This window comes from Aricia agestis, chromosome Z (assembly GCF_905147365.1).
Source record: "Aricia agestis chromosome Z, ilAriAges1.1, whole genome shotgun sequence".
NCBI lineage: Eukaryota > Metazoa > Arthropoda > Insecta > Lepidoptera > Lycaenidae > Aricia > Aricia agestis.
This window is the reverse complement of record NC_056428.1, coordinates 4,663,093-4,735,181: the sequence shown is the minus strand read 5'-3', so window position 1 is coordinate 4,735,181 and position 72,089 is coordinate 4,663,093. Positions and strand designations below refer to the sequence as shown.

At 36.9% G+C, this 72,089-nt stretch overlaps 1 protein-coding gene and 2 non-coding genes across 3 annotated transcripts; 2 read left to right on the top strand and 1 right to left on the bottom strand.

The window, feature by feature from the left end:
* Positions 1 to 44,996: 44,996 nt before the first annotated feature.
* Positions 44,997 to 45,078, top strand: Trnal-aag. Its single transcript has one exon. It is a non-coding gene; the product is annotated as a tRNA-Leu (tRNA).
* Positions 45,079 to 50,537: 5,459 nt separating this feature from the next.
* LOC121738965 (protein extra-macrochaetae) lies at positions 50,538 to 54,790 on the top strand. Its single transcript, XM_042131257.1, has 2 exons — positions 50,538 to 51,008; positions 53,680 to 54,790. Exons 1-2 carry the CDS (start codon positions 50,631 to 50,633, stop codon positions 53,716 to 53,718), a joined length of 417 nt encoding a protein of 138 aa, XP_041987191.1. The 5' UTR covers positions 50,538 to 50,630; the 3' UTR covers positions 53,719 to 54,790.
* A 937-nt stretch (positions 54,791 to 55,727) lies between these two features.
* On the bottom strand, positions 55,728 to 55,800 carry Trnar-acg. The gene has a single exon. It is a non-coding gene; the product is annotated as a tRNA-Arg (tRNA).
* Positions 55,801 to 72,089: the final 16,289 nt, after the last annotated feature.

Below are 72,089 nucleotides of genomic sequence, written 5' to 3'. Positions count from 1 at the left end.
TTAGGTCATAATATAAGAAGTACGCAGTTGCATGTTATTTTCCTCTAGTTATCAATGGAATGTCATAGTGATGTGCCATATATTACATCGATGTTTTTGTGCTTACATAAACCTGAAGCTGGGTAAATAACCGGGCATTTTTGACGTTTCCCCAACTATCTAGAATCTAGATGGAAGATGCCTGGACATTTATGGGCATTTTGCTCATCTTAACAGTTGCACAGTTGTACTAAATTTTTTTTTCACTTTTGTAAGGGGAAACTCGTGACGCTCGGGCCCTTGCCCAAGTGAAAAAAAAGTGAAAAAAAAATTTGGTCTTTCAGCGCTGCTACTTTCACAGTGAACTCTATACAAGGAACAAGTACACACCCTAAAGTATTATAACTCATTTTTGTTACACACTGTATAAAATAACTGCCTTTTAGCAAAATTGCATAAAGTACATAAAATGTGCAATCCGTTAAATATATTCAATGATCGTATCACGTATGTCGTAAAATTGCACTTTTATATATTTCGAAAGTGGGCCAAAGACTTGCTGATGTTGAACGATTGGCAATTTATTGCAGACGGATAATATTTAACTGAATCTTTTACTACATAACATAAACTATAGTTTATGTACACTAATTTAACCTAATTTGGTATTGACAGTTTTATTTTTAACGCTTACAATAAGAAGATCCATACTTATAATATAATAAAATATGTGATATTGTTTCAGTCTTTCTATCTTTCAATCTATTTAATACTAGCTGTTGCCCGCGACTTCGTCCGCGTGGACTTCAGTTTATAGCGCGCGATGTCAACAAAATTGGTGTCAAAAGCTTTTATAAAAAAACCCTGGTACCCCTTAAATCAATACAGCTGTGCAGTGTGCACACAATAAGTATTTCATTTTTTTATATTAAACTTTATACTTTATGCCAAATTTTAAAGCTTATTTAGCCCTCCAATTACACAACTTTACCCATAAACTATTTATCATTGATAGATTTAAGGTTACGTCACTGCAGATAAAGTACTGAGTTATTTAATACCGTAGAATAGATATAACAATCGAAAAAAATCGAAACTTAAAAAGATGATACCACGTCTTATAGAAAGACTTTTGAGCAAACGTCAGCGCGATGTAGAAGACGCACGGCGCCATCTATTATGAATTGTTGGAACTAACTTAATTTGAACAAATTTACGCATTTTCACCCCCTTACAACCCTTTTTCCAGTAAAAAAGTAGCCTATGTCCTTTCTCAGGCTTTAGACTATCTGTATACAAAATTTCATTACAATCGGTTCGGAAGTTTTGGCGTTTGGCGTGAAAGCGAGACTGACAGACAGACAGACAGACAGAGATACTTTTGGCGTTTGGCGTGAAAGCGAGACTGACAGACAGACAGACAGACAGAGATACTTTCGCATTTATAATATTAGTATAGATTATGTGCACACTGCATAGCTGTTTTTGGGTATTTTGATTAATTAAGGGCCGCGCTACACCGGAAGCACTTACCAGGGTATTAAAAAGTTTTTAAATTTGACACAAATTTTGTTGACACCGCGCGCTATAAACTAAAGTCCACGCGGACGAAGTCGCGGGCAACAGCTAGTATTATACATAAAATATGTTTAAGATTTTTGAAATTTTATTTTAATACACATCCAAGACCCAGGAACATTGAAAACTTTTTGTTCCGCCTGCGGGACTCGAACCCAGGACCCCCGGGATGAGCGCTGGCCACGCGCAATGCGAATTCATTTTCATCGATATTTTCATGGAAATAAGATATTTTCCCACATCAAAATGTAGCCTATGTCCTTTCTCAGACTCTAGAATAACTGTATACAAAATTTCATTGCAATCGGTTCAGTAGTTTTGGCGTGAAAGCAAGACAGACAGACAGACAGACAGACAGACAGACAGAGATACTTTCGCATTTATAATATTAGTATGGATAGTATGGATTAGAAATGCAGTAGGAGTTCTACATAAGATAAGATAGATTGATTATTATTATACCAAGTGATAATATTATTAAACACTAGCTGTTGCCCGCGACTTCGTCCGCGTGGACTTCAGTTTATAGCGCGCGATGTCAACAAAATTGGTGTCAAAAGCTTTTATAAAAAAACCCTGGTACCCCTTAAATCAATACAGCTGTGCAGTGTGCACACAATAAGTATTTCATTTTTTTATATTAAACTTTATACTTTATGCCAAATTTTAAAGCTTATTTAGCCCTCCAATTACACAACTTTACCCATAAACTATTTATCATTGATAGATTTAAGGTTACGTCACTGCAGATAAAGTACTGAGTTATTTAATACCGTAGAATAGATATAACAATCGAAAAAAATCGAAACTTAAAAAGATGATACCACGTCTTATAGAAAGACTTTTGAGCAAACGTCAGCGCGATGTAGAAGACGCACGGCGCCATCTATTATGAATTGTTGGAACTAACTTAATTTGAACAAATTTACGCATTTTCACCCCCTTACAACCCTTTTTTCAGTAAAAAAGTAGCCTATGTCCTTTCTCAGGCTTTAGACTATCTGTATACAAAATTTCATTACAATCGGTTCGGAAGTTTTGGCGTTTGGCGTGAAAGCGAGACTGACAGACAGACAGACAGACAGAGATACTTTTGGCGTTTGGCGTGAAAGCGAGACTGACAGACAGACAGACAGACAGAGATACTTTCGCATTTATAATATTAGTATAGATTATGTGCACACTGCATAGCTGTTTTTGGGTATTTTGATTAATTAAGGGCCGCGCTACACCGGAAGCACTTACCAGGGTATTAAAAAGTTTTTAAATTTGACACAAATTTTGTTGACACCGCGCGCTATAAACTAAAGTCCACGCGGACGAAGTCGCGGGCAACAGCTAGTATTATACATAAAATATGTTTAAGATTTTTGAAATTTTATTTTAATACACATCCAAGACCCAGGAACATTGAAAACTTTTTGTTCCGCCTGCGGGACTCGAACCCAGGACCCCCGGGATGAGCGCTGGCCACGCGCAATGCGAATTCATTTTCATCGATATTTTCATGGAAATAAGATATTTTCCCACATCAAAATGTAGCCTATGTCCTTTCTCAGACTCTAGAATAACTGTATACAAAATTTCATTGCAATCGGTTCAGTAGTTTTGGCGTGAAAGCAAGACAGACAGACAGACAGACAGACAGACAGACAGAGATACTTTCGCATTTATAATATTAGTATGGATAGTATGGATTAGAAATGCAGTAGGAGTTCTACATAAGATAAGATAGATTGATTATTATTATACCAAGTGATAATATTATTAAACATAATATTCTAACGTATTAAAAACTATAAACAAAAACATACTAACTAATAAGTATGATTAGTTCTATGTTACAATAAAGTAAAAAATAAAACGCCATCTGTTGAATCGTATTAGAACTAAAATGTTCATTCCATCGATATATTTCTGGATTTTTTATAATATTATACATAAAATATGTTTAAGATTTTTGAAATTTTATTTTAATACACATTCAAGACCCAGGAACATTGAAAACTTTTTGTTTCGCCTGCGGGACTCGAACCCAGGACCCCCGGGATGAGCGCTGGCCACGCGCAATGCGAATTCATTTTCATCGAAATTTTCATGGAAATAAGATATTTTCCCACATCAAAATGTAGCCTATGTCCTTTCTCAGACTCTAGAATAACTGTATACAAAATTTCATTGCAATCGGTTCAGTAGTTTTGGCGTGAAAGCAAGACAGACAGACAGACAGACAGACAGAGATACTTTCGCATTTATAATATTAGTATGGATAAGCAAGAAGGAATATTTTGGTAGATTTTTCACACAATTATTAACACTTAATACGGTTCCCTTTTTTCTCCCATTAAATATAGCCTATATTCAGCAGAAATAGTGTGGATTAAAAAATATGCATTAATACTTCCATCGTGCATCGGCATCGTGGGTATCGCAGACACAATAGATCTTCAATTGTTAAGCTGGCAGCCGGCTGCCGCTATTGGAGATTTATAGTTAAAGAAATTAATTAATTATAATAGCAATCAAAAATAATAGTCATTCAAAACTTATTTTAAAAAGTTCTAAAAATATTACTTTCGTAGTCATAACTTTTAAAGCTTTTTTGAAATTAGGATTATAATAATGAAGCACGATAGTCTATATCAAATCAATAAAGCAGCACCCGGCTGTCGCATAACTATTGAAAATCTATTGTGTCTGCGATTCCCACGATCGAGGTAATATTTACGTGGACTCTCCGGGCGAGTCTGTGGCACTGATAATTAAATCTCTCCCCTACCGCACGCACACCCGCGCATCGCGCCTTGACGCCCAATTCGCAACGTGCAGCAGAAATCGTAATATTTTAATTTCGCCATAACATTAAAACCAAACGTCCAATTTTAATCATTCAAAGACAGAATATTATCTACATTAACTGTACTTAGTGATGAAATAATTTATTTTGATAAGGGTCAATAGCATGATTTAAATAAACGCATTTAAATATAGTCCAAAAAAAATTCTAGATTTTTTAATAAAAAAATGGTTATTGTGCCTCACTCAACATAGATAGGTATAGTGTGTCGCGGACTTTTTTGTAGATATTTAAAAGATCTATAATTACTTAGAACATTTTATGCCTCTATCTTTTATAGTTTAGGCAGCGTACGCAAAATAAGTAACTTTTCTGGTTGATTTTTTAAACCTTGCGTCCGAAAATCCCAAATATCTTACGGAACCTTATATTTTTCCAAAATAAAAATTAGCCTATGTTCAGCAGAAATAATGCAGGATTCCAATGGTAAAAGAATTTTTCAAATCGGTCCAGTAGTTTCGGAGCCTATTCGACTCAAACAAACAAACAAACAAAAAATCAAATCTTTCCTCTTTATAATAGTAGTGTAGATTTGTCTGTGTACCTTTTTAAATTTGAATAATTTTGGTGAGGATGGTGATACTTTGTATAGTATATTATAAACAAACTTCATGCATAACCAATTTCAGGACTTTAGAATATTAAAGCTACATAATATGTAATAAACACATAATTTACATTTCAAAAGCCTTAACAATACCCTAACAAACAAGATGTATTGCCACCATGATATCTTAATGTCGATATCGATAATATCAGTATCTATCGATATCGATGGAATCTCAATGCCCAAACTATCAAGACGTATCCATAATTTCAAAATATCAATAATATCTGTACCTAGTACCTACCGATATCGATAGAATCTCAATACCCAAACTAACAAGACGAACGGTATCCATAATCTCAAAATACCGATATCGATAATATCAGTACCTATCGATATCGATAGAATCTCAATGTCCAAACTAACAGGACGTATCCATAATTTCAAAATATCGATAACATTATCGATATCGATACGTCCCTAGTGCCAGCTGTGCTCCCGCGACCCGCGATAACCAGGCGCCGGCTAAACATTCATTCATTAACTGTATGCTTACTGTATATGTTACGAAACGATTAGCTTTAATTGACTATGAACATACAAACATATAGGTTATCGTATTTACAATATAATCTTGCGATGAAGAGGATAGTTGATATTATACTCGTAAACGCTTGGATTGAAAATTTGCAAGACTTCCATTGCTAAAGCAAAATTGAAGAAAGACCGCAGGATTAGCAACATCTGTTCGGTCTGATGATCGCCAAAAATCTCACAAGTATTCATCAATTGCGTTGATGGTTTAAAGCAGTTCAAAAGTGGTAACATTAGAGAACGATTGGTAGAGATGACGATCACGATAATAATGATGATATAGTGTCTGAAAACTAGATATAATAGACAATAGTAATGATGTAGGTAAGGGTTAACGAAAACAATTTAAAACAGCCCAAATCGAAAACAGTAAATATTAAACGATTGTAGTGATTGACACCCGGTGAACTTTGTATCCTTTGATTATATAATACAGTATAAGTGTGGTATATAATCAAAGTTTGTATCACTTCAGCAAATAAAAATGTCGTTTTTAGTACCTATTAAACTTGTAATTTTTCATAATTTATTACCATACAAACCTTCCCTAGACTTAAACGAATATTTCAAGACTAAAATTTGCCAAATCGGTTCAATCACTTCAACCGTTTTCAAACCGTTTAGACAAACTAAAAAAATTGAAAGTTCATTTTTATTTATATAGATAGATGATGATGAATTAAATGATTATGCTTAATGATGATGATGGTGACGATGATGATGATGATGCTAGTGTCAGCTGCGGTGGCGGTGTCTTGTGGCGGGAGCGGTGACTGTCGTGTCGCCGGCGCCGGCGCATCGGGTGACGTGTACGTGGAAACGCAAACGATACCTTCACTTAGCTCATAGCTGGCACTCGGGTTTCCATTTGTCACTGAGTGCCTATCCTTATCGCACGTACGGGAATGGCTGAGACGGAAAATGTTGGGATTTTTCTGCCGTAAGCAAACGTTAACGGCAGGAAAATCCAAATTCAGAATTGGGAAATCAATCCCAAATTACCACTCGTTACAAACTCATTGCACGAAATGATACCAGCGACTTACGTAACGTATGTTGTACAGTAGTTCCTTCGTTGTGCAAAATTTTGCCGCAATAAAAACTATCCCTTTTCAGGACTCAAACATACCAAAGATACTTGGAAAAAGCGGATATGAGTGTTCTCTCGCTGAAAAATATTTTAACTAAGTAGGTAAGTAAATTATTTTCACTGAATAAATCTTACAATATCTAACAAGTACTGACAATACAAATATTAAAAGGAACACCAATCTACTATCAGAATAAAGCTATTAATTCTCTACTCCAATTACATCTTAGATAGCTTTCTATTAAGGCATTTATTCAGAGGCCTTCAATAGTGATCTACACTAACAAGGCATTTTCTAGTAACAATGGTTAAGATATTCATAGTTTAGTCATAAATATTAATTTATGAGGTCGAGAGAAACTAATATTGTTGTGTAGTTAAGCTTCGCCTCTAACAATAGTTACCGAAATCTATGGCACTATCTATATGCTGCTGTAGGCGGCCGATGAAAAAGGTAACTAGAGAGTAGAGGACATATCTGATTTTAAGTAGAAGACATTTTTTAATTCTCTAATCTTTGTAAATTTTTCACCAAAGACCGTAGTCACCGTATCAGTTCGTAGTATCTGCAAGCGCTAATCACTCTTTTAGGCTATATAGGTGGACAAAGAAAAAGAAAAGGATATTTGGAAAGATTATGCTTGCAGTCCATTAATGATCGAGATCTGAGAGAAAATCTAATCTCCTTTTACAAACAACGGTACTCTATTTTGCTCATTCTTAACCAAAGTCATATAATATGTATACTTATACCTATGTTTCACTTTGCTGTTATCTTAGCTATTCTCACTGAGGTAATAAGTACCTGTAGTACTTATAATACTTATAATATGTCAGTTTTTATGTATCTAAATGTAAATTTTAAACCCAGTATAACTATTAATACTATCAATTAAGAACAAAGTAAGGCGTTTCCTGGCTCCTACTCACCTACAACTATGGAAGGTTGTGGTAGAGGTATCTACCACTGCGCTCTACTTAGCAACCGCTACTGAGTACTGCATACCGCTATGGCCTATTTGCCTCATTTTTTACCTTTGTCGCTACCCTCGTACACGAATAAGTGGCACTCGCATTTTCTTAGCTGCGACTGGTAATTTTTCTCAACTCTAAGACTGGGTTGCACCAGAGGCGGGGGTAAAGTTAAAGTTAAATTTATGGTTAAGGTAAATTTAACTTTAACTTGCCCGGAGAAATTGACAGATGACAGCTGATCCAACAAGGTTATAAATGCGTGTGGGCGGGAGCGCTGCTGGTAAAGGAGAACTGTCAAAAATGGCGGTTTTTGTATGATGACAGCGTTAGTTCCTTTTTTTGCCACATGCATTTAAAACCTTGTCGAGCTCTATGGTTATAGTTAAATAATATGGCGTCTTGATGGCGTCCATTTTTAATTTTACCCAAAGATTTGACATTTTGCACTGTATTCAAAGTTAAAGTTAGTTGGTGTAATCCAGTCTTATTCTCTCTCTCAGGCACAGCTCGTGCGTAGAGCGAGGTAATGGATATATAGAGCATTTTCCATACAAATTAATCTAAAAATGAACGGTTTAATGCTCTAAGCGAATTTTGTTTTACGTGTTGCTGGGCGTTACAGGCTACATAATAATATTATGTCTTCATAGAAGCCATCTTAAACTTAATAATAACTTCTTAGTATTTAAATTCTTACTTATTATTGCTCTTACAACTACACTCAGAGAGATTAATTTCTTTTCGTGTTTTGAAATAGGTTCAAAACATTTTCCGTCAAAATCTTCACTAAGCGCCACAGGGCCGTTAGTTTCGCCGTAATTATTCCAATTATAGGTATATTACTCAACATGGCCACCATAGTTGGGTAAAGCAATAAACATCAGCCAGGTCAGAGTATAATATCCATCATAGTAACAAATTAAATGCACAAGTGGATAAAGTGGGTAAGTATTTTCATATTCATATTCTCCCTTATAATTTGAACAAACCTTGTAACTTACTTACTTCCTCGTCCAGCTAATATATCTAGCTATACAAAGAATCCACATTTTTTTAGCCTCAAGACCGGCTATAGCTAGACTTCTGAAATTTTCACACAATGTGTACATATTCTGTTGCCACTATAACAACAAATACTAAAAACAAAATAAAATTAATATTTAAGGGGGGCTCCCATACAACAAACGCGATTTTTTTTTTGATATTTTTTGCTGGATATCAATAATGGCTTTAGCTAGGCACTTGAATTTTTTACAAAATCGTTAATTATATTTGTACTTTAATAATTGATACTAAAATTAAAATAAAATAAATATTTAAGGGGGCTCTCATACAAAAATCACATTTTTGGTCTAATTTTACTCTATAACGATACGGAACACTTCGTGCGCGAGTCCGACTCGCACTCCTAAAGCCTCCGTTTATGGAAAAAAGACACTTTTCAAAGTGTTAGTTACCCACTTGACCCACTCGTGTCCTCAATTGTGGGCGCACGTGTTCACGCCAACTGTGTTAGTGTGTCGTTGTCAATACACAACAATGTCACCGCCATATTGTTTTGATGATTTATACTAGCCCGAGAATGATAAAACATGCCCAATAAACATTTACTACGACAAGATACAAGATGGTAACTAGGAGGTAACTTATGCTGGAAATACCGAAATAGGCATGATGACTATTTTTTTTTTCTTATCGGTAATTGAAAGACACTTAAAAATAGAAACATCGTTGAAAGAATGACTCTGATAGCTTAAAAATTCACCAAGATATGACAATTCAAATATCTCATAAAAAAGACCTGTCCGATACGCTCCATACAAAGAGCTACGAAAGTATGACGTCAGTCTTTCGTAGTTTCTACGCATCGGGAGACAACTTTGTTCGACAGGTATATTAAATATTGCGTTTATGAAAGTGGTTTCATAACAAAAGTTGTTTTTAATTGCATAAGTTATCGAATTGTATACAAATATTAAGAAATTTAATTGAAAAAAAATTCGACTTGAATATCCAACTTTGAAGGCGCATAACAAAAAAAATACAAATGCTATCAAGCTGAAATTTTGGGAACACTTATTTTTACGGTGATTTCTTTATTTTATTAACAAAATTCGCTAATCTTTGACCTTGTCATCATCCCTATTATATTTCCGTTTATGATTCAAGAGTAATCAAGAGAGAACCGATGGACGGAAAATTCTAACCTCGGGTTCTTTGAAGTGCCTGCAAAACTATAAATTCACACTCCATTGTATAGCAAAACCACGTGAATCTTGATTATCCATATTTTATATTAAATCGCTCTTCATTTATCACGCGCACAAACTCGATGGTTTCAATATTTTCATACCTTCAAATAATTTGTGGATAAAAGGGTGTTGTAAGTTGTTAGACACTTCTAATGCAAAACTTCTTTAAGGTGACGCCAGATAATTTGGCTGCAGCGATATCGATTTTTCTCAACAATGAATAAAGCTAAGAAATTAAAGTTCATTGTCAGTATTTATCATGTTTTTATCTTTAAATTACCCATATACATAACACGATTTTTATAACACAGAATAATTATTCAAAAATACCTCTATAAAAACAGGGATTCTAATTTTGCCAACAGAAGAGAGTGATTTACGGCTGTTCCCAATATTTGATCTATCTCTGGTTTTGCCCTACTAGAGATAGGAAAAGCTCATAATTGACATAAAATATATGTCTCTAATGTCTAATGTGAGTTATTCCTATGGTTATTCCTATCTCTAGTAGGGCAAAACCAGAGATAGATCAAATATTGGGAAAGGCCTTTAAGCTTCCAAAATTTGTATATAGACTAGTTCAAGCATAAACTATAATTTGCCCATAGCTTATATGAAATATTATGAAATATATTTATGGTTTTTAAATTACATTAGAAAGGGCCATTTTGTCGCTTACGCCCTTTCCATTTGTTGCTGATCCATTTCTGGTTTTCTACGAGAGGCCCGGCCTCTCATAGAATACAAGCGATCTTTACGTGGGAGAGCCATGCTTCGGCACGAATGGGCCGGCTCGACCGGAGAAATACCACGTTCTCACAGAAAACCGGCGTGAAACAGCGCTTGCGCTGTATTTCGCCGAGTGAGTGAGTTTACCGGAGGCCCAATCCCCTACACAATTTCTTTCCCTACCCTCCCCTATTCCCTTCCCTTCCCATCCCTACTCTCCCCTATTACCCTATTCCCTCTTGAAAGGCCGGCAATGCACCTGCAGCTCTTCTGATGCTGCGAGTGTCCATGGGCGACGGAAGTTGCTTTCCATCAGGTGACCCGTTTGCTTGTTTGCCCCCTTATTTCATAAAAAAAAGCAATCTAAAACAGTCATTCTAAACGTGTAGCCTGTGGACTAATTTTTCCCAGCGGGCGTACAACGACCTGCGCGTTCAGTACAACAATACTCTTAGGATGCTGTTGGGGTTGCCGTGGAGATGCAGCGCGTCAGGCATGTTCGCCGAGGCGCGCGTGGACGGGTTCGCGGCCATAATGCGCAAACGCTGTGCCTCAATGCTGGCGCGCTTGCGATCCTCCTCCAACGGCATCCTCAGAGTTTTCACCGACAGATGGGACTCTCGTCTTCTACATAGGTGGATTACGATTCACTGTTGTTAATATGTAGTTAAAGATATGTAATTTTACTAACAATAGGTTAAGAATAAATTGTTACTAACACCTATGGATGAATAATCTGAAATAAATTATTATTATTATTATTAAAACATATTCAGAACGATTCTTTACTTTAACGCGGCTTCACCTTAATTTTGGCATTTTAAATAACATCTAAAGCACCAAAAAGGTATCTAAACATGTACGGTACCTACTTATATTGCCTTAATATATTTTGCACATCATATTATTATCATTACTTAATTGTATCCAATTTTATATAGAATCGCTTTTATGATCTAAATGCTTTTCTTTTATTATTTTTAAATTCGTACGCAATTTAAAACAATTTATTATTACCGCACACTCTTCAGAGAAGGACGATCCTGCTCCAAGGTGAGCCGGTAGAACTGATGATCTGAGGCACGAATGTGAGGAATTCACGATTCCGGATAACAACAGGCAAATGTCAGACAAAAAGCGGTTGGTGTGTTTATTTTGTAGGTTTATTTTCAGCTAGTTTCGAAGAATATACCTTTTGTAAGATGGTTTTTGTTAGGTTAGGATCTTATCTCATCTTATATTATGTACTTATATAAAATTCTCGTATCACAATCATGTTAGTTACCGTACTCCTCCGAAACGGCTTTACTGATTTTCACACATTTTTTTGATGACAGTAGGTCTGAGAATCGGCTGTAATAAAAATATTATGATTTTTTATGATATGTATTTAATTTAAGAATAAAATATAATATACTCTGTGTGTTGTTTACTTTCAACGTTTACTTTCAATGTAAGGGCTGATTTACCAGATAGATTTTACCTGAGTAATAAATAAGTAACTTTATAATGTGTTATGTGTATATTATTTACCCCTATAAGAACCTCATGTCATAACATCTCCGACGATTGAAAAATCATTCCAAAAGAAAATGTGTATCTACTTTTCAATCGTCACCAAAATTTATGATACCTAATTTGAAATACAAATCTGTCAAAGTTGCATATTATTTATTTCTTATAGAAACAGGTAAAATAACTCGAACGGACTATACTATCGATAGCAAAATACTATACTATCCATAGTAAAATATACATCACTAGCACACGCACACATTGACAGATCGAAAATGGTCACGCATTTTCGGGTTGTCAGGTGGTCTATACGACAGTATATATTAAGTCTATGGTTATTCCTATCTCTAGTAGGGCAAAGCCAGAGATAGATCAAATATTGGGAAAGGCCGTTAAGCTTCCAAAATTTGTACATAGACTAGTTTAAGCATAAACTATAATTTGCCCATAGCTTATATGAAATATTATGAAATATATTTATGGTTTTTAAATTACATTAGAAAGGGCGTAAGCGACAAAAACCATTTTGTCTCTTACGCCCTTTCCATTTCTTGCTGATCCATTTCTGGTTTTCTATGAGAGGCCCGGCCTCTCATAGAATACAAGCGATCTTTACGTGGGAGAACCATACTTCGGCACGAATGGGCCGGCTCGACCGGAGGAATACCACGTTCTCACAGAAAACCGGCGTGAAACAGCGCTTGCGCTGTATTTCGCCGAGTGAGTGAGTTTACCGGAGGCCCAATCCCCTACACAATTTCCTTCCCTACTCTCCCCTATTCCCTTCCCTTCCCATCCCTACCCTCCCCTATTACCTTATTCCCTCTTGAAAGGCCGGCAACGCACCTGCAGCTCTTCTGATGCTGCGAGTGTCCATGGGCGACGGAAGTTGCTTTCCATCAGGTGACCCGTTTGCTCGTTTGCCCCCCTTATTTCATAAAGAAAAAGCGATCTAAAACATATTCAAAACGATTTTTTACTTTAACGCGGCTTCACCTTAATTTTGGCATTTTAAATAACATCTAAAGCACCAAAAAGGTATCAAAACATGTACGGTACCTACTTATATTGCCTTAATATATTTTGCACGTCATATTATTATCATTACTTAGGCCCGATTCGACCAAACTTGAAGTTACACGAGTATAACTATCATGAGAATAATTTTACTCCTTTAATTTACTCTAGGATATTATCGTTTGCATTTTACCAAGTTACTCAAAGAGTATGAAATAAAATGTCAATTATAGTTCACAATGACACCGACCGTGACAGTTGAACCCTGTTGTGCAACTATTCTCAGTTTAATATTTACTCCACCAAAATAGCCCGTGTCCAGCTTACTCTTAGATTAGGAGACAGTTATACTTGAGTAAAATTTTACTCCAGTTTGGTCGAATCCAATTTTAATTTTAATCGTATCCAATTTTATATAGAGTCGCTTTTATGATCTAAATGCTTTTCTTTTATTATTTTTAAATTCGTACGCAATTTAAAACAATTTATTATTACCGCACACTCTTCAGAGAAGGACGATCCTGCTCCAAGGTGAGCCGGTAGAACTGATGATCTGAGGCACGAATGTGAGGAATTCACGATTCCGGATAACAACAGGCAAATGTCAGACAAAAAGCGGTTCTTGTGTTTGTTTTGTAGGTTTATTTTCAGCTAGTTTCGAAGAATATACCTTTTGTAAGATGGATTTTGTTAGGTTAGGATCTTATCTCATCTTATATTATGTATATAAAATTCTCGTGTCACAATGTTAGTTACCGTACTCCTCCGAAATGGCTTTACTGATTTTTACCTATATGCATATTCAGTAGGTCTGAGAATCGGCTACTGGCTACTTTTTATATTAATAAGTGCGTTTGTTGAATAAATAATAGTAAATTATTATAACTCGAGACTGACTGCGACCATTCTTTATGCAACGGGATGGCGATGGACACAGGCGCGGTCACAGCCTGAAATTTTAGAGCGGGTCACTCTCTATATAAAAATTTATTGGCAAAAATTTCCTTTTATTATTTGGCAAGATTTTGAGATTTTTCAATTTGACCTGAGATTTTGGGGGGGGGGGGGGTCATGTCCCCTGTGACCCCCACCCTTCGGACCGCGCCTGGATGGACGTTGACATGGTGACATACTTATTTAGTCACTTCAATAAAATAATATTGACGAAATACTTTATATTATGGCAAAACAACATTTGCCGGAACAGCTCGTATTTTTATGTGTTTAATATTCTATTTCATTATTATATGTTTGTATAAGCCATGGTATACTAAAATAAGAACAAATTCGTTTGTCATCTGTATGCCAGCAGTACTTACCTTAGTTTTGAAATAAACAGTAAAACTCTAGATTCTAGATTAACGCGGCCTCTTCATGTTGAATCAATGAATCATATTAACAGACGGCTGATGGTCCAATACAAGGGTTTTTAAATCTTTGATTGTTATTAATTTGATTGTTATTCAGATTCACAATCTCGCTTATCCTATATCCTATATCATGGTTTACCTACCAAAGAGGCTTTTAATAGTAGAGGCTTTTAAATAAGTATTTGATCAAAGCGTCAATGTAATGTGAGATCAACCAATGCCGAATTAATATTTTTTATGAGAGTAGGCCATTTTATTTCCGCCGCCCCATGTATGGCCTCTATGGACTCTGTCGCCCCCCTAGGAAACTGCCGCCCATAGGCCGTGGCCTATTATGGCCTATTTAAAAATCTAGGGCTAGATAGACGTTAGAACAAAATAAAACAAAATGTATAAGAGCCATAACATTCAATTATTCAAGGATAATGGCAACTATTAACGAGGAAAAATAAAATGTAAATCAAAGTAAACAAATCACAGCTGGCGCCGTCAAGGTGACCAGCTCCTTAACGTCTAGTTCCGACAAAAAACCGTTACCTGCCGTACCTGCCGACTGCCAAGGTCGTTGTGTGACCAAATTATTTGCTCATTTTGAGCATCAATTAGCTGTATTATTGTGTTAAATCGATGATGATGATGATTATGAGGATAAATATGATTTTACTGGTACTACTAAATATTGATTCGGAGGTCGGTCTCTAAATGAGATGGTAAAGTTAAGTGAGATTGGTTCCTGAATTCTTGGTCTTTATAATTATTAGAATCTTATAACCCAACCATCTAATAATTAGATGGTGGTGGATAAAAGTACAAGTAAATAAAAATAATAATTAAACTTGAACGCAATGTGGTTTCTAGAAATTATTCGAATAAAATTGATTTGGTCACGCTATTGACAAATATTGAAAGCTTTCTGTAAGTTTTTATAATAATTATAGTAATGGATATTTCTGACTTTTTAATGGATGCTTGTGATTTTCCAGAGTTTTCCGTATGCAATGTCGTGTTGAGATTTTATTAGTATGTAATTAGTTAGTGTAATGAACTGATGAGTGACCGTAGGATAAACTTGTCTATGGCTTTGATACAAACACGTTGATTCAGTATAATATTATGTAGTATACTATACACAGAAATGTAGCATGACTGGAGGTTTAGAATAGATAAGGTTAATGTTTCAAAATTAAAAAATCAAAATCAAATATATTTATTTCCAAATAGGTTAACAAAGTTAACTCTTTTAGAACGTCGTGTCTACATGAGGCCTACCACCGGTTCGGGAACTACCCCGCCGAGAAGAACCGGCATAAGAAACTCGCATGGGGCCACCTTTTATCAAAAAGGTGGAAAATAACAAAGACAGTTTAAACTTTAAACTAATTTACGTTAAGTATGTAAGTACTTATAGTAAGTAAAAATATGGTACATTTATATAGAAGCGACCTATGGTCAGTCAGCTTATTCTTCCCAAGGTGTACTATCATTGAGAAAATCAGTTATCTTATATTAAGCCTTAGCACACAAAGGATCTTTAACAACTTTTTAAAATTTATTAATTGAAAGATTTTGGACGTCGTCTGGGATTTTATTGTATAGGCGTATACATTGATCTTTCAAAGATTTGCTTACTTTGTTGCTTATTGTATTTGATTGATTGTATTTGTTGCCTAAAACTTCATATTCACTGAAGTTCTTTTGGCGCACGGATTCCAATTTTTTACGAGATGCTAAATATCAATTTAGCATCTCGTAAAAAATTGGAATCCGTGTTTTTTTTTTTTTTCAGTTTAGACTTCAGTGTGTCTAATACTTATTATAGTTTATAATAAGTATTAGACACACTGAAGTCTAAACTGAAAAAAATAATTAATTGATATTTAGCATGAAAAGGAATAGATAAACATAAAGAACACATTATCGCATTTATCAAATTAGTTTGACTTTACTACGATAATGAGTTACAAACTTCCCAAAGCTTTCTTTTTGCACTTACAAATGGAAAACTTGTTTCTTAAAATTATTAAAATAACTAATTTTTCAAATAAAGTCAAAGGTCTCTTGTCCCATCGCATCTCTTAAGAATCCATTAAAAAAAGTAAAAAATGAACAGTTTTTAAACGCAAGAGCTGATGAATCGACAAATTTACACTTGACACGTTTCGAGTCGGAGATTAGTTTGACATATGCCAAAATTTACACCTCGTAAACAAAAATGTTTATGAGTTTGAGTATTGTTTTGAGTGGTCCCAATTATCATGAATTTTGTTAGCAATAACCAGTAAGATTATAAATATACTAGTTTTTAAAACCAAAGCGTTATGTCAGTAACAGGTAGAATTTTTTCGTATAAAAAGTAGCTTGTGTTAAACTAGAGCCTAATTTAGAAACATGCAAAACTTGATTAAAATTTGTTCAGTATATTTTATCAATTGGAGAATTACATACACACTTTTTGCTTTTATAATGTAAGTCTGATTTTGTTCAATAAGAAGATATTTTGTATTTTTTTATAATTAAAAACGGCAAAGCAACATTTCTTCCGTTAACCAACTGCCAGTCTCTTAACTGGGTGACTGATTAAAAACATGTTACATGACAGATGAGTGATTGGTGCAGGTAGTTGGAAATCGTAACACGACTTCTTACAACATTAAGGACACGTTTTTCAACTGCAGTTTAATATCATTGAAAGTATAATACATATAATATGAGTAACAGTAGTATTTTTTGTAATTTAGCACCTTAATTTAGTTCGTAAGCAGATGGCGTATCTTATAGCTACATTATTTGGTCGGGCAGCGGGCTATGTCAAATCAATGTCGCCGATGCCGGGATCAGTCGGTTGGACTTGACAATATAAATTAAGCGCTTATTCCACTTATCCTAGCTAGGAAGTCCTAGCTAGGATCCTAAAAAATTTTGTCAAGTGGAATAACATTTAGAAAGCTAGGATCCTAGCTAGGTTAGGTTAGGATCCTAGCCTGAATTTTTAGGATCCTAGCTAGAACTTCCTAGCTAGGATAAGTGGAATAAGCGCTTTATTATAAACTGAACAAGTTACGTCGATCCTTCAATCGGCCTATGCATCAATTTCTCTAATAGTACATACACTCATACAATGTTTAGTCCTTGTTCAAAACGTTAGAAAAGGGGCTTGAGTTTTGACAGAAGAAACATGCAACATTACAACCTTATCATATATTCTGTACATAGTGTGGTTCTTTTGATTTGCAATGAAGATATACCCATTTGGAAAACGTAAACCACGGAAACAAAAATAAACTACCCAGGAAATCACAGTGGGTTATAAAAGTAATGTAAAGCACTAAAACAAATGTTTTATGTGTAACCAATCACACAAAGGGTTGCTCTCTCGTAAAGTTTTTACACTACTTGTCCTAGTATTCGAGAGCCTTATAATTAGGACGGGGTTGTAAAATAGCCATCAAACCAGCTTATGACGAGTGAGGCGTATTAAAACTACCACAAACATACGAATACACATCCAACTGCATAATAAACCTTAGTTCAACGCAATAGGAGTTATATTTATGGGATACGGCGGCAAAATAAGTTGGTTTCCTGGTGGTTAAAGCGTAAAATCCTCTCGGTCCATAAATAACGATTTGTATGACATAGTGCGTTGTTGCAAGAGTTTTTACGACTCAAAACATCGAGTTTTATACGAGAGGTCGTCAGGTGCTTCGTACTCGCTGTAAAAACTCAAACGTATATCATAAACAAATCAAAATATTTAATGAGTCGTAAATTAATATAACACCGTAGTCTGTATACTTATCTTATATCTTTAAACGAACAATTCTTGTATATATATATATATATATATATATATATATATATATATATATATATATATATATATATATATATATATATATATATATCCCGAATCTTGGAATCGGCTCCAACGATTTTCACGAAATTTAGTATATAGGGGGTTTCGGGGGCGATAAATCGATCTACCTAGGAATCATTTTTAGAAAATGTCATTTTATTCGTGTTCTATCGAATACCGAGCGAAGCTCGGTCAAATAGCTAGTTGGTTATTAAATGAACGAGTTCTGTATACATAGCTACTGCATTCCTGTCTTATATCAGACCGAAAGCTTATCTAATATAGATGCGAATTGCAATTTGCAATATAAAGCACGAATTTCAATTTCTTACTGTAGCAACTGTAATATTAGAAATAGTAATATCTTATTTCTTAATTAGAAATGGATTCTATTTTTTTATATAAAAGCTACTATAAAAGCCTTGGCTAAAATAATCACAAGATGTGTCAATGTAGATTGTAGAGCTGTAACTCTTATTAAGTTCAGTCTCAAAAAATGATAAATTCGTAAATGCCCATACAATTTCCAATTTGCATAAATTGTCTGATATTCCATTGCGTCATCTCTTTGGCTCCGGAATGGCACGGATAAGGGTAAATCCGTACTTTTGGTACCATGCCGTGCGTTGCGACTTGCGTCGTTGGCATAATGCCTGCCAAAATTACGTTGTGGCGACGCATCAACACAATAAAATACAGGCAGCGCAACGCGTCAATGATTCTCCCACTGCGTCTCCTGAGTCCTGTAGGCCTACTACGAAAACGTTTTGAGACTTAAACAATCGGATATGTATGCCGCGTCCTCTTCTAACAACGTAATTTCTCGTTTGTTAGAGCAGGACGCTGCATTCTCGTACGATTGTTTGAGTCTCAAAACGGTTTCGTGGTACGGCCACTGACTCCTGTCTGTCACTCCATCAGAATACCAATGACAACGAAACGCATCAATGTAGCATATTATGGCATATTAATATAAAAATACGAATGTTATATTGCGTCCTCCACGTTGACCTTTGAATGACCAACCCATGTCGATAGACCATCTCAATAAGGTGGCAATCATATTCACTCATCATGGTCCTACGTAGAGACGTCGTTGCGACAAAGCAACGGAGCGATGTGACTTCACCCCAATGTGACTGACAATATGGCGGTGACCACGTGCGATGGTCACGACGGTCACTCACGACTCACGACACGACCCAGGTGTGACTCTGTACCCAGGTATTTGAAAGTCAGGGACTTAAGCTCTGCTGTGGCCGCTGGGCGATGTATGATGACGATACAATTGAGTAAAAGCTTAAGTTTACAGAATATCGTAACTGTAAACTTAAGCTTTTACTCAATTTTAGCCTAAAAGAACCAACCAATTTTAGGAATAATTCAGATTGATCGAACAAAATAATTAATTAATCACAATATGTAAGTATTACTAAAAACTCAGAATATTACTAAAAAAGTTGTAATGACAAAAAGTCCATCATACTGTATTTTCTGTCACACTCTTCATTAAATTACAACTTAGTTAGATATACTTACATTAAATATCTCTGAAACATACGTAAGAGATTCATAAATGGGGTCCTATTGAATTGAAGATGTTATCATGCGCCGTAGACCGTAACACGGTGTCTTCGTGCTTAGCTTTCCCTCGGTCAAGCTTCTTGAACCAACTTTTCGAGTGTTGGACTCTTATCAAAGTAACATCAAATGAAATCAGAGCAGCCATAGAGCAGATCCAACAAACGTCAGAACTCAGAATTCCCATGACTCCGGAGTTGACAGAGGTCGCACAGGGCCGGAAACATTGTTATGTGCATTTTAACTTGTGCATTATAGCTAGCTGTTGCCACTTGCCCGCGACTCCGTCCGCGTGGACTTCAGATTACAGCGCGCGGTGTTTAGCCCGTTTCCGTAGCCTACTGCATTACTTTAAAGTTTTCTCAAAATCCATATTATTATAATAAACGAAATTAGTGTCAAATTTCAAAGCTTCGTAAAACCTTTGAAAATGAGTCTTGTCTCTATTATTGGGATTATTGTCACAGAGGCTAGGACAAAAATCCAAATAATAGAGACAAGTATTGATTGTTTGTCGTTGGAACGCGACATTTAAATGCGCGGGCGCAGGTCGGAGGTTGGGGCCATGAGCTTTATCAAATTGCAAATTGCCAGCTGGGTAACGTTGTCATAACAACGCTATCGACGGATTGTGCTCACACGGAAACGAGAGGCAGTCCATACTAATATTATAATATTATGTCTGTCTGATATCTCATCAGTCGTCACGCCCAAACCGCTGAGCCGATTTTGCTGAAATTTGTTATAGAGATACTTTGAGTCCCGGAAAAGGACATAGGATATTTTTTACCCCTAAAAAATGTACGGTTCCCGCACGAAAAACGAATTTTGGCGCAAAGGAGTTGCGGACATCATCTAGTGTTTAATAATTCCGTCTTTTTCCTACATCCTGTGTTGAAAAAGGTTTAATTGTTAAGTTTCGAACACTGGCTGTTACGACTTTAACCTGCCCTTATATAAATATGGCTTTCTTTATCATCATTTCCTATCCTACATCCTGTTTTTAATAAAGAAGTACAATGGGTTTTTTTTAATTAATATAATATTATATCCAACACACTTTTAAAAATAAAAAAATGAAATTTTTTAAATTTCGAACATTGGCATTTGGCACAGATTCACATAAACAGCTACCACGTGGACATTGACCCTTTCGCTTACTTTCGGTTTTGCCCAGCCAAACTTTGTAACTAAGCTTTCTTTATTAACTTTGAAGGGGTAGGTACCATTATATTTAACGTTTAATTAAACTAGACTGTTTTGTTGTTATGTTTATGAATATCGATCATTCACGCTTGTAATAACTCTGCGGTTGGGCGTATTATCTTATCGACAACATGACCAAACGGTTACCGGCCACACATATTTTTAATCGATTCATTACTCAGTAAAGTAATTCCTAAATTATTCAATATAAAATACTAATTTTAACTGTTTCCTAGGAAATTTATTAAAATTTACTATTTATGTAAGCTACTGTTAAACTCAATATTATCCGCAACGTTTCGTTACTCCGAATCGCTTATTAACAATATGTCCTTACCAACAACGATCTTACCAAGGACTAACTAAGCTATCTCCGTCTCAATTTTTTTCTCAATCGTTTCACGGTTTAAGCGTAAAGAGATCTATCTATTAGACAGACTCTCAGACAAAGAAACAGACAGACAGATAAACAGGCCGACTGACAGATAGACAGATAGACTTTCGCATTCTTAATAATAAAAATAGCTCCCACACCGGTTTCGGTGACGGTGGCCGATTTCATTGAAACCAGGAAGGAGTACTACGCAGTAATTTATAGTGCCCAAGTGTGTGCGCAGTACACAGGAGCACTCTCTATTCCTTTCACTCTCATAACCCAGTGGGACGGAAGACCGACACGACTGGCGAGAGATCAGGCGCAGGACCGACTTTTTACATGCCCATCCGACGCATGGATCAGCTTACTTGTCAGACAATCAGGTGATCAGCCTGCATTGTCCTAACCAAACTTGGAAATAACATGTTTCCAACGCGAGATTCGAACCCACGACCTCCGGAGTCGAGAGCCACGCTCTAACTACTAGACCACGGAGGCGTTCATTCTTAATGTAAGCATATATAACTTCGCTAATATATTGATCACTAATATACTGATCGAAGATAATTATATAAGTATAGATTATTCCTACATAATGGTTTCGTCATCCACATTCACCAGCCCAAAACAAGGGAACAGACTCAGTTTACACAAGAAACAGGACGTCTGGCGCACGTGGCTTTCCCCAGACCCAACAGTAACCAGACAGCACTATTTATACCACGTGGTCTTCACGTGATACTTCACACACGTGGTTGCACGTGCACACGATGACAACTAGAAAGTCGTACCTATATGTGTGCTCCACATAAAGTAAGAATAAAGCCCCCGAAATTTTCCAGGAGTGAGCGGACTGCTGATAATGAATATTGGCTAAGAATCACTCTCGATAATGTCACCTTTCAAACAAGAAAATTGATTCTTACTTGATAATACTAAGACGTAATAATGAATACTCGTACAAGTCACAACTGCTGAATCGATTTTAATCATTTTTTCAGTGGCTTTAAATTTTATCCCCGATGCGAAGCCGGGCCGGGTCGCTAGTAAATAAGGAAAGCTTCCTTCCCAAATCGACCTCGTTTTGAAACTGATTAAAAAGTCGTAAAAGTTAACGAACACATAGGTGAGGATGAACCATTATATCTAATTATAAGCTATTTGTCAACCTTGATGTCGGTCAACTGTCGGCGAGTCGGCGAGTGTCGGCGACATCAAAGACTCGCCGTCATTGTGTCTATTTCGTGGCTTATCGTATTCTACACCCCACGCGAATACGTGACGAAGATGTTAAAGTTAAAGCTGGGATACACGCGCTTGAATTCCGGAGCTACGGAAAAATGGCAGTAGACAGTAGTCACCAAGGAAATAGAATTTAATATTATTACTGCAACGTTTTCTCTCAATGAACGTCAAGATGACCGAGAGGCCTATGTCAAGCAGTGGACGACGAGGCTGATATGATGATGATGACTGCAACGTTTTCATGCTAGAAGCAGCACCAGCATGGACAGTAAACAAAACTTGAGAGGTGTCTAGGGACACCCGAATGGAACGAAGTTATTTCTTATGTTCAAAAAACCTGTATACATATTACATATACTGAGTGTAAAACATCTATTGACGCCCAGGAATACTATCAACGCCCTCTGCCCCTACTATGCAGGTACTAATAATAAGAAACTTCGTTCCAAAAAGTTTTGTTCGACGTTTGACAACGTTTCTGTCAATATTCTGATATTATGACGTGTGCAACATGTCGGATTTTTGTAGGACTATCTGTATATTATGTGCTAGTAGCCCTCTGCTCCGACCTTTGAGTAATGCACGGCACGGAATTTGTGCTGCAAGTTACAATATTGTCGAAAATCGAATGTAAAGATAATGGCCATGTCAAAACAATTCGACCCGCGAGTTGTTGTTTTTCAGCTCTATTTTATGATGTAGAGTTAAGAGTGTGGTCCCAGCCTAAAACTGAAGATTGCGAATTGATTCTTGTGATAGGCTAAGAGAAAGCTCGTTGAGATAATACCTGCATTTCGAAGCGATTATCATTTGTTCGCGATTCGCGCTTGTCTATAAGCTACAAACTACAGTTTAATCATTGCATAGAGACAGAGGTGATGAAGATGTTAAAGTAATGTTTCAAGTTGCGACACGTCTTCAGTGGAAGAGTAAACTGGTTAGAGAAGTTCTAACGCCCTGCTTATTATAAACATGTTAAAACCATGGTGTCGTATTGAACTATACGGACTTCTGCCTGCAGCTAACACTCAAGTAACGATGAACTGCGGGGCTAAAATGGTCGCTTTGAAGAATCATGATATGAATCATAGTATGATTCATTTTTCTAAAATCGCAAATGCAACTCTGCTTGCAATTCATTTCTGTATTTTTGTACTGATGTGACAATTTTGTCAGTTTGACAGTTCTGACAATTCATTTGCTGAATTGATTGAGAGGAATTGTTGACCATTTTAGCCCCGCTTCACAGTTGATTCACAGAATACGTCACGATTATAAAGTTAAAGAGTATGTTCGGTTTGATCGTCTGGTATGAGGAATGAAAATGTAGTAATGTGAACTTGTAAACCATGAGCAAATGGAGTGACGACGTTTATTACACCGATATTACATTAAAAGTATTACGAAGAAGAAAAATGAAATGTTGGATAAAAAGTAAAAGAGATGTATCGAAAAAATTGATTCATAGACAGACCAACGTTATTTGTACAGTACTCAGTTCATGTCAATTCATTGTTGGCTGGGTTTGATGTAACGCGACTAAACTACGTAGGTCCTGACTCCTGCCTGGGAATCAACTTCTCTGAATATACAACTAGTCTCTGTAATAATTAAGGACACAAGTGTTAACTCCTTAACAGTTTGCAAAAAAAAAATAGTAATTAACTATATGGCGTAACAGTAATCAAAGAGTGAGTTGTGTGTGAGATGAATCTGGGCAGCACGTGGCATGTCGCCAGGCCAGACAGACAGAGGCCTGTGTTGGCCTGCCATATGACCGACACATGCCCGCCTTATCGACACATGGCCTGCATACTGCAACGTCAAAACATGTGAAAATAGTCTGTAGATAAGCTTCAAACAGTAGCTAGCTAGTAGGTACAGTAGTCCGTAACAAGGAGGGATTCAGAGTACTAAGGGTTTACTATTTTTTTTTTTTTTATGATATAAAGGGGGCAAACGAGCAAACGGGTCACCTGATGGAAAGCAACTTCCGTCGCCCATGGACACTCGCAGCATCAGAAGAGCTGCAAGTGCGTTGCCGGCCTTTTAAGAGGGAACAGGGTAATAGGGGAGGGTAAGGAAGGAAAGGGAAGGGAATAGGGGAGGGTAGAGAAGGGAAGGGAATAGGGGAGGGTAGGGAAGGGAATAGGGTAGGGGATTGGGCCTCCGGTAAACTCACTCACTCGGCGAAACACAGCTCAAGCGCTGTTTCACGCCGGTTTTCTGTGAGAACGTGGTATTTCTCCGGTCGCGCCGGCCCATTCGTGCCGAAGCATGGCTCTCCCACTTATTGCTATAAGCAACTTGGTTTAGAGTTCGCGGGCTGTCGACAGAATTTTTCAGTCGCGGGGCCCAAGATTCGCGTATTTTGATAATAAATAAATTATTATTTAATCTATACTGTAAAGTCTACTTTCCTACTTTGACCGTACTGGAAAACAATCAAGTTTTCTGGAAGGAGAAACACTGCATTTCTCGTATGCTAGCTATAAACAGTATAAAGAGTTGAAAAACAAGCTCACACTCTGGAGCAAAATTTTCTCTTACACTTATTATTAACGTATTGTCAAAAGTGAAGAAATTTGATTTGAGGCTTTTGTTGTGAGGTCAAGTATATGATCGTTGACCTTTATTGCGTGATCTAAACTCCGATTTTTAATTCAAGATCAAAAAAGCTACTACAGTACGTCACTGTCAAAGGTGTCAAAGTGACATAAATATCATTGTCAAGTGAATATTTCAGGTTTCGCCAACCTTTTTGCAATATGTTACTTTATTTATTATTGGCATTACTGGTCAACATAATAATTAAACAAGGTTTTTGTCAAATAATCCTTATTGATACAAGCTTTTATATTAATATTTATGGTTTTTACTAGAACCCAGATGACACTCTTACATCTTAGTCTAAATAGGACGTCTTTTATGTTTGAATAACATTAGTCCCTCTCACACTTACATAGTTTACAGTATAGGACAAATACTGCTGTAAAACATAATATAAGATGATTTTATCATTTTAATATTAAGGATAACAAGACAGGACAAACAATATCATGGTGTCATGGCCGAAAAAAATGGCAGCGATAAGATAACAACCATAAAGCGAGCTACACACATTTTTTCTGCTATTTTGTAAATTAGGTACCTACATGTTTATTTAAATTATAATGTAAGTATGTTACTTTAGCCTGTAAACTATTGCACCAAATGTTATGAATACCTGAAGTGATACCAGTAAAATACCAGGTATACTACCAAAAATTACCGATGTTTAAGATTTTATTACGGCGTTTTGTATTTATGTAAAATAAAATTAAGTCAGATTACTTATTTAAATCATCTGACTAAAATTATTAATAATTAAATTATCTAAGCCTTGTTTTTTAGAAAAAAGGAATATACTACTGCACAAATATTTTATTGCAGTGGCAATATTGTAGTAGTTTTTTTGATCTTGAATTAAAAATCGGAGTTTAATGTGTATAAGATTTGCCGACGTTAGTGAGTAGTCGGCTTACGGCTAGTCAACAATACTCACTAACGTCGGGCTGGAAAGTACAGATAATATTCATAATACAAAGATTCTGACTACTTATGAGGTTATGACATAATATAATAAAATAATGAAGAGTGAAGACAATACAGTGTCCCATCGAGTCTTATGGTTTCGCACAGCTCGTATGCAAAGGACAATCGTCCGCCGGAAATCACGATTATTTAGCAATGGCGGATCATTTATATTCAAATCATAGCGAAACACCAGACTGGCCGACGACATGGGCCTCTATTGTCATAGGAAAATAGAGGTAATAATATTCGAGCTATATTTTCATCGAAGATTCGAGGATATACTGTAGTTAGTCTTTGAATACTTACTCGCTGTTCGAACAGATTACAGAATACAGACTTACGAGTTCGAACAGAATTCCAACAGAAAGCTCGAAAAACTAACATAGATTTATACGTGGGAGAGCCATGCTTCGGCATGAATAGGCCGGCTCGACCGGAGAAATACCACGTTCTCACAGAAAACCGGCGTGAAACAGCGCTTGCGCTCACGTGAGTGAGTGAGTTTACTGGAGGCCCAATCCCCTACCCTATTCCCTTCCTTACCCTCCCCTATTCCCTTCCCTTCCCTTCCCATCCCTACCCTCCCCTATTACCCTATGCCCTCTTAAAAGGCCGGCAACGCACCTGCAGCTCTTCTGATGCTGCGAGTGTCCATGGGCGACGGAAGTTGCTTTCCATCAGGTGACCTGTTTGCTTGTTTGCCCCCTTATTAGTTATTTCATTTAAAAAAAAAGATTATGAACATCTACTCGCGGATTCAATAGAATACTTTTTATTCGACCTAGAGGACGAGAAAAGTGGTAAAAAATGAGTGAAACTTCCAATATTTTACAATTCTATTCTAAACAACTTTTCTTCCATTTCACCAAGATTTCCATTACATTTTGTATGGTTGAAGACCATGTTTACCACCTTATTCCTCAGCAATAAAACTCATATTATGTTGTACACTCGATCAGTCTTGGACTGTACTTGGACCAGTTCCAGTAATTCCAAGACAATTTTTTTAGGTCATATTCAGAATTTCTTTCAAAAAGCCGACATCTGCTGGGCATATTATTTTGATCATTTGGTCCAAAACTGAGTAACAAGGGTTTTTTCAGAGGACTTATTTTATTTGTGACAAGCATTTGCGCGGCAGATGAGTACTTTCCCAGGTTACCATTGTTTTGGCTCGCATGTGACGCTTACAAAGTTTAAATATGTCTCTAATATAATACCATATTAATTTTAAACCAAGTTGAAAGTAAATGGAGGAGGTAAAAATTTAGGCTCGTCTTACAACGTCACCAGGCAATGCGATAAATGGAAAACAAATTGGAAATGGCAGCCCGACGCGTGAAGTCTGTAAATTCAATCTTTATAATATTATATTTGTATACCTTTGATTTTGAATAAGTTATTTTAAAATGCCTGACATCGCATCGCGTTGTCGTGTTAGAATCTGAACTGACCCTTAAGGTGTTCTACGCCATTAAAAAGCAGTGGCGGCATGCCGCATGGGTCGCTAGACCAGTCGGTAGAAAATGAAACCTTATAGCCTATGTATGTATTATGTAAATTGTAAAGTGGCAAAGTGGCAGTTTATTAGAATTTTTGTCGGTCGCGGTCGCTTGAGGGCCTTGCGGCAAACATCGGAAAGTCACCTTAAGTCTTACCGTAAGACTCTTACGGTCTACGAATAATAAAAACTAAGGAAACGTAACTCCCATACTTCAACCGTTTTAAATTTGGCTCCTTTTCGAACACTAAAATATGACAATTCAGATTTTCGCCAAGGTCGTATCCCAGGTAACGTATCATAATATTGCGCGCCGGACGACAGCCTGCGCGGTTATTGTCATTGTCATAGTTATGAAACAAATAATTGTCAAAAGCGGATAGTATTATGCAGTATACACCAAGCACATCTACTATCACGAAGAAACGAGCACATAATTATTATTTTAAAATCACACATTTTCCTCTGATACTGACATTGATAATAATTATGATATACATGTAATACCTAATCATGAACAAACCTTGTACGACTCGGGCGAATCTAAAACTGTCCGAGCACCTAGAGAAGACGTTTTCAGATTACAAAAATCTATGTGCTAAATTATTACAGAATTGAAATTAAAAACTTGCGTAAATTTTGTACAGTTTATAACTCACAATTAATATAATATTTTAATGACAGTTAGCAGTTTTTTATTTTTGTTCATTTACAATATTAAAGGAAATAAGTACTCATTTGTTTTTGTGGAATGAACGTAATTTTTCGATTTAAGATTTTGATACGTGGGAGAGCCATACTTCGGCACGAATGGGCCGGCTGGAGAAATACCACGTTCTCACAGAAAACCGGCGTGAAACAGCGCTTGCGTTGTGTTTCGCCGAGTGCATATATGATAATATATGCATGTATTCGGGTCACATTTTGTAGCCTTTTGGTGCACTTTTTTTGACGGAGTTACTCTTCCTTAGTTTTTATTATTCGTAGCTTAAGGTGGCTTTCGGATCTTTGCCGCGAGCGACCGCGACCGACGAAAATTCAAACGAAATGCCACTTTATGACATAGGCGATAGGTTTCATTTTACTCTACCAACTAGCTTTTACGCCGTCGCCGGCGGCAGCGTGGGTCGCCACTAAAATGTCAGTAGATAATGACACTTATATTCTATGTCATAAAGAAGCATTTTATTTGAATTTTCACCGGTAGCGGTCGCTCGCGGCAAAGATCCGAAAGCCACCTTTACGGTCAATTCAGACCGCAACCCGACGCGTAGATGCATTTCTAAATTAGTATGGATTTGACAGATTTGCAAGACGTCTGTCTGACGCAATTGAAATCTGTCAAATCCATACAAATTTAGAAATGCATCTACGCATCAAATCAACCCTTAGAGTATCTCCGTACCGAATATTATATTGTTACCTGGAAGTAATCGCACGCACGTGCACGCAGCTGTGAGATGCACGTGCGACGGTGTGACGACTGACGGACAAACATGCCCGGAGTTCACCGGCTAAATCCGTACTAATAAAGTGTGCCTGTGTTGGCCGTCTGTTTAAGCTTAAAATGCTAAAACGAAGAGGTAAAGGTATCGGTGAAGAATTTAGCAAGAGCCTGTTCTGAGGTCTTTGGCAGAGGTGGGCAATTGGGCATATAGCCTCGACCTCTTGTAGTCATTGTAATCATAAAATTTTGATAATGATTTGTAGCGTATTATATTGACTACTCTCATATTTTATTTGACATACGATTTACCGTTTACGCTAATGTTACGATAGCCGATAGGGTCTACATGAATTCGCGGAGAATCACGGGTCAACAGTTGACTACAAGGCCGGTATAAATAGTCATTACTTAAGAGGCGACCCAGTCTCAAGTCCAAATTTTGACAGCCAACTAATCACAGAACCTGAACCGTGTCTGGAGACCGAGATGCATCTTGAGTACTGATTATTTATACCGGCATAAGAGTGCCTAGACTAGACCGCAACGCATTTTATTGCTGATCATGTGCTGGCATATCAATCCCTTAAATCAGTCTCTATCCAGCTTATTTGCTTGTCTTTTTTACATTTTTATGTAAAAGCTATTATAAATATCGGGCTTGTGTGACGGATCCCTAAGCAATCTATTCTAATTTGCTGTGCTTTTCTCTGATAAGATAATGCTAATCCCGGTTAAAACCGACATATGCGATCCTTCATGCTTATCGACCAATATGTTTTACACATTACTTTGGTAAAAATATTGTACTTATGCCAAATCAATGATCGAAATATCGTGCCTATATGATATGATAAACATCAGGGAATACAAAATATAACAAGAAGCAGAAAGCAAGTTATCTATGTAACTATACAGTAGAAGTGTTTTGCTTGTAAGCTTCTGATCACATTTAGCGAAGGCAGCAATTCTACCAGCAATTCATTCATTACTCATATTCATAATAATTAATAACGAAATATAATATTCAAGTCACATAACTCTGTTTAACCAATGGCGTTAGCAGCCTATATTAAGCGGTGTATGTGAGTGCCTTACTGATTGGTAGCGCTTCTAAGTACACTCATGAAAACACCTCAAAACTCAAACTCAAACTTTTTCATTCAGAATATTTTTTAACCAATTCTTTCTGAACGTTGTTACTATAACAGCTGGACGTGCCTACCGCCGGTTCGGGAACTAACCCGGCGAGAAGAACCGGCGTAAGAATCTTGGACGAGGCCAAGGATCTTTTATCAAAAGAATTACCCCGATAATAATAATTATTGCTATTATTGTCATAATAATTTAATTAAGCTGTTGTTAATGTATGAGATTACATATTAAGGCAAACGGCACGTCACAAAGGAAAATAGAATGTAAAAATTGTCCTGTATTACGTACGGGGGAAATAAAAAAAAACGCCACGTCACATAGCGATGTTTATGTCAAATCCCATACATTTTTGACGTCTAACTTTGTTAAACTTTATTGATTGTACCATCGAAGAAATTGATTCATAGGCAGTTGACGGGCCTACGTCATTTGGACGGCTTATGTCAATTCAATTATAATTCATGATCTGTCAGCTGGGGTTCACATAACTCGACCAAACTACATAGGTCCCCCATCTGCCTATGACTTAACTTCTCTGATAGTACGTGAGCACATTTCCAAATTCTATAATGAACCATCAGTACAATAATACAATCAGTAACAGTCAACAGAGGTCTTATCTGTCATGTGTGCAAACAATCTGCCGTGCAGATTGGCGACTCCGCGCCGCTTCCTTGCACGTGCATGGGAACTACAAAAGGTGAGGCCAAATGTTCAGATAAAAAGCCTAGGTGCATGTCTGCACGCCAAATGTGAGAAGTGTTTGGCTTGTTTTATGAGAATAACTTAATAACCTAACAGCTGTTTTTGGTAAAAAACGGTACTGTTATTTACCCAATGTCTTTCTGAGGCCCCAAAACTTGCTTACATACGTAACACAATAATATTGTAATATAATGTATGTTAGCACGCTCTGTCCATGGGTGATATGAACCGTCTAGCTCAGTATGATAAACAACTTATATAAACAAAGTGCATGTTTATGTTATAAGTTTTTAATTGTTTTGCAAAAAACTCCATTACTCCATAGTCCATACCTACACAATATACTAATGTGAAAATGTATCCTTTGCGCTCTGTCGAATTAGATGAAAATTGGTATGAAGATACGTAAGATCTCGAGATAAATCTTACCACATCCATACTAATATGAGATACTTTGAGTCCCGGGAAAGGACATAGGATACTTTTTATCCCGGAAAAATGTACGGTTCCAACGCGATAACGAATTTTGGCGAAACAGAGTTGCGGGCGTCATCTAGTATAAATATAAGGTTGCCGTGCCCTCATCTAGATTCTAGAACTTTACTTATACATCTTCTAATAAAAAATACGTAGCTGTAAATCGCTCCTGCTAGGCGCTAGCCCACTGTTTGATGTGGCACGTTTCCGCAAGCTACGGCAGAACGGTAGTAAACTTATTTCCTCGCTTTCTGGCGCGCATGTGTAACACATAAAATGGGATTTGTAGTTTGTACTTAATTATTAAACACATTCACTGGTTTTTAAAGTTATAAATTTTACACCGTTTTAACTGCGAGAGAAAAAAGTGCTTCGGCTTTTATGAATAGTTAAAATTTTAGATTAACAAGGTCATAAGCATAACAATTGGCTTTTGAGTGGAATATTACTACTTACTTACTTTCATTTTTTATGAGAACCGCTTTTCATAGAACTATTACGCTTTATGAAAATGAAATGATATCTGATTCTAAACTATTTCTTAGAATCTTTTCAAAAATACGTGCTAATTACATAATTTTAATTAAGTTAAATGAAAAGTTTGATAAAATATGGAGATTAAATGTTGTAAATCAAAGTTAAGTTTTCTGACCGCGACGGTTATAATATTTTTTTGCTATTTTTATTAAATTAAGAGTATGAATCTATATTATGAATGTATGAAAACTATCGTGCATTTAACAAGGCCCATATAAAGTACCCCAAGGTACTAACTTGACCAAAATTAATGATTCCTCAGCAAAGTCATTATATTTAATGATTAAGTCGAAAGGAGGTCATCTCAATGGACAATGTCCGATGAATGCAACGCTTGAACCAGTCATATAATATAAAACTGTAAAGGCCCCTCTTCACGTTAGCACATAATATGACATGAATCATGATGGACTAATACAGACGTATAGAAAGGTATATTTGTGTATAATTGTCATTTACCTAGTATCGACTTCGATTCTGCATGCTATAGCTTCGCTATCATGGTAGTAATTGTTATTATTCTGATCCAACGTGAAAAGGAGTCTTAGCAATTCAGACCGCAACACGGCGCGTAGATGCATTTCTAAATTTGTACTGAATTGACAGATTTCAATTGCGTGACGCGTGAGACGTCTTGCAAATCTGTCAAAAATTGTTGCGGTCTGAATTGACCCTTATGAGTGCTTGACGTCGATTATTATGTATATGGCAGACATTATATTATTTCATGCAGTCGTGGCGGCAATCATGGTTATTCATCATGGCCATCGTGGAGAGGGATCTTAATATTCGGACCGATCATACAGAGCCCGGTCATACAACAACATAAGTAATCCTCCATACATTGTTGTCACCCTTCTCAAGATGGTGCGATTATTCTATACGTTGTCACGTCATTTTTCATAGCGTCAATCAGACGGGACAAAATAATTAAGGATGTCACGTCAAAGTTTTATCACCAATGTCAGCCAATGTCTCATGATGCTCTTGGTTTGGAGCACTAAACTTTTCTTGTTAATTTTAAAATGAGCACGAAATTCAAAATCTGACTTTTACCTCTTTTAAAGATGTATCTAGTTCACATTATCTTATATATAAAATGAATTTTCAAATGTGTTAGTCGCGCTAAAACTCGAAAACGGCTGAACGGCTTGGGCTGATTTTAGTCTTAAAATATTCGTAGAAGTCCAGGGAAGGTTTTAAAGTGACACGAAGTTCACCGGGACAGCTAGTATTATATATAAAAATGGATTTTCAAATGTGTTAGTCGCGCTAAAACTCGAAAACGGCTGAACGGATTGGGCTAATTTTAGTCTTAAAATATTCGTAGAAGTCCAGGGAAGGTTTTAAAGTGACACGAAGTTCACCGGGACAGCTAGTGTATAAATAAAATAGTTATGCAATGGTTTGTCTTTGTCTGTCAAGTCATTTTCAGCGTACAAATACATCGTCTGTATAGAGGTTTTTAATGATGAAGTAATTACTAAAACTTATCTTAAAACAAGCGCAATTCTTACAATTACATGGCATTTTTATAACAAACAGTAAACTTGAAATTTTATTTCCAAGATAACATTTAATGTTAATATCAGTTGCATCCCTAACCATGTTAACCAAAGTGTGAGTCAATGAATATTTTTATAGACGCGTCCAACAAGTCATTTGGTCGCTATCTGCGTTGCAGCGTGAAGCAGACAAACGTATAGTAATTCCAACCTTATTTTTATGATCTCAAAGTTTAAATTACACTTATTCGGCTCCGAAAATCATAATATTTAAATTTGAATATATTATCCTGGATATAGAGTTGATATTTCAATGCTGCTAAGTTATCGAAATAAGCAAAGATCTGCGGACAATCTTGTCCGTTTCTTATGCAAATATTGACACAGTGTTGCCATCATTAATCAGCTGTACACGGGGAGCTCCACGTGCATTGTCACCTGAATAGTCGGTTAATTAATCTTCATATAAATGATACAGTTGAATAGAGAGAAATGAGAGTTGTGACGAAGATGTATTGGCTCCCGTATTATGTTACAGAAATATGGAGGATTAATAATTTTACAATATTATTTATTGTATGTACCTTTGTATCCGTACTTTCCAGTCGCTTTTTAACCCTATGCTAAATCTAGAGCTGAGCTTAGCAACGGATTTTAATGCGGTTTCTTAGAAGTCATGTACCTCATTTTGGAGGTCCTATTTTATAATTATATAACACAACAACACAAACAAACAAATAAGGCTAAAAGTATTATCAGGGCGAGCGAAGCGAGCCCTAGTATATCCCACAAGCCACAAGCAGCCCTACTAGACAAGTGTCAAGCGATTATCGTAAACGCCAACAAAATGTATGCGATTTGACATAAGTCATCGCTTCGCTAGCGAATACTAATTGTCAAATCCCATACATTTGGTTGGCGTTTACGATAATCGCTTGACACTTGTCTCTAGACCCAGCATTTTTGGTACACTTTACGGAAAAATTATCACGCCTATTGATTTGTGCTTTAACATAGCATTTTTTGTTCATCATTTATATGTAGATGTGATAACATCATCGGTCAGTCAAGTTTTTTATAATAATTGTAGATGTGTTATCATCAGTTAGTCAAGGTGTGACGACGCGAGCCCTGACAAAGCTCGGCTTTTAGCTAGTATGTATAAATATTTTGCAAAATAGGAGCCTAAGTGCTAAACATTCTCATAATAATTATTATCAGTTTATCCTAGTGTCTTACTAAAGTTGCGACTTGTTGTATGAAATTTCGACTTTCGTGACTAACCAGTAACCACGTGTCTTTGGATATTTCCAACCATTGCGCATCTAACATTCAGGTGTTCAGCAGATGTGACAGTCCGTTCAGAAATAGTCGGAAAACTGATGTCCCGCGGCCCGCTACATCTGTCACGTATAGGACTTTCCGGCGAAGGGCGGCCAGCCCTATTGTTAAACGGAAATAGCTTATTAGAGCAAATAATATCGAATTAATATTATTTTTTTTAAATACCGAAAGAACATTCTGATGTGTCAGGAATCCGAATGAACCGATTGAACCGATCAAATCACTAGAAGTTGCCTACAATTTACAAACTTTCATGAAATAGATAAATCCAAAACCAGCATTTAGTTACGAACTATTACTAAGAAGTTCTTAGTAAAAGATCATAATCCGACTATTACTACCGTAATACTCTCTATCATATTGACAGCTCTCAAACAGACAGATACTAAGACAGACAGACAGAGAAACACGTCAAACTTATAATACTCCTCTTCTTGGTCGGGGGTAACAAATCGTGGCAATCGTGGAGATAGAGGAAAAACTTAGCGCTGGGCAAGGGGGCGTCCGACCTCAACAATCGCACGAAGTTCGTGTCGGAAACGTCTCGTATCCTTTGATACATTAACGATCAAAGATTTGATAAAGATGAGTATCGCACTCGTGTCTCGTCGTCATTGAATACAATCAAAGATTTTACAAAATTTTGATAAAAATGTAAGCACTTTAACCAAGATACGGGTGCCAAACTTAAGAAAACCGTTACTTCTTAGCACTTTCATACGGGAGCATTTAGTACAGTCGTGCTGTGGCCTGTGTCGTTTGCATACAGCTGCGCGAATACAGCTGTGTGTGAAAGGCCGAGCGCTGAGATTCACAGCAGCCCCTGGCCTATAATAGTAGGGGAGCCAGCACCTTGCTTCCACATTTTTGGATAGTTTTACCATTGTTTCATTGTGATTATTCGATTTTCTGTTATTTCGGAAACAATGGGGAATTTTTGTTTAGATGGCGGACCTAAGTAATTTGGTCGCGTTAAGTCACGGATGGGTATCCGACCTTAGCATCCGACAGATCACAATTAACATTGAATTGACATAAGCCGACCAAATGACGTATTAGTATATGGACCACGTGTATCAAATAACCTGCAAACAAAATCAATCACCTTTTCCATATTAGGTAGTTGAATCTCAAGTTAATCTAACGCTCTTTCTTAGAAACAAAAACCGGCCGCCGCCGACAAAAATATTTTCTCATCTCGATAGCAATCACTTTTTTGTAAAACTTGAATCAAAATAAATTGAACAAATATTGGATTTCAAATTAATTTTGTCGGACGATTGTAAAAAACCTGTTAATTTTAGTTTGCATAATTTATTCTATTGGCTCCCGAATAATTTTCATAATATACCATTCGAAGAAATGTTTGAATTTAAAGTGGATATAATAATAATAATAATAATTATAGTAACTTTATTAACAACAACTTTACATTATTTAGGCAATGCTCAAATAACAAACAAACCCTTGCAAAATCCACAACAATTACATTCAGAAATTACAAAAAACTTCAACGTAAAAAACCCCACAATATCACAATTGCTTAAAACCGATACCATATCACGTCATCTGTAAGGGTTGAAATAATTGAAGACGTAAGTTGATGTAATGGGTAACTAACAATTTAAAAAGTTCTTTTTTGCATAAATGGAAGCTTAAGGACCGAGAGAATGATCTTAAATAAAATAATCGGTCAAGTTCGAGACGGCCTCTATACGGACGGTAATATAGAGCAAAATCAGGCCAAAAATTGTGTTTTTGTATGGGAGCCCCCCTTGACTTTTTAATTTATTTTAATATTATTATTAATTATTAAAGTACACATATAACTAAAGACTTTGAGAAAAAATCAAGTACCTACCTGTTGCCATTATTGATACGGCAACAACTATACATAATCTGTGAAAATTTCAACTCAGACAGACAAACAGACGAACAGACAACGAAGTCTTAGTAATAGGGTCCCGTTTTTACCCTTTGGGTACGGAACCCTAAAAATGAGGATTTTATGTATAGATATATTAGCTAAAAGATGAAGTAGGTAACAAGGTTTGTTCAAATTATCAGGGAAAAAACGAGTAATTGCGCTTTTGTTACAAAATGTTAGCTATCCACTTCATCCTACGTCGTCAATTGTCGTCAAAGGTTTCATTGAAACCCACGAGTGGATCAAGATAGGGCTTAAACCGCACCTGGTTTCACCCCGGTATTTCGCCGGCTGATTCGAATCACACAATGGTTTTACACTATTTTATTGCTTTTGTTTTAAATTTTAGCGCATGCAAATATCGAGTGTAGATTTTTAGATATGTTGAAGGGATTGTTTTCTCAATTGTTTATAGCACTTGGATAATAAATCTTTATTTAAAAAACTCTGACGAGTTTCTCACGTCTACGCATAATATTATTTTTTATTTTTTAGCGCTCCAATTTTGAAACTTTACTATTCTGTGATAAAGACCACGCTTTCTGATGCTTAAAGTATTTTCATACGAAATGTTATCGAAAAAGGGTTCATTGATTTAGGCATGAAAAGGTAACGGGCAGACAGTGAAACTCGTTTTCTAAAATATAATATTATTATAAAATTTTTTTCTTTTTAAAAAATCTCTCTCATCTCTTTATCCATCTAAAAGCAAGGATTAAATGAGCAACATCATCAGTTCCGGGGCCACCCTATTAATATCTGCATCATAATGTCACAATGAGCAAGGCGAATCTAATAGCTGCTTCATCGGGAGTTAAGTGATCAACAATGGCTCCCACGCTTACACCCCTAACTCAGCGACCAACGTAACTTGAACTATCAACAAATGACCTTCGTAATATAATTGTTGCTAAACATCTAGCGTTTAAGGTGTTCAATAAAGCATTTGGCTGCTTAAAAGACTTTCCAATGATAAGACATTGGCCGGCTTCCATTCAGACGGACGAACGGTGGAACTCATGATGATTAAACTTCAATTTCATCAATAGTTCGACAGAAAAAGTAAGGCTTATGGTATGGCTTAGGCCACAACTGGTTGTAGTCAATGTTTTTATGTTAACATAAGTGTCAGTGGAATATAAGATATAATATCATGTAGATCAAACCCCAAAAGCGCGTCTAATTTCTTCTTGTGAAATTAATACAGTATAAAACTAGGACCACCAAGATACAGGCTTTGCCTAGTTTGGTGTCCGCAGATAGATCATAATTGTACAACTAATATTATATTTCACAAAGTATTATGATTTATGATATTAAGCTAAGTCTTGTATTATTAATTCTGTATTATCTTTACTGTAATTATGTTCTATGTATTGTTGTGGTGGGTAACAAATAAATAAATAAAATAAATGTCAAAATCTTCATTTAATTACAGTTAAGTATAATTACTATTCGTCTCTGAGTGCGGCATTACGCGTGTTTGGAGTGTAAACCGAACATTCGGTTGAAATCTACATACACCCTTAAAGGTCATCGTAAGTTGGTCGTGTGCGTTTATGATTCAATCCTGATCCCCATTCATTATTGTAACGATTGTGGGAAAATCCGCAATGTTTTTAATCGGTGGGAGTTTTATTTTGACGGCGTGTTATGTCTTTGTTCGTAAATGGCGACTTCTTACATAGTGAAAAGTGATGCTTGTTATGACTTTCTATTGTTTTCAGACATAATATCAGCAGTTATATCTTTAGTTTTTAGTTCAATTTTAAGTATATTTATAAATTTGCTAAAATGTCCGTTGTAAAAAAGTCCACTCAACGGAGAAGAAAAAAACAGCAGGTAATAGGCACTATAATTCCTGGAAAAATGTATATATATACAAGGTGTAACAAAAATAAGTGATAATACTTTAGGGTGTGTATGTGTTCCTTATAGCGAGTTCACTGTGAAAGTAGCAGCGCTAAAAGACCAATTTTTTTTTTCACTTTTGTATGGGGAAACTCGTGACGTTCGGGCGCTTGCCCATACAAAAGTGAAAAAAAAATTTGGTCTTTCAGCGCTGCTACTTTCACAGTGAACTCTCTACAAGGAACACATACACATCCTGAAGTATTATCACTTATTTTTGTTACACCCTGTATAAGTATAGCTGATTTTGCTTCTCTTCATCAAATTCGACATTTGGTATTGCATAATTAAAAATTATGCAATACCAAATTATAGAACACAACATCATAAAACTCATGTTCACCTAACTGAATATTTTTAGTTCGTGCGTTCGAAACCCCAAACCGTATAATTCTACCCCTCCTTTAACAAACTTTTCAGTTCCAATGACGCACACAATAAAACTCCATCAAAGAAATTGGACGTCCCAAAGAATAGATTGTAATAAAATACCTAATGTAAATGGTCTCCCTACGCCCGCACCCAAAGAGAAATTTTAACGCGGTCACGTGGCCGGCACGTGGCCACCCCCCCCACCACCTCGCCTTCATTACGCCGATTACTTGGTATTTGTTCATGGGACACGCACGTGATCGGACGTCTGCATTATTAAATGCCTTTTATGCTTATTGCGAATTAAAATGCGCCCCAACATTGTGCAGATATTAATCCTCGGTTTATTAAACGGCTATAGCTTAATGATAGTAATGAAAGTTATAGTCTGTGTTGGCATGGATTAGATGTAGTCACAATAAGTTGATAAATCGTATTTTGTGATAAATATAATTATTGCTTTAAGCTAGTCTTCAAAACTAACATCGCCATACGTGGGAGTAGGTTTCTTTAGCTAACTCTACATTTTTATATTGGGTGTTCAATTTCATATACAGTGGTTTTCATCCTATTTAATCTGAGTAGTGAGTACTGAGCCTAAGCAAAGAAATCACGATGAAACTAATTTCAGCATCACCTTCTTATCTTATCTTATATCTTTAAACGAGCAATTCTTGTATATATAATTATAATTGGAATCTCGGAATCGGCTCCAACGATTTTCATAAAATTTAGTATATAGGGGGTTTCGGGGGCGATAAATCGATCTAGCTAGCAATCATTTTTAGAAAATGTCATTTTATTCGTGTTTTATCGAATACCGAGCAAATCTCGGTCAAATAGCTAGTTTACTATTAAATGTTAATCGCAAACGCAATAATTTCATTACGCCGAAAATCATTTATTACGCAATTACCATTTTCCCGGAAAAGTATCCTTCGACCTTGCCCGAAATTAATTTCGACAAAATCGGACTATCTGTTGGATACATAATAATATCAGAGAAAGATCAGAGACCGTATTTTCTCTATGGTAATATTATTTTTTTTTATTTTTGATAAGCGTATAAGTATGTAACTAAGAAATAAATAGACACTACAATTAGGTCTAAAATCATACCACCTATGATTATATTGAGGTCTGAATTGAGTATTATTCATGCAAAATACCTGATATCCCGACGATTTATGGGTTTTTAAGCACCGCCTTCGAGATCGTGAAGAACATCGCAGTAATTACCCCGACCTGTGACCCTTCCCACACCGCGAGGGTTCACACGAGAACCAGCGGTTCCCACAAGAACCGAAATATTTGTACGGGAACCGATGACCTTGGTTCTGCGGTTCGGAAGAAAATCGTGGCCGTCACGAATAGTTTGAAGATGACCATGCATTTGTAATGGCTTTACTATACGCGCTTCAGATAAAACAGTACTCGTATTTGATGTCGAATTGACGTTGCTGAAACTTTTATTATAAGTTATCTATACTAGTCTATATCTATACTAATATTATAAATGCGAAAGTATCTCTGTCTGTCTGTCTGTCTGTCTGTCTGTCTCGCTTTCACGCCAAAACTACTGAACCGATTGCAATGAAATTTTGTACACAGTTATTCTAGAGTCTGAGAAAGGACATAGGCTACATTTTGATGTGGGAAAATATCTTATTTCCATGAAAATATCGATGAAAATTACTTCGCATTGCGCGTGGCCAGCGCTCATCCCGGGGGTCCTGGGTTCGCGTCCCGCAGGCGGAACAAAAAGTTTTCAATGTTCCTGGGTCTTGGATGTGTATTAAAATAATATTTCAAAAATCTTAAATATATTTTATGTATAATATTATAAAAAATCCAGAAATATATCGACGCGATGCAATGAACATTTTAGTTCTAATACGATTCAACAGATGGCGCTTTTTTTACTTCGTTGGAACATAGAACTAATCATACTTATTAGTTATTATGTTTTTGTTTATAGTTTTTAATACGTTAGAATATTATGTTTAATAATATTATCACTTGCTATAATAATAATCAATCTATCTTATCTTATAGAACTCCTACTGCATTTCTAAGGAGTTCGAGTGTGTTGTGTTGGCCTATATTCCATCCAGAAAATATATCAATGCAATCAACATTTTAATTCTAATATATGAACAGATGGCGCTTTATTTTTTACTTCATTATTATAACAGAACTAATCATACCTACTTTATTATATATTATTGTTTTTATTCATAACTAGCTGTTGCCCGCGACTTCGTCCGCGTGGACTTTAGTTTATAGCGCGCGGTGTCAACAAAATTTGTGTCAAATTTAAAAACTTTTTAAAACCCTGGTAAGTGGTACCCCTCTTAGGGCCGCGCTTATAGATGTGAAGCCGGTTGCTAACATTACTAGCCAAGCGGCGAATAACGGCTTTTTTGGCTTATTATCATTACTAGCGATAAATAGCGGCTGGTAACGGCTTGTTACATTTCATTGATATAGATTACATTCTGAATCTGTGTTAAAGTGTTAATAGTACTATTATAATAATATATATTTAAATAAATAGTAAGTAAGTATATTTATTTTTATTATTATTAATATTTTAATTATTTTAATTTTTAAATTATTTTTTAATGAAGTATTTAATTATTTTTAAATTTTTATTACTTTTTTATTTTTAATTTTTAATTATTTTAATTAATTTTACATAAAAAGTATTTTAATTATTATCAATATTAATTAAATAATATATTTAAATAAATAGTGTATTTTAAATAATAATTTAACAATAAAAAGCATTGAAAATAGTTTTATTCTTCGATGCTCAAGTCAGGTAACAAGCGGCTGTTTACCCGGTAACAAGCTGCTGTTTATTCGTTTCTAGCGGCTGCTATCGGTTACTACCCGCTTACAAGCCGCTGGTTTACAACTATAGCCGCGCTACACCGGAATGGCAGCGCTGAAAGTGCTCGCCTCGCCGCTGCCATTCCGGTGTAGCGCGGCCCTTAATTAATCAAAATACCCAAAAACAGCTGTGCAGTGTGCACATAATCTGTACTAATATTATGAATGCGAAAGTATCTCTGTCTGTCTGTCTGTCTGTCAGTCTCGCTTTCACGCCAAACGCCAAAACTACCGAACCGATTGTAATGAAATTTTGTATACTGATAGTCTAAAGCCTGAGAAAGGACATAGGCTACTTTTTTACTGGAAAAAAGGGTTGTAAGGGTCGTAAATTTGTTCAAAAATTTCATAATGCGTCGTGCGTCTTCTACATCGCGCTGACGCTTGCTCAAAAGTCTTTCTATAAGAGGTGGTATCATCTTACATTTAAGTCTCGATTTTTTTCGATTGTTATATCTATTCTACGGTATTAAATAACTCAGTACTTTATCTGTGCAGGCAGTGACGTAACCTTAAGACCAAATTTCACCAACGACTGTTAAAGTTAATGCTCGAATTAGTATCACGTTAGCTGTTTTGTTTTTCATACGAATGAAAGAGAAGACAGGATATTTTAACAAGCTGTTAACACTAACAGACGTTGGTGAAATTGGGGCTAAACCTATCAATGATAAATAGTTTATGGGTAAAGTTGTGTAATTGGGGGGCTAAATAAGCTTTAAAATTTGGCATAATATATAAAGTTTAACATACAAAAATGAAGTACTTATTGTTTGCACACTGCACAGCTGTATTGATTTAAGGGGCACCAGGGTTTTTTTATAAAAGCTTTTGACACCAATTTTGTTGACATCGCGCGCTATAAACTGAAGTCCACGCGGACGAAGTCGCGGGCAACAGCTAGTAACTTATATAACAGTTTTTGACTGTGGATATGCCATTTGGATTGAGGGACGGCTAGTGAGATAGTACTTTAGAAGTAATGTACCTAGGACATTACTTCTAAAGTACTTAGAAACATAGGATTTCATAGAGCTTCATTGTACTTTAAGATCCATTGTACTATAAGATTTAGGTAGAGGGCGCGCCTACTTAATTTGGTCGGGCTACGTCAAACTCACCTGAGTAATTACCACTAATATAAGCTTAAGCTTGACATAACCCGAAACATGGTACTCTTATTACTTTACCACGGTTTTGAGGGTTCCGTATCCAAAGCGTAAAAACGGGACCCTATTATTAAGACTTCGTTGTCTGTCCGTCTGTCTGTCTCCAGGCTGTATCTCAAGAACCGCTGTAGCTAGACTTATGAAATTCACAGATTGTGTTGTTCTGTTCCCGATATAACAACAAATACTAAAAACAAAATAAAGTATCTAAGGCCACCCTTAGATATATTTTATTTTGTCCCATACAACAAACGTTATTTTTTGGCTTTCTTGGCTCGTTATCAATAATAGGCACTTGAAATTTTCAAAAATGCTTTATGAGTACTTTAATAATTAATAATAACATTTAAATTAAATAAAAAAATAAGGGGGGCTCCCATACAAAAAACACAATTTCTGGCCTAATTTTACTCTATAACGGTACGAAACCCTCCGGCCGCGAGTCCGACTCGCACTTGATTGCACCGATTATTATTTAATAACTCTCATGCCGAGCGTGGGTACATAGGGGCATATATTCAGCACAATAAAACAATCCATGGGAAGATTCTCAATATTAACGAACTCTATTGACGATTGATCAGGGTATCGTATATGCGAGGGGGCGCTGTATCTGGGAGGGGGCGCACGCGCCGGCCACGCGGCTTGGGCGCCCCCGCTCGCTCGTAATGAGACCGCACCTGCAGGTCACGAATTATGGGATTTCTCGCGCCCCCCGTGGGAACGCCCGTGTTTACACTATACATAATACATGGGAAATAGAAAGGGGCCATGTAGACTTAACAGTCTACAATGTACCATCGAGGAAATTGATTCCTAGGCAGTTGACAAATCTGTTGGCTCTGTCATATCAATTCAATGTTGATGGGTTTGACTTAACGCGACCAAATTACTAAGGTCTACCCAGGGCCGGACCGTGAGCTTACGAGGCCCTAGGCTAGCTACTTAGAGCCACAACATTTAACTGTCAGTTTGTAGTACCAACTCCTAAATTGTATAATAATCCTTGATCGTAGAATTCTCAGGGATACCAACGAAAAATTAATAAAATTATGGATTATTTCGCATTATCGTCTATTTTTGACTTGACTCTGCTGGGGGGTGGGGGCCCTTGAAATCATGGGGCCCTGGGCTTAATCCCAAATAGCCATATGGTAGATCCGGCCCTGGGTCCATCATCTGCCTAAGAATCAACTTCTCTAATTATAGTACAGCCACTTTTGAAGACATAAAATCAAAATGAAATAAACATAATGTCAGATGTAGTGCTTCTTCATTTTCCCGAAACCGGCGCGAACGAAAGTTGTTCGCACGGGAACCGTACATTTTGTTGTGATAGAATTGTTATTCGTATAATTTATCCTTTTCCGGTGTGCTTAAAGGATCTACCTGTATAGTATATACATACCAAACTTCTTCGATGTGAGCGTGAAGAGCCAAGAGGTAAGAGACAAACAGACAGACTAGACGCATATTGAGTATTTGTATTTTTTTGTATAAATTACGGAAGCATGAATATGAATAATAATTATGAATTGTTGCATTATCCGATAGTTTTATTATCAAAAGGTGTAAACTGAGTCAGCATGTATTTTTGATAAGAATTACTTAATTATTACGTGTTTATTTAATCAATGTTTCTATTGACCTATTGGCACGTATGGTAGGCAGTTAGCAGTTGGCACTGTCAACTTGGCAGAGTTGCTCATGTGGTAGCGTGGCCGAGCGGTCTAAGGCGCTGGTTTAAGGCACCAGTCTCTTCGGAGGCGTGGGTTCGAATCCCACCGCTGCCAACTTTTTAATCTTTATAAGAAATCCATACTTTCTTCTCAATTAATAAATAAATGTGAAAGTGTATGCCTTGCGGTCTGTCTCTGTGTCTGTCTATCGCCACTTCATACTTAAATCGATTTGGATGACATGCCGCATGGTGGTCATTTGTGTTTCGCGAAATGACATAAGATAATTTTTATCCTGGAAAATTCGTCATACTCGATAAACGAATTTCTTCGCAAAGAAGTTGAAACTTGCAGGCAACATTAGGTATGTGTATTATGTAATTTTAAACGACATTATTTCTCAGTTCTTAATTTCTTATACTTATACAAAATACTGAACTAGGTACCTTACATTCACCTATCAATTCAATCACCAACTCAATAAATCGTGGCTTTAAAATGTCGTGCAAATATTTCCCTACCAAGTCTCTAATGACTATTGTTTCTTAACGCTGATCAAGACTGCTTTTACCTACGACTTTCTATTATCGTCCTTACGCCATAAGCGTTAAGGTTCTAACAGGGGTAAAATAATAGTGAATAGTTAACAACACGCGACGCGAGAACACGCCCTCCCCACGAAACGCCGCCCGCCCTATAATGGAATTAAACCTTTCAAAGAGGAAATTAAAACATATGCCGTGGTTTTTAAGTGATGAGATTTTGGAAAGTTTCATTACGTAGAGTAGTTTATTAAGTAGATTAGTAGGAAGGGCCTTCCCTACTTACATTCCGTAATTTACCGTATTTAAAGCCTTATAAACTTAGAATTTGAAAGCTACAAAGTTATAATAAAAATACAGCAATAATCTTCAGTATATCAACATTCCTTTCCCCGTTTTAAATTTTCTAATTTTGTTTATTATACTCATGATATCAGCTTCCAAAGTAAAACCAATTTATCAAAATTCAAGCATACATTCAGCATCTCCTTAGGATTTACAAATTACTTTTATTTGAAACACACGCCAATAGATCGACAATATCATATACTACATATTCTCTGTTTTAAATTTTTTTAAGACAATTTTGAACTAAGTTAAGAGCCCATATGACCCTAACTTGACTACATACATTAACCTAGATCTCAAAATCTGTAAGGTCTGGAAAACTGATTTTTTGACACAAGTAACTTCAGTTCATAAAGATTAAATGCTCAAGACGAAAACACGATTACTCAAAATATGCTTGATAGTTTCTTTTTTACAAAAAACCTTGTTTTAGACACATTTTTGCTTGGATCTTCGAAGTTTGCTGTCTTTTCTTTAATATTATTTGATATCTAAAAAGGTATTAATAAAACCTAAATATGCTAAAAACACTTTTTTCATAATCATTATAGTTCGTCTTTTATTCAAGTAAAACTAACTCTGCGATGATTCCGCGCCGTCCTTTTTCACCTGGCATATGAAATACGGGCGTGGGTGTGAAGAAGAAGGACGATGTTTGATTTTTAGAGTCAGGTGAGCTCATAAGTAAAAAAATAGGGTTTTGGTGCGATCTCGGCAACGCGGCAAATGTATGGCCAAGGTCGTTTGCTTGGGGGACGGCCTTAAATACAAGGAGTAACAAACCTAAACAGTAAACACTTTAGGGTGTGTATGGGTCCCTGCTACTTCCACAGTGAACTCTATACGGGGTGTAACACAACTAAGTGATAATACTTTAAGTGGATACGTGTTCCTCGTAGAGAGTTCACTGTGAAAGTATCAATGACCCATAAGCGCTGAAGGAGCATTTTTTTATTTGTATGGTAAAATTCATATCGTCTGGGGCGCTTGCCCATACAAATAAAAAAAATGTCTTTTCAGCGCTGTTACTTTTACAGGAAACTCTTTATAACGGACAGATACACGCCTAAAGTTTAATCACTTAGGGCCTGTTTCACCACTTTCTGATAAAGAGCCGAATAGGCTATTCACAGATTTTTTGACAGATTCTCCATACTTCATCTGTCAAGTTAAGTGGTGGATAGCCTATTCGACACCTATCAGGAAGTGGTGAAACAGGCCCTTATACTTGTTACACCTGTATAACTGGATATGGTCCAGTAGTAAGTCATGCTTGAAATGTCAAAATTGTCCAATCATGAGACAGTTGCCGCGTCTTAACTGGGATAGAACTTAGATGGAGCCAGAACAATTTAGACGCTTAAGGGTGTTTTGGGCATTTATAGGCCCATCTCTAATATTAACACTACTAAACTTAATGTTGACAGTAGTCAATGGCAATGCCATCTAAGGATCATTTTAGTATCACGCTGGCTGACCACACGGACGTGGACGCTGTTGGTCCGAGATGTATGAAATTCTAAGAAGCGTTTTTTAATAACGCGTAGCGACATGCGCTGATTTTTCGTACATTTCGGCGTCGGCGCCGACGATCAGCGAGCGGTCAGGGCGACACTAAAATATGCTTTAGACTGAATGGACTACCGATAATGTATACAGAAATACATAAACAAGACATTCTTCATATTGTATTGACCAAAAAATTTCATTTGCAAATTAAGGTGTTCATGGAACTTACATACAAGCGCAAACAGGATACGAATACAATAATCATTTTAAAATCATTGTTTTGGCTTTCAAATAATTCTCACGAGTCAACAACCTGCCATTTTGTAAAGATCAGCATCTCTACCTATTTACCTGTACACAATAGCACTTGCAGTGTTGACAAAGTCACCTTTTTTGCCTAAAGCCTTAAGACTGAACAAATTACACACCTGAGAACAAAGGTATACACTTTTTGTGTACATTTTAAAAATAAACGCGACAGGTTCCGGTGACACCTCGATTTTATCCCATAAAAGGATCCATAGATGATCTATTAATAAAATAGATATGGCATTGAAAAATCGCAGTAGCCACATTTTATCTTGAAGTTAGAGAACTGTCAGACTGAATATTGCTTACAGTTCGAAGATAGAACGAACTTTAAGTTTCATGACTTAAAATTGCAACTGCAAATAACTAGTCCCTATCTATTTGTAGAAACAACCAAACCCGATGAGTGCTGTTCTTACACTGATTTAATGAATGTAAATTGTAAACTGCTGACACAAAGCTCTCACTCAGCAGTAAACCTAATAAGTACATAATTATTGTACTTTGTACAATTACGTTGAGAAGTTTTGAATAAATAATTGTATTTAAAATCTATAACTAAACATATACGATATTGCATAATATATTGAAAGGCCTCGAGTAACTTAAAAAAGTTAGGACAATTTTTTTATTTAGTACTTGCCATTATTTAAAGAGACGTCTACAACATTCCTAGTCTACAGCTCTACCTGTCTATGGGAATATTAACAATTTAAGGTGTTTTCACAATGCCGTACCGCGTACGTGAGGGGACAATACGGTCAAACGTAGGTAGCCGTGACAACGTATAAAATAAGCCTGTTACCTGCCAATGCTCAGAGTGCCCACTGCTCTTAAATTATCGTATTAGTCACCTCTACATTCCGTTAATTTTGTTTTTTAGCGGATGCTGATCGTAAAACATCGATTGAAGGACATTCTCTCATAAAATATGTCAACGCCTTACGTTAATTGTTTCTGATACTAGACAAATAATAATCTGAATAATTTACCTAGATATAGGTGTCTATTAAAACATTATGCAAAACTTAGGAGTTTGCTCCACATTAGTTTTGGCATGTAATAACATCTCATATTTTTTCTTTTATATCTATTCTCTATTTCCATTCTTATATCTATCCAACAACTATCCAATAATAAGTAACAATTAAGCGTGACAGCACAATCTAATTTCAATTTAAACGCCCTTTAATTGCAAATATTACCAAAACAGGTTACAAGCGTGAAAGGCCGCGGTCAGGGTATTGATAAAACTAAATTATAAAGGCCAATTTATCAAATGATGGTGCGCCAAAGCGGCCTGTCCTCAAATAAAGCAATCTACCTGCTCACAAGGTGACTTTTTGCTGGGCCCGTTTTGATAATTGTGTGTGGTCGAGATTTAAATTGAACTTTTAGTTTAATTTGATGTAATATCCGTAATTATATAGAAGTGTGTAAGTTCAAATGAGACTGTAAAAAGACAAGTAACAATTTACAATAGCAGTCTCGAACTCTACATTTTCATAAAACGTGTTAAATTTTCTTTTGGTTACAAGTTAGTGAAGTTAAAATGATAACTTTAAAATTATTTAGATTACCTGTAATATTTCTATTTCCTAAATGCTGTTTAGCAGTTTAGATGTACTATGTGAGATCACATAGCAAAGCAATAGAAAAGCAGCATGTTGTCACGTTAATTATAGAAATTTAGTGCATTTCGTTACTTGAAACTTTAATATTACTTAATTTTTTTAAAATGACTGTGTAGTGTGTACTGTTAACATAAGTAGTAATGGACTACAAGTACTGTAAGTTATAAGACGTTAAAAATGTAGATTAATATTAAAGGAAGTTAAAATTTAATTCGTACATGTACAATGTGTCCCGACACCGGTGTCCGATCCTTAAATGTCATGATGTATGGCATATTTTATTAACAAATTTGATATTATGTATAAAGTAACGGACTCTACATTTTGTTTGTGGTATGTATCATCGCCTTTTCAAGTAGATGATGAATGATGATGGATATCGGCCAAATAAACACCCAGTTTGGCAGCCACTTAAATATAAAGAATACAGAGTCTATAATCGGGAGTATGGAGGCTCCACTCTACATTCGTAGCGAGTCAACTTAACTTATTCATTTCAACGATTTCTCTACAAAAACTACTTCAGAGTTCAGGCGCGACAAGTGGATGCCGTCACGTACGGCCATTGTTGGCCCCCGCCCCCCGCCACCCCGGGCGCACCTCGCCTCACCCCCGCACACGCCCATAGCCACGTAACTCTATATAAAACAATTTATAAGTCATGAGATTTCTAAGAGGAATGGATGGAAGTAAAAATAGAAGTAGACATTTTTGTGCACAGTGTTGAGGAAATTTAAGTAGGTACATAATACGACGTCTAAAACGAATTAAGTACATAACTATCTAGATTTTGATAATTTATTTCTTGATCAATGAAATCATCGTGAAATGTAGAGAATACGTTTGTACTTTACAAAATAAGTGATAACATATTGTGTATGTAAATGATTGCTTAATAAAATATACTAATTTGAATAAAACTATAAACAAGAGTTATTAATATATTTATTGAAACGATATTACGTCAAATCCTTTTTTCTTTTGTCAAAAACAGACCTACTCTACATAGAACAATTGAACAATATAAATCAAATTATAATCTCAAAACAAACAATACAGGACAAAGTGCGTGTCACAAGCGCAACGTGGCCTTTGCCAGGGCCGCCCAGCGCCGCTCGGCGCAGGCAGACGCCGCCGCGCGCCGCCACCGGGGAATCAGGCTTCGCCGCCGCGCGCCCATTGGCCGACCCCGGCCCGCCCGCGCCCCGCCCGCCGCTATATAACCCGCGCCGCACCGCGCATCACCTTATTCCTCGCTCGCTCCTCGCACGAGACGCACGCGTCGTGCCGTGATATACTAGTGTTCGATCGTGTTCAGTGAAAGATGAAAGCTATAACGGCAAACATGTGCGCCACCGGGGCCTCCGTGCCCGCCATCGCCAGCGGGAGGGTGCAGCGGCACCGTGACGGGGAAAACGCAGAGATCCAGATGTACCTGTCCAAGCTGCGGAACCTCGTGCCCTTCATGCCCAAGAACAGGCGGATCTCGCGGCTGGAGGTGATCCAGAACGTGATCGACTACATCTGCGACCTGCAGTCGGCGCTGGAGAACCACCCCGCCGTGGGCCAGTTCGAGGCGGAGGCGGCGCTGACTCCCTGCACCTCGCCCGCCAAGCCCCGCCGGAGCCCACTCGGCCCGCGCCCCGCACCCAACACCATCCTCCCCACAGAGAAGACCACATCGTCACACAATTTACACATGGTGAGTCCCACACAAAACAATAGAAAACGCGAAAACTGATAAAACCAAATTATTGCAAAACGCCAACCCAACAACATCCGGACTCAAGCGAAGCGATTTTACATTTGAAGTAAATTTTAATTAATTCTTACAATCTTATAGAAAGTATATTTTTATGGAAACTATACCAATTACTTTATCAAGTTATGATCCGCTTGCATTTATTAGCGCCGCGCCAGCTATTAGCGTGTATAATACTGTTGCATAAAAAGATAATGAATTCAGTCGGGGCGATGTTTTTGCTGCGCGCGCGCACCTGCGAGTTTCGCAAGCGCGGGTAGGTAAAAGCGGAGATGCTGATGCGAGTTTCACAATCTTCTGGCGTCGACGCACGCCGAGCCGTAAACAAAAAATATAAATGCATTTATGCAGTCTGATTACAATAGTTGCCCGAAATCTGACCGTGTACACTCGAGGCGAACGAATATCGAGGCATCAAGAACGATGTTTTTGAAAATCTCGACATTTTAATATGTATAAGTCGTAAAAAGACACAATCTAGACCGCTGCTCGCGTATGTGTGACGACTGTTTTGAATTTCAGCCTTGAAGCGCGGACACCTGCGCCGGCGCCGCGTAAACGACCGTGTACACAATCTGAATATTCAACGCGTTTACGTCTCGCTAGCATTCCTTCTGACACCTGCGTGATCGCTTTAACTTCCTTCGCAGTGATCACCGTCCTTGTCGTGTGAGTCGAAAGAACGACCGTTCTAAATACGAATCTATTTAGATACAGTCGCTGATGGGAGCCGCGCGGCAGGTGCGCCGCTCAGGATTTATTCGAGCGCCTTGCGTCTCCTCGCGACGCGCACTCGTTAATACTCGAGTGTAGCACGTAAATTCTAATCATTGCCAGTTGAAACCGAGGGAAATGTTCAAAACGAGCTCGATTTACCGGCCGCCGAGTGTCGCGAATGAACTGCGCAACGTCGCATTTAGGTCCGATTTCACGCCATTGGAGTAGATTTATATTGTCATTTGAACTCAAAATTCTTGCGGGTGATAGAAATTCCGACGCATATCTGTCGATGATGTAAGCCGTAATGTAAATCCGAAACCTGAAAAAATGCCAAAAACGGTTTAAAACTTCTCCCAAATTTGGAAAGCGATTTCCCATTCCGCTCAGAGATGTAGTAAACTTTAACCGGATATAAATCTTTCAAATCTACGCCTACGAATTTGTCCGACCGTCTCGTAATACAACCACATTCCTGAATACAAATTGAGAATGTTCAAACGTAACATTAAATCGAGAGCTACGCTTTGTCTCGGAGCCAGTTCGAGGCGGTGTAAAAAGGGTAAAAAGCCTCGAGGCGATCGTGGAGGAATTCGTAACATCGTGCAGTTCGTGCGGCGGCATTTCACGGAGCTATCGCGCCATCGCCGCAGCCTCACGCGCCACAAACCTCGAGCATACGCCACAACTATCACGAGATGGGCCCGTAAATTGTCGCTCGCAGCTGGACGCCCTCCGGCCCTCACGATTCCAGTTTTATCTTACGAGTTCACTCACATTGTTGCCTTTCGACGCTATTCTTTCCTCGCCTCGTTACGTTGAATACTCAAGACCAACATATTATAATTATTTACCGCCGCGACAGAACAGATATGATCGACGATAGTTAGTCGTGGCTCAAACAATAAACAATTCAAGCGGTCTTAACACTCTCATTGTTATCTAATTTAGAGCCCGCACGACGTTATGAATTAATTTGTTCACCCTCGGATAGTAAATTGGAGATTATACGAAAATAAACGCGCATTTGGATTCATAAGTTGGGTCGGGGCGAGGAAGCTGACAGGATATCATAGGCGAGTGCCAACCTGGCCGCCCACGCTCGTCCAGCACGTCGCTAACGAGCCGCCAGGTGTCCGCGCCCACTCCTTCGCTCCGTCTCCGCGTATTTTAAACATAAATTGCCCACGTGAAAGTTTTACGATCACCTCGGCGCTTCTCCGAACCGATAAACCCGGAGACAATAACCGCGGCAAATATCGCAGCACACGTGCAGAGATTTCGCCGATCGGCTCCGTCGGCCGCGATCGATCGGGGGCACCGCGCGGTAACGGTCGCTCGCAGCTGCGCTCCACACGTGATAGCGCCACCGGCAGATAACTAAATGCACTACTCGTTCATTATCCGACCGACAATGCTGCCATTATGAGGGATTTCACGTGTACGCGTCCCGTTCCGTCCGGGACATGTGCGCTCCCCCTCCTGCGTCCGTAAATAGGGAGTGGCCACGTGCGGCTGCTCAGCTGCGGCGCGGATGTGCGGACGGGAAGCGGTAATCTTACACTCGCTCCTGGCGAATCAGATCTGCGACCGTTTTAGCCGCAGAAACCCCTCGAATCGATAGGCGTAAGGAGATGCTAATGAATCGGGAAAGGGTGGGCCGCCCTTTGTTTCGCGGCTAATGAATTAGAATGATGTTGATGGCATATGCGGCGACAGATGGCCGGACGCGGGTGGGATGCGCATGTGCCGCCCAATATTTGTCGCAATCGCTGACCTTTGTAATGAACACTAGGGAAGGGTGTGTCGATTAATAAGTTCTATTTACTTAATTGGACCGACCCCAATTGGACGTCGAAGGCAATATCTATAATGAATTCTCTTGTTGTTTCAGGAGTTGGAGAAGCACGACCAGGACCGAGACTCCTGTTAAGTGATATATAGTTGTAAGGACAATACGAGAAGGTGGATATACCTCGAGGTGTCCAGCGCCGGTGGTGGCAAGGCCGGGGCTCCCGCATCGACAGCGTCGTCTAGAGACGATATCCTAAATGCGATCTCGTTATGATCAATACTGTAATATAATCGACCCGGGGCATTATGAGGACCGGCCGTCGCGATGCGGTCGGCCGGCGTCCGCTTGTTCTGTTATATTTTATGTAAAAAGCTTTATTAGTTTTATCGGGATATGCGTGAACAATTATTTTGTAAATATTATGTTGAATGGTTTGCGACATCGAGAGATCGAGTAATTTAAATAGAGTTAAGATCTCGTAAATCGAATAGATTCGGTATTATAATTTAAAAGATTTAGATTTCTTTTATTTTTCTCTTGATCACTACGATTCTTAGTTGTAAAACGATGCTTCCATTTATATCAAAGACGTAGACCAATTTTGAGTTGGTTTATCTTATTTTATTTAAGTTTAATTAAATTAAAAACGAGTGTGATTTCGCGCAGGGCGCCTCTACTATTGTAAATGTAGAGAGGTCCGCGCGGGTACTAAGTGCAAAACTTGCTTGTATTAATTTATCATTTTGCGTTTAGTACAAATTGTAAATAGTATAAATAAATAAGAAATATATTTTCAAAATTTAGTAGAAATTATCAAATTCTAGAACCTCTATGATTTAATATCGATTATAAGGTGAAAATGCTTTAATTACCTTAAATAATTATGGTGTATTATAATTTTAAATAGACTGTTATAATTTTAGTTATGTGGATGACGTTGTTGCTGAACAATTATTATATTCTAAGCGTTTGTTGGATCAATGCGATTGTTAAATGTATTAGTAACTACAAATTCAATTACTTACTTAAGTATTACTTTGAATTCTACCGTCGCCATTGATTCCACATCTGCCTTACATTTTGCATTTAGTATCATCTTTTAATATATTCCTATCGATTCATATTGAAATGTTTTAATATCCGGTTTGTTAATTATGTCTTTGTATAAGTTAATCCTCAGACAGCAGAAAATAAAAACTTTATGATTTGATTTATATCTTTCATTTATTAATTTTAAGACTTCTATTTTGATACCTACAACATTTTATTCAAGTATTAAGTAATATTGATGGCACAATTATATTAAAAATTCAGAAGAATTATCGAAGAACTTACATAATTGAGAAGCAGTACATAAATTAAGATAAAAACTACTCACAATAAGTCGGTATCCAAATAATTTGGAAAGTCTTATAAAAACATCCAATGTATTCTACATTGGATGTTTTTATAGTAATTCAAGTATCACATTGAAGGCAATCAAATTCCGAAATTATCAAAAATTCAGAATAATTATAATCACAAATTAAGACAGATTTTATGATAAAAAAGGCGTAGGTAAAGACCGAAATAAGAATAAATTGCGATTTACTTACATATTATTTCAAAGAACAATAAGTAAGAAAGTCCTTTGACACGCAGAATTCAATTGAAGAAACTAAGTAGTAAAAGAAAAGTTGAAGATAACTATTATAACTGTAGTGAATGACTAAAAACTTGGAAATCACTGCTGCATTTGGCTCAAGAATTAAGTGATAACTAGGAAATGAATAATTATAATATAAATTGCAAAATATAAAGTAAAATATTTATGAGAGTTAAACAATTTGAAAGTTGAGAGAAAAATAAACGGCATAAATGCAAAGATCACGCGATTGCATCATGACCAATTATCATCACTACAATATTTGGTCAGCTGTGCTTGTTAACTTCAATACACATTGTCATTACATTTCCAACCTTAACTGAGAAGAGTAGAGTATATTTTCCATTAAACATACATAAATGTGCCATGCAAATATACACCTTGTTTCTACGGAATACATGTCAATGTAATTAGCAAAATATTGGCTTAATGCCTTGATTGTTGAGCAAAGTTAAATAAAGAAATTAATCAAGATGTCTACAAAATGTACGAAAAAGAGTCACGACCCTGCCAGGATTCGAACCTGGAATCTTCTGATCCGTAGTCAGACGCGTTATCCGTTGCGCCACAGGGCCGGTTAGCTGTGACCATCAAAATAGTTAACTTAGTCACAGAGCTTATAAATAGTATAAAACAGATACGGTTCAATTAAACTTAAAATAATTAACATTAATGATATTCATTATTCATATTATAACCATTATAGATTCTACATAGAGTCAAACAAGTAAATATTCTTGCATTTTTACGGTAACTACTCACAATATTCTATTAAATTTGTTAACCATCTTCCAAAAAGGAGGAGGTTATATGTTCGTCTGTTTATTAATAACTGTTATAATATTACTATGTCAAAAATCACACTTAATCACGTCTTAAGAACAGGAACTGTGCATTTAGAAAATGTGTCTAAAGAAACTCTGAAGGATTACGTTAAATTGAATTTTCATTCGAACCCCACACGAAAATTGTGTTCTGTGAAGTGTAAGTCATGCCACCATAATAATATTATAATTTACATCAGTGATATAATATTATTAAATGATGTGATTAGGTATATTACGGGTTGTTTTCCATGAAAAACCCAATGTTATTTAATTATGATTAATTGTTTATTACTTACTTTATTACTACACTGATATTTAAACTGCTTTGTTGTTGTTGTTTTACAATTTTTATGCTGTTTTGACGCTTTTCTTATTACTTTGTTATTTCAATTAATTTGTACTAAGTTGTAAATTAATAACAACAATAAAAAAATTGTTAGCATGGATTTCGAGCATTCCTAAAATTATCAAAATAATTCAGTCTGGGTCATCAATGATCTCTTTCTATAATGTATGTTTTTATGTGCATTTCTAGCGACTTTTAGTAACTTATATCTCAGTTTTTACCAAAAGCTTTTTCGTACAAAATCTATCGTCATTCGTCATCTGTACTGTCTATCTTACAGGCCAATCTCTCTATTACCTTTTATATCTAAACTATTTGAGAAGCTTCTTTTCAAACGCTTAAAACCTGTACTAGAAGAAATAAAATTGATTCCAGGCTATCAATTTGGCTTTAGAGAAAAACACTCTACGACTGACCAAGTTCACAAAATAACTGCAGTAATAGAAAAAGCACTTGAGGAAAATAAAGTCTGCACAACAGTGTTTTTGGACGTCGCGCAGGCTTTTGATGAGGTTTGCATGAGGGACTAATTAAAAAATTCGAAAACTCCTCCCAAAACAGTTTGCTGATATTCTAGAGTCTTACCTAGTGCGAAGAATGTTTATGGTGAGACAAGATGAAGCATACTCAGAGATGTAACATATAAAAGCTGGAGTGCCTTAAGGAAGTGTCCTAGGCCCGGTCCTGTACCTATTTTACACTTCAGACATTCCAAAAATGGAAAACAACACCATTGCGACCGTTGCAGATGACACAGCAATAATGGCTACAGGTGACACTCAAGCAGAATCAGTGAAAAACGTTTAGAAAGCTATTAACACCAAATATATGACTATGGTGAATAAAGCTAAACGAAACAAAATCAGTTCATGTTGATTTTACAAATAAAAGACCACAATATAACCCGGTATTCATTAACAATACTGCAATACCGCACGAAAACACCGCCAAATATCTCGGCATGACACTGGACGCAAAGCTTTGCTGGAAAGCTCATATCAAATTTTAGACATTAGAGACATATATTTTATGTCAATTGTGAGTTATTCCTATCTCTAGTAGGGCAAAACCAGAGATAGATCAAATATTGGGAATGGCCGTTAATCTGCTAAGTAAAGTTAACTAAGATTGTGTCCATCAACACTTTCTTAAAGTCTCTATAAAGGAGAATACACACTATTGTTTGTGTTCGTCACAGTCACTTTAGGTCTTTTACACTAATTTTAACACTAACTCAAAAGGTTTTGTTCTTTTCAGTCTTCTAACTAAGTCCGTGTTGTCAAGAAGCTGGATGGCCTCGACATTCACGTGATGGTCTCTTTTCGTGAGCTTCGGCGTATCTTTTTATAACTGTAGAGACCATGTCCACGTTAAGGTCCTGGTGCAGGTCTTCGTTGCTAATGTACCAGGATGCATTTACAATGCATCTAAGTACTTTGTTTTGAAATCTTTGTATCATCATGGTATTAGTCTTTTTGGTACAGCCCCATAGCTGAATACCATAAGTCCATACGGGCATAAGGACTTGCTTATACAAGAGTATTTTCTTACTGATGGATAGGGATGACTTAAAGTGACTGTGACGAACACAAACAATAATGTGTATTCTCCTTTATAGAAACTTTAAGAAAGTGTTGATGGACACAATCTTAGTAAACTGTACCTACCAGATTAAGTCAATATAAAATTAGTTAGGCTAGATTGTAATATTATAAAATACAGGTATTTTATGTAAAAAAAATCTATACTGTCTTGCCCTATAATAGTTTCTATCCCAGAATAATTTGCCAGTGCTATTGTAAAATGTTGAATGGCATGAGAGTAACATACATATTATGATGATAAAACATCATAGACATTGCATACTTGCCAGTGGTGGCCATATTCGAGGCCCCGAGGTCTTTGCGAGGCCCTGGGCGGCAGGCCATTGCGAGGCTCTTTGTCTTACGAAAAAATACCTCGCAAGAGCAAGGCCCCGGGCGATTGCCCTGTCCGCCACCCCCTAGGGCCGCCACTGGTAAGTGGTACTTGCTATCGGAGATTACCACCTATAAGAACCTTCATTGTGCCGTGTTTTTTCCCCGAACAGTATCAGAGCTTGATTTATGCTTTTTTTTTTTAATTCATTGGTGTCGCTATATGTGGTGTTGATGATGAGCCCCATATCACCCATAATCCTAACCGTAGCGAGTTTGACGGTATTTCCGCGCGTTATCAGTATGGTGATAACGACACAGGTGTGGCGACCTTCGCTCCCGCGTACGCCTGTACATGATGTACTCAGGATACTTACTAATCATCATCAGCCTTTTATGATGATACCAGAGTGCTTAGTCAGAATGCATGCAATGTTTTGATAACGAAGTTAGATGTGCAATGTGCATGCAATTTAACGAGCCAATGAAGATCATTCTTTTTCCTGAAGAGAAGAGCTTGTCGACCGCCACAAGCTCTTTCTACCCACAATAATTAGCGCCACATTCCTGCATCGTGCTATCGAATATTTCTAAATGTATTGGACATATTTGCGACAGTTGAAATCAAGCTTTGGGCTTCCCGCTTCGGTCTGAACGAGCAAACTACCTCTCTCGGTCGAAATATCTTCCCTTGCGGCCTCCGTGCATATTTCCACAAGCTTTGTGGTTAAAAATTATTGAAACCTGGCAAATATCTCGATCCAATTTATTCGGGCTCCATGAGATCATGCCCCCTAGCATACGCCAACGAGATATCTCGTGGATATCTCACTCTCGAGCGTAGTGATATTGTCCATATCGATATATATCTCTTAATCTATCTATCTCGCTAACATGCATACGTCGAGAATCAAGAGACAAATTTTTTCGTTCGTTATTATATAGTTCGTTAGTATATAGACAAAAATAGCACATATAAAAAAAACAAAATTATCTCTAATTTTGACGACAGACGTACGAGAAAAAATGTATGTCATGTTAGAGTCAATAGAGATGAAGAGATAAACCAGTTAACATCGAGAAGACGTGTAGAGTGAGATATCTCGTTGGCGTATGCTAGCACGGCAGGTCGAAGGGTTTTCGTGCTTGTTGTTGATTCTGGCGACACAAGAGCTACAGAGACGGAGAGGATAATATAGGCCAATAATAATAATTGAATGCCCGTCAAAACTACAACATGATTGAGGTGGCTAGGAGTGCGGTTAGGGCGAGATTAAGAAAGCATCTATAGCTGTCGTTCTAATTTATTTATACAACTTTACATATTATAATAAGCGAAAATTATAAACTGTTCATTATTCCTGTTCATTTCTAATTTTTGAGACAAAAAAGTTAGTCCTAACTCCTGCCTAAGTGTTCGTAACGTAATTATTTCTATTAACATTGTCATCCTGTCATACGGTACTCAAGTACAATATTTAGTTCACGTACGCTCGAGGAATACGTATATCGAGCCACCTGTGTAGGAAGATTTACAGTGCAGGTGGACAGGTGTTTGCACTGAGTGTGTGTGTACTGATAACGACTGATAACGCTGCGAGGCGCGCCGGTACATTACCGTTTTAACTCTTCGGTTTACAAAACAAAAACTCAGTTATAAATAATACTTTTGGGGTGCGTATGTATTGTGACAGAGCAATTTTGTGTGTTTGTGTGTGTGTGTGTGTGTGTGTGTGTGTTTTATGGGCAAGCGCCCCAGCGTCATGAAAATCAGCAGGCATACACAAAATAACGAGGCACAGAGTTTCTCACATTGAATAAGAAGTTTTGTGCCTCGATGACATTTTATACGAAGATATGTTATTTGAGATTCACTGCTTGGACTCCTTGATGATTTGGCTGTAGCGATATCGATTTTTCTCAGAAATGACTTAATATATAAGAAATTTTTAATGTCTTTGTCTTTGAAATACCCATAGCATAACACGACTGGTCAACTTTTATAACAAGGAAATAATCAATCAAAAATACCTCTGTAAAAAAGGGATTCCTATTTTGCCAACCATCCTTTTTACGGCGAAGGCCATAGACAAGAATAATGTTTGTATGGAACTTGGCTCTACATTTTTACATTTATGTTTTTGGTGGGATCACTCTAACTATTAAAGAAAACCGCATCTAAATCCGTTGCGTAGTTTTAAAGATTAAAGGGAACAAAGGGACATGAGGGAAAAAAGCGATTTTGTTGTATACTATGTACTATGTATGTAGTGATTTATACTATAACATAGGTTTTAAGCCTCTCCTATATGGGAAGTACAGGCTACAAGAACTTCTGGCTGTTATTCCCAAAATGTGACACATAAAAGAGTCAAGTGAAAGTTAAAATTTTCAGACAAAAGCAAACGTATTGACTAAAGTAACAGCTATATTGTAAATTGTAATTCACATAGCATTCGTTAACGAAATACTATGTCATAACATGTTCGTGGTTGGGCTCACAAACGGTGCATTCTTCACAGTATGACGTTGGGCAGTGGGCTACAAATACAATAGCCACAACAGATTGCAACAGGAGCGCAAACATACAGCTGCTCTGTACAGTTCGACTCAAAATTTCAAATACTAATAAGCTAGTGACAAAGTTTGGTTCTTTATAGGGAACCCTCTGTAACATGTAATAATTTTAGCATAATAGCTATTTTCAATTACTTAAGCAATTTGTAAATATTGGCTTTTCACTTAGGGCTACCACACAAAAAACTCGCAGTTATGTGTGGGAGTCCTTAGCAGTAGCAATCGAGGACCCGACCACAGAATTTATATTCGTAGTACCAACAGAATTCCCACTCGTGAAACCCGTTTAAAAAAATAACAACTAATGCTGCGATACTATAAAGTTCAAATTCCGACCGCGCAGTGCTAGGTGGCTACAATTATATTTGCCTACATGTGCGCTCTCTTTCTATCGCGTAAGAGGTACCCTTTCTGACGAAATCAAGATTGTCACCTTTTAGAAAATAAAATAATCTTTTAATTACTTTTATATAATAGAGAAGCATAACATCGGATTAAGAAGACTAGATAGTTCTGTTTGTAGAGGTCCACAAGTTTATTATTTGTAGGTGCGAGGTATACAGAGTGTAACAAAAATAAGTGATAATACTTTAGGGTATGTACGTACCCAAAAATTTTTTTCACTTTTGTATGGGGAAACTCGTGACGCTCGGGCCCTTGCCCATACAAAAGTGAAAAAAATTATTTTGGTCTTTCAGAGCTCCAACTTTCACAGTGAACTCTCTACAAGGAACACTACACACCCTAAAGTATTATCACTTATTTTTTTTACATTCTGTATAATTCTGAATTTGGGGCCTGCTATTACTGATATATTACTGTCCCGACTCTAACCGGTGACAGCATGAGACTACGGCTCAATTTCGGAACAACCAAATGTACTAACTAGTACTCATCACGTTCCAGACCCCATACTGTCAATACGTTCTGAAACGCACAATATCAGTGTATTGACGATTTTGTTGGATTTTTTTAAAATGAAATAAGGGGGCAAACGAGCAAACGGGTCACGTGATGGAAAGCAACTTCCGTCGCCCATGGACACTCGCAGCATCAGAAGAGCTGCAGGTGCGTTGCCGGCCTTTTAAGAGGGAATAGGTTAATAGGGGAGGGTAGGGATGGGAAGGGATGGGAAGGGAAGGGAATAGCGGTGGGTAGGGAAGGGAATAGGGGCTTGTACCTCCGGTAAACTTACTCACTAGGCGAAACACAGCGCAAGCGCTGTTTCACGCCGGTTTTCTGTGAGGACATGGTATTTCTCCGGTCGAGCCGGCCCATTCGTGCCGAAACATGGCTCTCCCACGTATGGTTCCGGCACCATCCCGTTACGGCAGAATTATATAGCACAAAAACCGAGCATCTTACCGGGTCGTAAAATATCCTATTGTCCTTTTCCGGGACTCAAAGTATGTCCTCCGGCACAATCGGTGCACCGGCTTAGGCATGAAGATGTAACCCGTAACAGACAGACATACTTTCGCATTTAAAATGTTACTACGGATATCATACTTGTTTTACCAGTGGCACTCCAGTAGATATACAATAATATGTCGTAACAATAGATATGGCCATATTGCAAACATCACTTCTTGAGCACTGGCCTTGAATATACTAGGTCTTATTTTCGAACCTAGGCTACGTGTTTAGTCAGTTACTTTGTCATGTTTACGCCTCCGACTGTAAACCTCAAATTTGCCCGAACATATTTTGGTACACAACATAAAGTTTAACGACCGAATGGCTCACGACTAGCGACGCGTTTGACAGACTTTGCTGTATGTTAATAACAGCCTAAATATTTTAACCGGCTTCCAAAAAGTAGGAGGTCTGTTGTTTGTTTGGCTATTTTATGTTTTTTTACTCAACTTGCTATAGTACGGTCACTGAAAGACTTGGTTCACCAATTGGCTTCTTGATAAAAGTCTCAACGAAAACCAGCGTGCAACGGTTTTGCTGGACGAGTAAAAATAAAGGTAAGCAGAGAATGCAATAAGCTAGAGAGTCCAGTTGGTAAAAGGTCGGTAAATTATTTCAAAAATATTTAGGTTGCAGATTCTATCATTACAATAATAAAATAGTGAAAAAATATACGAAATTCCATAATTGCGGATTTTTTTTATTGATTCATTAGCATGGAAATTTTTCTGAAAATACTGGATCGATTTTGTCGGACACAAAGCTAGAGCAAGCCCGGAAAGCTACATCCTTTATACTTTATGATTCATTTTATTTATTTTTTTGTTATTATTAATAGTAAATTGTACTTAATTAAAAACGTAAGTGCACAAATTTTTCTTTGATCGTAATATTTATCAAACGTGGTTGTAAAATAATTAATATGTCGTTGTTAACATTCTGATTTAGATAAGAATTTATTTACATTTAAGTACATTTTCAGTACATAATAGAGGAATTATAAAGGAAATTAAGAACTTCTTATAAAAAAGTTAGATCCAAAAATAAGCATATTTTGTAAATATATTTTAGTCGTTACAAGTCTTTACTTAACTTAATTACTTGACAATGTACAATATAACGCCTCCGTGGTCTAGTGGTATAGAGCGCGGCTCTTGACTCGGAGGTCGTGAGTTCGATTCCCGCGTTGGAAACATGTTATTTCCAAGTTTGGTTAGGACAATGCAGGCTGATCACCTGATTGTCTGACAAGTAAGATGATACATGCGTCGGATGGGCATGTAAAAAGTCGGTCCTGCGCCTGATCTCTCGCCGGTCGTGTCGGTCTTCCGTCCCACTGGATTATTAGAGTAAAGGAACAGAGAGTGCTCTTGTGTACTGCGCACACACTTGGGCACTATAAAACTACTCCTGCGTAGCTGGCCTGGTTTCAATGAAACCGGCCACCGTCACCGAAACCGGTGTGGGAGCTATTATTATTAATGTACAATATTATGTATGCTAAACCTACTTCTTCTCTTTAAAGTCGGTTAAAAATCTTAGCCTTATAATCTCAGCTCAAATCAGTTAGAAAAGAATCTTTTCCATTTTGGAAGACTATAATCTTAAGGTGCTGCTCCCACACTACCGTTAGAAAATGTTTAGTAACGTTAGTAATTAGTGTTAGCAAACATTTAATCACAAATGTTAAAAAATGTAAAAAATGTTTTCATGTTAGAAAATGTTTTTGGTAAACGTAAGTTAACAAAAATTAACATAACAAATTATAACAAAATAAAACATGTGTTACCTTTTATAAGTACGAGTATACTCATATATATACCAATAAATACGAGTAGTACTCATATAAAGATAAATTCATATTTTTACAATAAACACACTAATCATAAGTTCTCAGAAGTTCTTAAAAATCGTTATAAACAAACATAATATTAAGGCCAAGATAAAAACGAGGTGTTGTTATAAATAAGATCGTAGCGATATCGTTTATCTACCGTCAGGTGTTTGTACCCGATGTACCGAATGCACTGCCTGTAACACTTACTACTCTTTGGCGGTTTTACAATTTTATAATGTTTCTAAGAATCATAAAATGTATTATTTTTTTAAGATAGTCCCAAAATATGATCTGTATTTGATTTTACCTCACCTTGTATACTAAAAGGTAATGAAATGAAATCTGCGTACGTGTATGGTGTCCCGCAAGGCACATAGCCTTCCCCTATATTATTGTCGCTAACGTGCCCGCTTGGCTAATTTGTTGCATGAATTTTTCAGAAATTTCCACATTCGTTAATAAATTTTTTATATTCGTAGCATATTTAATTGAATTATATTATATCAGTCACATAATTCACTGGAGTAATCTTAACGTTCAGTTTCGTTCGGTGGTCGATAGTTTAAATTACTTAGTTGTAATTAAATGAAAAATTTGACATAAGCTCCATACATTAATTAGTAATTACTATAAAATTAAAGTTTAATCATTATTTAATATATCTGAGGAGGGCCATAAGTTTATTAAATTAATTATTACAAGTCACTGCTTAATGTTGTATAGAGTAATTTAATTGGTCGAGATTGTTTGTTCTAATGGCTGCTGGATGACATTATTCTGGTTTTTATCATAATTATCTTACTTCCTCATGTGAATAGATATTTGTTTCTACCTCTAAGGTAACCTTTATGTCCAGTTAATAAGGATCACATTGATAAATTCTGAGAAAAATACTTCTGAATGGAGTATATAGTGCGTCGGTGTGCCATAATAACTAGTTTTTATTACATTAATTAATGTCTATAGCCATTAGCCGCTATGCAATTTAATTGCTTGTATTTCCATTTCTAGTTTACCTGGGAAAATTAGAAAACACGCTGTTTTCGAAGATGGTAAGTACATTCTGTCTTTCCAACCTTTTCAGATAAAGAGCTTTAAAAGAGTTTGATTGATTGTTTGAAAAAAGAGAAGAATCAGGAAGGAAAATGCGAAAAGAGAGGAAATTGTTTTTTTCATCTTTGTTATTGTCGTGGCCGCGAGCATCAGATAGTTTACTAATAATAATACAGGAAAAATAAACATTCGACCTAGGCAGAATTTACAAAGAGCTGAAATCGGTAGAGACGCTAAAGTAAGAAAACTGATACATATTTATAAATTCTTATTACCTATAAAAGGAAGTACCTAATAGAAACATAAACATGGGCTTTCAATAAGACCCTCGGTTGGCTCCGGAGTTTAAATATTCAGAGGGTTTAAAGGGCACGGCGATATTTCCCTAGGGCCAAGCGTGTTCTGATTATTTATGAGTCCTACCAGCTATGAAGTATGTATATGTACGAAATATTCAGTTAGTTGCTACCCGCGACTTCGTTTGCGCCGAAATCGTTTATCGCAGTTAAAAAACTAAGTAAGCCTGTAAATCTTATAAAGAGTATGGAAACTTAGGCAAGGGACTAAGTTTCTAAAATCTCAGTATACTAATTAGTGCACATGATGGATTTCTTGAATCCGACTGCCGACACCATGTTATCCCGCGACTGGTGGTGCTGCGCCACTGGTAAGATATTAATTATTAAGTTTAACGTATTATGACATCAGAGTACTGTCCAGTAAACTGGGTTTTATTTCAGAACTTACCCCTTGAGGCATCCTTATAAACCTATAATACGAAGATTAATTAACCTGTGGGCTGTGACTGTGAGGCCTTGTGAGTTGTGACCGAAGTGTGGAGTTTTATTGTTATCGTCTGTGTTATCGTTTACAATTCCACAAAAGTGCAGTTATTTAGCAGTAAGTAGTAACGCTTACAAACATGAACTAATGTTACGCGGGCATTGTTCGCGTGTTATGAAATCGACCACGCCAAACAACCATCAGCATTAACAATTTACAAACGATCAAAAGTATAAACTTTTTAAAACGTTGGTGCCAATTTTCTTGTTGCAGAAACTGGATATTATAGAAAATCCCTAGACTTGGACGTGGGAGATCCATGCTTTGGCACGAATGGGCCGGCTTAACCGGAGAAATACCACGCTCTCACAGAAAACCTGCGTGAAACAGCGCTTGCGCTGTGTTTTGCCGAGTGAGTGAGTTTACCGGAGGCCCAATCCCCTACCCTATTCCCTCCCCTACCCTCCCCTATTCCCTTCCCTTACCATCCCTACCCTCCCATATTACCCAATTACCCTTAAAAGGCCGGCAAAGCACCTGCAACTCTTCTGATGCTGCGAGTGTTCATGGGCGACGGAAGTTGCTTTCCATCTGGTGACCCGTTTGCTCGTTTGCCCTCTTATTTCATTAAAAAAAAACAATTTTTACACGAGGATTTCGGCTCTGTATCAAAATAGAACTTTCGCTACTAGTTATAAAACATCTTTGTTTTATAACTAGTAGTTTAGAACTTAGATCATAACCTAGTAGTTATGAAGAGTTATTCTCATAATAATTTTACCCTACTATATGCATATAGAATAGTAAAGCCTTATTTGGTAGGATTATGTAAAGTTAAAAATGATATCATGGTCAGTCAGCTGGTCTTGACATAACCCGACTAAATATCGTTGGTCTGTCCTCTCTTCTCTGATGTTACTTATGTGGCACTTACATAATAATATAATGTTCATAGTATTCCGATGATGGCCATGAAACTCTAGCACTGTTGTCGTATATTAACACTGTTATACGACATAACGTATGTTTCCTTATCACTACTGGTTTTCTGCGAAGCGAATTGCTCATTCGCGCCACATCCTGTACTTAATAAACACTAAAAATAGTCATTTTAGTGATGTGCCGACTAGTCCACCTTGTCATTAAAATAGCCGACAAAGAATATAAGAACTCATAGGAAACACGTCTCAGCGAGATAAATAGAGATTTACAATTTCTATTCATCTCGGTTTCGGAAACTGACCCCGCGGTTTTAATAATCACTCAAATTTAGTCATAGACTCATTATATTTAAAATCTCAAAAAAATATTCATAGTTCTGTTTATTAATTATTTGTTATTTACTAAAACTTAAAAGCCAAACGGCATTCGCGCTGCGCTTATGAAAGTATATTTTATATTAAGTATATTTTTGTGTAGGTAGCAAATGTCAAATTTAATTCTTAAAAAAAATGCATAAGTAGTACTTACCTATGCATTTTTTTAGGATATTCTCAAAATGTAGTGATCGGCCTTATCTACTAGTCGTCATTTTTTATCCGATTAATCGGCAATCCGGCGAGTCGGCACATCTCTAATTATTTTACATGCACCGGAGATATTGCAATTACCTGTATTGTTGAGGCCTAGGTTTATAGATTATATCACTTCGATCTTATGATTATGGTGATAGGGTCTAAAATTGGTGCAGCGCTTGATGGCAGTACAGTAAAGCTGTAAAATCAAACATTGCGGATTAGAGTTATAGTCGGCAATAAATTAGAAAACCGGTAAAATGCTACGAGAAAGGACGCTCTTGACGAGACCTTTCTTTCTCAGACAAGCGCTCGGCTATATTCTATTAATTTAATGATTGAGAAGAAAAAATGGTTTGTGAAAAAAATAATATTATTTATTCAGTTCTCGTTGCCATTTTTGTCTTCGCCCAAGTACGGCGGGAAAAATTATCTGTTTTTAGCTACGAATAATAAAAACTAATAGTTTTTATTCTTCGTAGGTTTTGAGGTTAAAAGTTCATCCAGGCTATCCATACTAATCCATACTAATATTATAAATGCGAAAGTATCTCTGTCTGTCTGTCTGTCTGTCTGTCTGTCTGTCTGTCTTGCTTTCACGCCAAAACTACTGAACCGATTGTAATGAAATGTTGTACACAGATAGTCTAAAGCCTGAGAAAGGACATAGGCTACTTTTAACTGGAAAAGGGGGTTGTAAGGGGGTGAAAATGCGTAAATTTGGTCAATTTAAGTTAGTTCCAAAAACTTAAAATAGATGGCACCAAGAGTTCCCTAGATCGCGCTATTGCTTGCTCATGCGTATTTCTATAAGAGGTGGTACCATGTCAAACTAGGCATTTCGATTCTTTCGATTGTTATACATGTTATTAAATAACTCACGTACCAACATAGAAATCAGAAACAACTGTCTACCAATAATAAATACTAAGGCCCGATTCGACCAAACTTGAAGTTACACGAGTATAACTACAGTAGAACTCCAATTATCCGAATTAATGGGGACCGGGGCCCATTCGGATAATCAAATATTCGGATAATCGGATTTTTTAAAAAAAATTGCCATTGGAGAGAATAAAAGCTACGTTTTGATATTGCACTATTTTTTTATTGAATTAAATGAAAGAAACATGAAATTTTCACATGTTTTAAACGGCACACAACGGCAACTTAAGACAAGTCAAGTCAAGACTTGACGTGCAAACACTGGCTTCGCGGGGGGAAGAATAATAGCGCGTGATTCGGATAATCGGCGATCCGGATAGTCGGAGTTCGGATAATTGGAGTTCTACTGTATCATGAGAATAATTTTACTCCTTTAATTTACTCTAGGGTATAATCGTTTGCAGTTTACCAAGTTACTCAAAGAGTATGAAATAAAATGTCAATTATAGTTCACAATGACACCGACCGTGACAGGTGAACCCTGTTATTCTCAGTTCTCAGCAACTATTCTCAGTTTAATATTTATTCCACCAAAATAGCCCGTTTAATTATTTACTCCCGTTACCTCATTCTTGGATTAGAAGTTGGAAAAACACAAAACCAGCTTACTCTTAGATTAGGAGACAGTTATACTCGAGTAAAATTTTACTCCAGTTTGGTCGAATCCGCCCTAAATAGTTTAATGGCCTATGGGTATTGGCTATTGGGCAAAGCTAAAGTTGTGTAATGCATTATGCAGCTAAGTTGTATAAAGCTAAATAAGCTTTAAAAGGTATAAAAAAGTTTAATTAAAAAAAAATCATATTATGTGCACACTACACGGCTGTTTTGCGTATTTTGATTGAAGGGGTACCAGGGTTTTAAAAAGCTTTTGACACCAATTTTATTGACACCGCGCGCTATAAACTGAAGTCCACGCGGACGAAGTCGCGGGCAACAGCTAGTATACAATATGATGTTAAGTACTCACATATGGTTTTGCTCTATCGAGCAATCACGTAGAGCTAAACCACGGCTCAGGCTTGGCTCAGGCTTTCGTCCACACATTTAGCATTGCTCGATAGTTTTACTCTAAATCGATATATTTAATTCTATCAAACTGGCTCGATGCGAGCCTTCAAGCTGTAAGTTTTGCGGTCCACACAGTAATTATTACTTGATTTGGAGTAAAACTATAGGGCAAAACTGTATGTGGGTACTTAGCATTAAGATTAAGTAATTTTAGTTTATAAGCAATGCCACGCTCACGTCGTGTGTGCTGTGACGGGTGACCCGTAGAGTAGAGACGCCATTTTATTATTTTATTATTTAAACTTATAGTTTAAAAACTAGTTTCGCATAGGCTTTGGCCAGTAACATAACATTACGCATGGTCTTCGTTAAGCCCCAGGATAGATAATAATAGTAGTTCAAGTGGTAAAGCGTAGCACATCGTAGCGCATCGTAGCATGGTGCGGCGTAGGGCATCGTAGCGCACCGTAGCACACCGTAGCAGAGGGCATGTATTTGCATTGGTATAATAATGGGGATTGTCCATTTTTTTTTAATTTTGTTCATTACAAAAACATTTCGAGGAATAAGGTCAGTGATGTTTTTCTGTATATAAAAGAAAAAAATACCCATTAGTTACCTATATTTTTGAACAAATATGTTTAACCTTAGTTTGACCTTCAATGGCGTTAAATAAGCAATACATTCGACCAACATTACATTTCGAACTTTGGTAAGCTTCTCGTATCAGCTTTCACATAATGAGAACTTGCATTTGACGAACCAGCCATTATAAATAAGATTGAAAGGAAATTTAAAACACTACAGAGGTCAATTGGCCGCCGGTGATAACGTCAGAGCGAAACTTTAAATTTATTGAGAAAAAACTAGCCAATGAATTTCAAAATTATTTAATTTATATTCTTAAAATACCCTATTTCAACGAAAAAAAATATAAAAAAGTACATGTGATTTTTTTTGGACAATGCCCATTCGTAGGTAAATTATTTTAAGGCGGTCCCGCTGCGGAGATGCCGTAATTTACCGTCTAGAGCTATAGAACTCATAATTTTAAAGCTACAAAATTATAATAAGAATACAGCAATAATCTTCAGTATGTGAACATACCTTTCCACGTTATTCATTTCCTATTTTTGTTTATTATACTCATGATATCAGCTTCCAAAGTAATACCAATTTATTAAAATTCAAGCATACTTTTAGTATCTCCCTAGTATTTACAAATTACTTTTAACACACGTGAATACGAGTAGATCGACAATTTGATTAACTATAGCATACCACGTTTACATTTTTTTAGGTCAACGCGGCAAAATATGTATGGTCAAGGTCGTTTGCTTGGGGGATGGCCTTAAGTATTGAAATTTTATAATGTTGAAATTTAAAACAATATATTTTGCTTATTGTTTGCTCACAAGTTGCAGCTATTGTTTTGTACAGCGCACGTGTTCAACCTATTTTTATAACACCCACGTCCGTATGACTGATGTATGAATACATTGTGATTTGTTACTTATCAATACATACAAACTCTGAACTCATACAATTAATGATAGACACGCTGAGTTGTATAATGTATACCTTGTATGACTTTGAGCTGAAGCCTGTAACCATTGTAATAAGGTCGTCTAATATATTATTTTGTTTATCTGTAAATCTGTAAAAACCCAAGGAGATTTGATTTTGTTTTTGTGACCTTAATATTATTCACTGTATCAGGAGTTCCCAACCGATGGGGCCTTCCCAGGGGCAGAAAGTGAGGAATACGATTACTTACATTTATATTATTATTACGAGAGTTCGGTCCAGAAAAAGGTTGAGAAACTGTAGTTTTCGTCAATAGCACTGTGCTTAGTTTTCCTGGATAACAGCTGAGTTATCCAGGAAAATCATGTCCAGTAGCTTATCCTACAGTGTACCTACCGCCGTATATACTGTAACAATTATACGGAGCCCCGGACCGTGACTTTTTAGAGCCCTTAGAAAAATCTTTACCATTCCTTAATCCTAAGGGCCCCTAAAAAAATTTGTATAGGGGGCCCAGCGGGGCTATGTTTCTGCCTTAGTAGTGGCTAAATATAGCTCATACGCCGCAGATATCTAGAATTGAGGTAATATCTAACTAGGTGTTTGGTATACAACGCACGATGTGACTAAGCCAGCGCTTCTGCTGCATTCGAGGCCGAACATGCATTGTACACCTAAACTAGAAGCGAACATCACTGCAGGTGTCGATATTGATAGCGAATTAATAGCTATGTCCACACTGTGCACTTTCATCTTCAATTTTCGTCATCAACTTTCACATTGGCGCATTCAATAATTGAATGCGTCAAGGAACACAACGCCAATATTGTCATTTTTGAAGTTTTGGATACGGTCAGAGGGCATGCGTCGCGGGCATGCCTCACGTTCGCTGTTGACTGCGCTATAACGCATGCCCTTGACGAACAGAAAAAGGCTCAGTGTGGACAAAGCTAATAGGATATGTTACTGCAATGTTTTCACTCTAGAGCAGGGGTACACAAACTGTGCGCCGCGGCGCCCTGGTGCGCCGTGGAAAGGCAAGAGGGGTGCCGTGAGTCGCTCCTCCATCCTTATCTGAAACCACAAATATTATAAAATAAAATTATAATATA

What these genes read in the sequence shown, in the direction of transcription:
- LOC121738965 (XM_042131257.1), top strand. Translation starts at nt 50,631, where the DNA reads ATGAAAGCTATAACGGCAAACATGTGCGCCACCGGGGCCTCCGTGCCC. An exon ending in CGTCACACAATTTACACATG is followed by an intron (nt 51,009 to 53,679) that starts GTGAGTCCCACA and finishes TTGTTGTTTCAG; the next exon opens with GAGTTGGAGAAGCACGACCA.